Source organism: Capsicum annuum, chromosome 3 (assembly GCF_002878395.1).
Source record: "Capsicum annuum cultivar UCD-10X-F1 chromosome 3, UCD10Xv1.1, whole genome shotgun sequence".
Lineage (NCBI taxonomy): Eukaryota > Viridiplantae > Streptophyta > Magnoliopsida > Solanales > Solanaceae > Capsicum > Capsicum annuum.
Window position 1 is genome coordinate 265,739,367 of NC_061113.1, and position 72,089 is coordinate 265,811,455.

General features: G+C 35.6%; 2 protein-coding genes across 4 annotated transcripts; one reads left to right on the plus strand and one right to left on the minus strand.

The window, feature by feature from the left end:
- Positions 1–10,926: 10,926 nt before the first annotated feature.
- LOC107862159 (transcription initiation factor TFIID subunit 2) lies at positions 10,927–26,112 on the minus strand. Of its 3 annotated transcripts, XM_016707635.2 has the most exons (25): positions 25,867–26,112; positions 25,245–25,575; positions 23,725–23,870; positions 23,578–23,644; positions 22,351–22,550; positions 22,069–22,222; positions 21,692–21,776; positions 21,477–21,568; positions 20,630–20,755; positions 20,489–20,542; positions 18,633–18,701; positions 18,215–18,312; positions 17,776–18,120; positions 17,576–17,663; positions 17,338–17,463; positions 17,148–17,204; positions 15,980–16,059; positions 15,852–15,894; positions 14,450–14,536; positions 14,278–14,367; positions 13,931–13,989; positions 13,730–13,820; positions 13,486–13,651; positions 13,155–13,338; positions 10,927–12,667 (listed from the first exon to the last, which is right to left on the minus strand). In XM_016707635.2, the coding sequence occupies exons 1-25, from the start codon at positions 25,980–25,982 to the stop codon at positions 11,074–11,076; spliced, it is 4,548 nt and encodes a 1,515-aa protein (XP_016563121.2). In that variant the 5' UTR covers positions 25,983–26,112; the 3' UTR covers positions 10,927–11,073. The 3 variants fall into 3 exon arrangements, with proteins under 3 accessions (XP_016563121.2, XP_016563122.2, XP_047266049.1); XM_016707636.2 differs by lacking the exon at positions 25,867–26,112 and having other exon boundaries at positions 23,725–23,886; positions 25,245–25,432; XM_047410093.1 differs by lacking the exons at positions 22,069–22,222; positions 22,351–22,550 and having other exon boundaries at positions 25,867–26,111.
- Positions 26,113–30,647: 4,535 nt separating this feature from the next.
- On the plus strand, positions 30,648–40,655 carry LOC107862158 (general transcription factor IIE subunit 1). The gene is made up of 10 exons (XM_016707634.2): positions 30,648–30,955; positions 31,058–31,180; positions 31,462–31,582; positions 31,953–32,081; positions 32,365–32,474; positions 32,564–32,747; positions 34,907–35,104; positions 35,675–35,902; positions 36,009–36,213; positions 40,242–40,655. The coding sequence occupies exons 1-10, from the start codon at positions 30,933–30,935 to the stop codon at positions 40,343–40,345; spliced, it is 1,425 nt and encodes a 474-aa protein (XP_016563120.1). The 5' UTR covers positions 30,648–30,932; the 3' UTR covers positions 40,346–40,655.
- The last annotated feature ends 31,434 nt before the right edge of the window (positions 40,656–72,089 follow it).

The following is a 72,089-nucleotide window of genomic DNA, read 5'->3' on the forward strand; positions in this document are numbered from 1 at the left end:
TTAAAACACATTTTGATTTTGCCCAAATATTAGGCCAAAAAAGACTATTCATCCTAGAAGTCAAAATAATTATAAAGAATAAAATGTGTGAGAAATAAGTAGGGAATTAAATGAAAATTGCCGTACTGATTTTAGTGATGGGCTTTAGGGATCACTGTGGGCTGGATAGTACTCAACTGCTCTATGGTCATTTCACTTGGGCCTACAACTTGCAAAACCTAGTATTTCAACTTCAACTTGATTGTTTGCAAATTAATATTCATTATCCATTCTTTCAAGTTGCAAGTTAAAAAAAAAGGGAAAGGACAAAAATGTCCACTCGCTAAAACTAATTCCAACTAAATAGCCATTACAATTTAATTCGCTCTAATCAACTACTAAACTAATTTTATTTTATAGCCATTGATTATTTTGCATGCCAGTCACTTCACGTTTTTTCCCATTTTTTTAAAATAAAAACGCTAGTTCATTTTATTTTTTTAATCTTGATATTTTTTTATATGTTCCATTTTTTTTAATTTGATGTTTCATTCTATTATAAAAAAATCGCTGCTCTTTTGTGTTTTTTCACTGTTTTTATACTTTTTTTTTGTAACTTTTTAAATTTTTCTTAAAAATCTATTCTTTTTTTTAAATTAACATAACTACAATTGTTGTACGTTGGAACATGCATTATGTCTATTTATGAAAGTGTAACAATAGAGTATAGAGACAGCATGTGCCCAATTGGACCAAATGACTAAAAAAAGAAATTAAATTTAGCCGACAGATTACATTTGTCCACCTTTTCAAATTGTGATCATTTTTAAAAAAAATAGCCACCCCATATCCTTTTTTCTTTAAAAAAATGATATTAATTCAAGTGAAATGATAATATCACTCACAGATTTTTCAATATCTTTTTTCAAGTGAAATTCATAGTCAGACACAAATGCAAGTTCCAAAATCTTTATTTGTTTTTTTTAAAATTGAAAGTGGTCCAAGACAACTGAAATGTCAAAGCAAAACTAAAGAAACAGAGCCAACGCTGGTCAAACCCAATATCTTTTGTTAACTTTACTTCTACTCCTTTTTCTTTTTTCTTTTTTCTTTTTTTTTTTTTGAGGGGAGGAGAGGGAGGTGTAACACTTTTTAAAATAAATAACCCAAGTTTGAGGTTTTGTCAAAAAGTGGTCAGTCAGGTATACTATTTTCTCTTTATAGTCATTTCCTAATTTGGATCATTTTGGCTCATGTAGTTTAGATACAATCCATGTACAACACTAATAAAATTCATATATAATACTGATATAGTTTCCAACTTGGGTCTTTCGGTCCTTTTAAAAATATTTAAGTTTTTTTTTTTGCTATAAATTTTTTAACTGAAAAATATTCTGTTTTTTTATTGTTTAGAAATAATAATTAAATATAATTATATAAAAACGGTATAATTGTTATATAGAATATCTATCTATATAAGATATATGTATAAAATTATATAATTCTATAAAATATATATATATATATATATATATATATATATATATATATATATATATATATATATATTGTATAAAAATTATATAATTGTTGTATAAAATGTTTTAAAAAAAGTACAATTACTGTATAAATTGTGTATCAAAACTGTAATTTTCGTATAGAATATTTATATGTATAAGATATATATAGAGAGAAACTGTAAAGAAGGTGTGTAGAAACGATATAGAACAAGCCAGCAAATTGAAATGGTTAGAAAGTGAAATTTAAGTTCCATGATCATTTTCGTGAAAATAGTTTAATTTGAAGTGTCGTTTCTATATTTTCCTTTTTTTTTTTTTCCAACTTCAACCAAATATTGTCGAAATGTCTAAAAAAAATTTATCCAGCTATAAATATGGTCTATACAAACCCAAAAGAATAAGGATAGAATACTAGGAACATGGAAAAATCCCCGAAAAACTGGAGTGAACAATATAAATGGGCCAGGGGCTCATTGTTGTGTCAGGGGCCTGGGCCCTGATGTTTCTTTACTTCCTTTAGCAAAGTCTTTGAAAGCCCAAATATGGGCCTGATCAATTTTTTTTGAAAGATTGGGCAATCTAGTAAATATAAACCTTACATAAATTATCCCTAATTATTCTCTATCCTTATTCTTTATTAAATTACAAATAATCCATTATATTGCAATCTTCTGATATATAATTAGCATTCGGATACATAATTTTAAACTTTAAGAATGTAAAGTTAATTACTTCATTTTTACTCGGATACATAATTAGCATCCAGATACATAATTTTGATACTGAGATACATCCATTTCTGAAATTATTTGATCGAGATACATAATATATTAACTAGATCAAAAGGACATAAATAATTAAATTTATGTTTTTGAAAATTTATGAGTTTGTAGATGTATTCAACTGCTTTATAAAAAAAAAGGATGTAACTAATTAATAAAAAGGATAGAGATTTTATGCAGTTTAGTAAGAATAAGTCGTGGTGTTATGTAATTTTTTTCAATATGATATGCTTAAGGAAGATGAGTGGTAATTTAGTAGTTGGATTCAAATGTCTACCGAAAACGGTCTCTCCACGATATAGGAGTAAAGTTTACGTACATCATAACCTCCTCATATTCCACTTGTGAAATTACACGGGGTATGTTATTGTTGTTGTTGAAGTGTTTGATTAAAATCACATCTGCAGTCTACTTTATGTATTTTTTTCCTTTCTACTTTAAGCTCTCCATATCATAAGCCTTTTTTCATAGCTAATTCTATTTTAGTGATGGGTTATTATAAAATTGTGTTAGCTACAATCAATTTAGCGATGAAGTTCATAGATATAGTAGATAGTTACAAATATTGTGATTTTAAGGTGTAAATGAGAAACCTCAAACTCGAACTTCTTTAATAAGATTCTATTATTCTAGCATACAATAGAGTTATTCTATCTCTATTCAGTTACTTTTGTTATTTTCACTTCATAATTATCCATCTTTTCAAGCTTAATACAACACCACCCAGGCTCAACTGGGTACGTTTATTTTTCTAAAAAAAAAAAAAAAAAAGAAACACACACACAAAAATAAATGCTAGCTTTACGTAAAGGAAGCTGAAAATTAATAAACAGTTGTAGAAAAAATAATGAGAAGTGATCGATTGAAACTGACCTGAAATTATGTCCAAATAATGTTACTCTTTCCTCCTCCACTTCTTCCATAACGTGTACATTATTTCAAGCTGATGAAAAATATGATAAGTAGCATTTAGCTTCCAAAAATTTTAAGAATATTATATATTGTGCTTTGTGAAGGAAAAATAAAAACATATACTAGCATTAACTTCCAAAATCTTCTCTCAAATTCAAAAACCTCTAGTATTATATTATAAATTATAATAAGCTACCTTATTTTGCTTCACATAAGATTTTCTCTAGAAAAATTGTACTATATAGTATGAGAAAGCCTCTAGCACATCAGGTATCTACCAAGTGGTTAAGGCCATGATGCTCTTCATTAGGGGGACTCAAAAATTTCTATATATACACTAAAATAAAATAGTAAAAAGAGTATATCTTATATGTGGATGTGCGAACAAAAGTCTCACATCGATAACTGAAAGGATTGAAAAACTATATAAAAGGTGCACATCACTTAATAATGTGAGGCTTTTCGAAATAAATTAAAATCGTGAAGACTTGATCCAAAACGGACAATATTATACCACCATGTAAGAGTGTCTTTGAATTGATTGAGCTTAACTGACATTATGCATATATAGCGATTCTCGCCCCCTCGTAGATATGCCCCTGACCATAAATATAATCCGTAGGTGAACAGATGACTCATGCTTCTATGTTGAATAGGTGCACACATGAACTACAACTCTAAACCAGGGCCGGGTTTAATAAATGATAAGAGAACTCAAAGAAGAAGAAAAAAAAAGGTGGTGTAATTAATAGTAATATGAAAGAAGAAGGTGGATAGCGGCACGTAATTTTGATGGGACAATTTTTTCCAACAAATCCCTAAAAGAGAGATTGCATTTGTCAGTCAGTTTATCACCCGGCCTATAGATAGAGTACGTACATACATCATCATTACTATACATATACTACCCCTACTGGAAAATATTGAAAGTTTGATATTCAGCGGTGAATCTCAAAATTCAAAAAGCGACACATAAATAGAGATATGGGGTAAATTAAAATTAACGGTAGAATTTACTTTCACTCGTATCGAACCTCAATGTAAGCGACACGGCTTTTTTCGATTATAATGCTGGTCAGGGGTGAACAAAGCAGAACCACAAATAGTATCAAACTGCAAATGGAGTCAAATAGAACAAGAAAATCAGCTAATGATTTGGTGTTGAAAAAAAAACTCGACTAAAATTGATCTGGTGTTGAAAAATATAAAACTCGACTAGAATTGATTTAGTTTGATTTTAACTAATAAAAGTCGAATCAGACTAGACCAACCCGGTATTACATTTATACAATTTTTTAAAATATTTGATATATAAAAATATTTATTATGGTGTATTCATAAATATTTCTTTATCTTTTTCATTATTTTTATCTTTTGATATATTATTTCAAGATTAAACTTAGAATTTTGAATGATACAATAAATTATATAGGCGATAGATATTAATAACTCTAATAAAACTCAAACAATATTGATGTTAATGAAAATATTCAATTAAAATGCTAGGAATATAATGATATTGAATATCTATTCTTTAGTTTTGCATAAATACATAACCTAAGGTTGTTTTTTTTAGATTTAGCCATGTAATTAATACTAAGTAGACATATTCTAGCATGACTTAATATTTTTAAATTATCATTATTTTTGTTGTGACTTATTAATATGTAATATTTATCTTATAAGATTTTATTATTATTTTTGTTAAATATTTTGTGGTCATCACTCATCTCATATTTGTGTTACTTTTTAAAAAACACCTAAAATAGTTGTATTTTGTTAGGACAAAAGAAATATTTGAAGAACAAGTTAAATATATATTTATATGAAGACTTTAACGAAAAAATTTCAAGAAAATTTGAAGAAATTAAAAAATGGTTTGAAAAATTCGAATTTTATGGGTTTAGTTTGGTTTATTTTAATTTTACTTTATTGTCACGACTCAAATGGTCATGAGTGACACCCCCACTAATCTTTTTGTGGGAGAACCATCTAAACTGAATTATTTCCCAACCACTTAGTCAATGTTAAGATGATATTATCATAAAATCAACATAATAATAATAATTCAAGGCTAATCACTATTAATGCGAAAGTCACACAAACAACTTACTAAAATCCCTAAGACCCGAAGTCATCGTACAAGAACTACTAACAAAGATCATGTCTGAGAGATATCCAGTATAAAGTAAATAAGGAATGTTTCGTTGCCCGAAAGATAGACAATAACAAATAAGATGACCTGTGACAGTCTGGAGACGGAATGCTCACCCTTGGATCAAGATATGCTATCAAACTTTAGAAGTAAGGTCATGTCTGAGCCTTTAGAACACTTTCTACACTCAACAAAAGAATAATACAGGGTAGTATCAGTACAAACCACTATGTACCGGTAGGTATCATAGGCCAACTCAATTTAATAACATGTGCACAACATAAATCAAATAACAAGTAGACAAACATCGTCACATAACACATATTCAATGAATCAATAATACAGCAACAACAGGTCAAACAGTTCTCATAAACAAGATACATAAGCATCAAGAGTATCAACCATACTGTAAACATCCACGGAATTGACACAAAAATGTACGCACGTGCTATGGGACTTATTTTTTCCCAAATAGTCATGACCTGCAGGGAACAATCTATGTTCATGTACCATACCGGTGTGGTACCCGATCCAACATATACATATCCGTACCGGCGTGGTACCCGATCCAACATATACATATCCGTACCGGCGTGATACCCGATCCAACATATACATATCCATACCGGCGTGGTACCCGATCCAACATATACATATCCGATCCATACCGGCGCGGTACCCGATCCAACATAAACATATTTGTACCAGCAGCATGGTACCCGATCCAACATAAACATATCCGTACCGGCATGGTAATATACATATCCGTACCGGCGTGGTACCCAATCCAACATAAACATATCTGTACTGGTACCCGATCCAACATAAACATATCCGCACCGGCGTGTTACCCGATTCAACATATACAAGTATTATCAATATCAATTTACGAAACCTCACAGCATACAACACAATGCATTAAGTTTACAAGTACACTTAAAGTCATAAGACAATTCCATCGAGTAAATTTTCAATAAATATTTATACACGAATCAACAATCCAAACATCTAGAATTTTAAGCATGTCCGAATACCAATCCACAAGTATCCAATTTAGGAGCATACACACAATTAAGTCGAGTCTAAACTCTAAGTAAACCGTAACCTACATCAACCGAAAAATCTAAATGAAAGCTAATTTGCAATAATCTTACCCTTCCGTAAAGTCTTCGAATAATCAATATCTGTTCAATTGTATAAATCCCATAAGAGATGAATCTAGTGACACCCATTTTATAATTTCTTACACACGAATTACCCTGTGCCAAAACTAATTCTATCGTAAACTTTAATTGATGATTTCACATGAGAAACCTCGAATTTGCAGCCAATTAAGAAAAACGGCCACTGTAATACTAATTACCATTTACAAAATTCATTATCTAAGATCAAATTCATCATCATAGTCCAATCATTAATAATAGATTGCCCTATCATTAGCTAATATCCCAAATATAATTTTTAATTGTTATTAATCATTAAAGAAAACCCAAAAATACATTTTAATTCATAAATGCTGTCAAAGCACTGAAACGCTAAAGATGCCAATGTCACTGCATAATTTTTCCATCTCTTCTCTTTTTCTTTTGTCATTATTAAGGAATTATTAATTAATTTTTATAACCTATCTAATATACAATTCACACACAAACCTAACAAAATCCACATTAAGGTAAACTTGTAATGGAGGCGTGCATACACATTATTCATTCTCTATAACTATTAACTTTATTCCACCCTAAAATCATTATAATAGTAATTGTTTTCACCATCAATTCATTAACTTTATTCCACCCCAAAATCATTATAATAGTAATTGTTTTCACCATCAATTCCTCCTAATCTGTTAGTTCACTCGTAGGAAAACCTTGTGAACACCTCACGGTATTATAGATATAGATCAATAGGTATATAGGAGTATGAAATAAATTCGAACTCAATTCTTATCTGAAACCACTGAGATTTTCCTCTTAAGTGAATGAAAACGGTAACTTACGCAGCACTCTCTTTTCCCGAAATATCTGTTGTTATTATTATATATTGTAAACCCTTCACACTTAATTTATTCTTACATTAACCATATAAGTAAGTAAATTATAACTTTGGCCCATTAAATTATTAATTAAATTAATTATCTAAAATACTCAACTAAGGACTTAACTCACCCAGAACACCTCAAGAATCGGTACTATCCATCCCCGTAAGTCATAAATCACGTATACAAATTATGGAGAGCGCTAAAATAGGAAAGATGAGAAAATTCCACAAAAGACCGGGAGGATCGTTACATTTATATACAAGTATCGGATATCTCCCCCGAAATTAAATTTAGACAGATTAGAAAAATCAATCAGTTGGCGCTTTGGTCATAAAATTTGGAGTTTGAATTTGAAATCAATGTTTGTTTATGAAACATAACCAATCTTCATGACATTGAAATTTTAAATTAGGATTTCTTTTTTTTTTTTCCATCCGGTGTTCAATGTCCGCATTGGAGCCCCGACTAATTCGGATCGCGTGTTGCAGGGCCCATTAAGGTGGCAACGTTCCCAACAGAGTTTTCTCCATACCCAGGGTCGAACCCTCGACCTCTGGTTAAGGATGGAGCAGCCCAATCCACTGCACCACAACCCATGTTGGTAAAAAAATCGGATTTCACATCTTAAGTTGTGATTTTAATATTTTTAGAAAAATATTAAATTCAACCTACAAATAAAATTATATTTTACAAGAAAAAATGAAATAATTACACATTAATGTAATCTCACAAGTTAAGTTTGAAGAGGATATTATATACACATCTTTATACTTATCGTGTAAAAATAGAGAAGTTGTTTTTTATAAATCCTTGGCTCAAGTGATGGCTGCAATCAATTTAACGATGCAATTGAAAGTTTAGGCTGATCTTAACGGGGTTATTAAGCAATATATGAGCAAAATTAAGAACTTAGAACTCAGTAAGCTACTATATACTTTTTCATATTTAATATAATAGGCTAATAAACTGTACACCTTAAGCTCGTTTATTTAAAAAAAAAGTCATGAATCAAAGCTCATCTATTGAAAGAAATAACTATGAAATTTATCATATATTTTTTTTGTTCTTATCCACTCCGTTTACTTGGTTAAAGTTTATAAACAATAAGATATTCTCTCTAGAATTTAAAAAATCTATAAATGGCTAATGACGGATTATAAGTTGGAAAATAATGAAAAATCTTTTCTAATTTTGTAGGGTTCGGGGGCAGGGGGTTAAGTTGTCAAACCAATGGTTAAATTATATTTGCTATAATTGGTTTTAATAATTAAAATCGATCAAATATACTTGATTTTGATTTTCTCAGCATGTTTGGCACCAACATCAACAACTCCACCAGCAACACCCCCAAAAGAAGTACCCGGATCTATTGCAGTAGGTTGGTTATGAAGACCTCAACATTAGGCTGACCTTGCCTAACTGCTCTTCTTTTGGTTGTTTCTCCAGCCAATTCCTTCTTTGTTAACTCCACCGTTGGGTCTTCTATTGTATCAACAAGACCTAGAGTAATAAAAGAAGTCATCCCCAACTCATGCTCACTAGGCATAATCCATGGATGCATAACCTATTAAAAAGGACAAATATATTTAAATAACAATTTGCAGTCAGTTGGGTTACATATTAACACCGACAACTTATGCAACAGATGATCACTCTAAGGGGCGTGACGTAAAAAAAACATACTCTAATACAAGCACTAGAGATTGCTTTCATGACTCAAATTGAAACTATTTAATTGGTGCTTCAACACTCTCCTCCCGAATTAACATTATAGATACACATAAATTAAAAACACTATATTATTTTTCATTTGCCCTTAAATTCATTAGACTTTATTACTTTGCAATTTTAGAGGAACAAATTAGAAGACAACTTTTGTTACCATCTATGGTAATCTCGTATTAGATTTAGTACTAAATAAAATGATAATACATGTGACAGTAGATTCAAATATAAAAGTGTTAAATAAATGTGACAGTATACATGTCAAGTAGAAATGAAAGTCTAAATAAAATGATAATACATGTGATAGTAGATTCAAATAAGAAAGTATTAAATAAACGTGACAGTTCACATGTCAAGTAAACTCATAATGTGAAGACAATACATACATAAACACGACAATACACGTGAAATAGATAGACTCATAACAAGAAAACATTAGATAAACGTGACAAGTAGACCCGCGCACTACTATAAATTACACAAATATTCCTGTTAAAGTTGCTTAGGCTAATTCAGCGGAAACATCCTTCCTTTCTTTTTCCAGTTTTGCTTTTGCAATGGAAAACAACACCAATGAGGTTAGGCAGGAAATTGAAATGACATTGATTGATTCTGAACTTAAAATGAAACTAGAAGAGCGTCAACGCAATCAGCATGCTGAGGAAAAATCAAACGTCTTTGGCGCATTTGAAGATCTTCTTAAGGAGTTACAAGAAAAACAACGACGACTTATGTATAAAGTCACTCTGGCTCAGAAGTACCGCTAGATGGATACAGATCTAAGCAGTTGCGGGCTATCAAGTTTGAGGTGGCCAAACTTAAAAAAGAAACAAGTTGTGGAGCTAGGCAATCATTCATTTAGATGAGGTTTTAGACTACAAGAAGGTTATGAAATTCATATTTTATTTAGTTTTTCATTTGTTTCATCATAGTATTTAATGATGCTTTGTATTTTTAGATTGATAAATAGTGGAGATCTTTTATTAAATTAGTGAACAATGTGAAAGTGAAGCATCAAGAAAATTCTTGTGTATTCGTTTGTATTTTTTCATGTTTTCATCTTTCACAAAATTATTCGATTGATTGTTCGAGTCTGTAACTATTTGCCCACCAAAGTGAAGAAAAAACTATTTGAAGCGGCTTCATCAGATGATTATGCAAGGAAAAACTAGATAGTCTAGAGAGAAAAATAAATAAATAAATAAATAAAGGAATTTTGGATTGGTATGGACAAAAAACTTCGAATTGATTGGATAGTTCAAATATAGTTTTAAGAGCATTTTTTTGACGTAAAAGGGATACAAGATTGGAAAATCGGACAAGATGAGAAGCTAAATATCCAGCCAACTAAGCCGATAAAATTTCCTTACTAATTTTTATTTAAATAAGTTTTGGACAAAATTTAAGATTGCGTCCGAATTCAAAGTTTAGAAGTTAGAAATGTACAAACAGTTTTTATTTATTACTATTATTTTCCCTTCCTCCTGTTCTGAATCAGTAATCACCGCATGTCTTTTTACTTTCAGGAAGGGTGGACAATGGACATAAAGAATTTGGCCTCAAAAAGGATCTTTCTGCAAAACTGTCACTCATACGAAAAACCTCCATTTCAAGGAGAATACGATTGAAAGCCACCACACAAACTACCAAAAACTACTTCCAAAATAAGAGAACAATTTCGATAGAAAAAGTGTCAGTGTCAACAGTTCAAAGAAGTCAAGACACTAAAAAGGAATAAAACATGAATTCTTAATAGAATACAAACTAGTGAAAAAACTAGAAAACAAATTTGCAATCAAATGACTATGCACTAGAGACATACGAATGCCCACCTTTTTATTAGTACACGGAAGGACATACAAGTAGATTTCTTACATGAAAGCTCTACCACTAAAAGCTACACCGGAATAGAACCAAAGAGAAAACAAGTTACCTATATCTACTAAGAAAATTTACTACAAATCATGATTTACCAAGCGTTCTGTTTTTAATCCTAATTTTAAACTTATGTGAAGAAGTAGGTGGTGCAGCATTTACACTCGCATTGCCTCTATCTACGTTTAACTCCACCCCACTAGAACCACCAGGTTTCAATTGCACACTTGCTCCTTTAGCCCCACTATCCTCGTTCCTACTATACAAACCTGATGAGGTTGCCTTTGCTTCTGCACCATTCATCGCCTGTCTGGGTTCAGCTTCATCTTTTCTATTTTCTTGCTCCACTAAACTTGCCTTGTGATCATCATTACTGATTGCCTCTGCTTTGGTGCCTCGCTGCTCATTCTTCCTCTGACTCTCCAAGGATGTTGAAGCTTTTGTATCGTCTTGCAAGAGCTTTGCTAACTCCTTCTCCTTCCGTTTCTTCGCCTTCTTTAACCTTTTCCGCTCCAAATACTCTGGGTCATCTTTGCGCCCCTCCAGCTTTCGTTTCTTGCCGCTGTCTTTCTTCTTTTCCTTAACTTTGCCATGAACTGGAAGGTTAGGCATAGTCAGCGAATGTAAACTTGCATATTTATGTGTCTCAACCTCAGGATCATCAACACTCATGATACCAGTTGGTAAGAGATCATCAGGTTGTGGCACCAAAGAAACCTTGCTCGACTCAGCTGTGCATTGCAACTCCTTCGCTAGCTCTTCACCTTCAACTACAACTTTGACACTTCCAATGCTGGCGGTAACATGAGATCCAACGTCATGACAAGAGTTGACATCCTCAGGGAACTGGTTACCACCACTGCTTAATATTTCAATAACATTTCTTTGAGGTGCATCAACGGAAACTGAGCTACTTGCTCCGCGGTCAACATCACGAAAACCATCTTGAGATTTGTCCATCGCTACATTTTCATGATCCTCAGCTAGAGAAGATGTAACAGTTTTTTTCACTTTAATCTTGAAAACAGGCTTCTTCCTTTCATGACTTGCAGAAACAGTATCAGGTTCTCTGGAAGGTTCAGAAATTCCTGGATTATCTCGTTCAAGATTGATTACTGGCTGCCCTTGATCACGACTTCCAAAGTTATCGGTTGCTGGGTGGCCAATGGGCATAACTGCCGTGTCATGTAACAGGCTCACCATTGGCTTTGTTTGCTCATTGTCAGGTAAGACAGATTCCTCTCTAGAAGGAGCAGCGGAACTAGATAGTGGGAGGTCACCCACTGGATGCATTGCTCCATGCCTGAAGTTCAGTGAATCTACGTCATTCCGAACCTCTGTAACAACCAAACTATCAGGTATAGCACCAGTTGCAGTGTTAATAATTTCATTACTCAATAGAGCATCCTTTGCGTCTTTCCGGACCTCTGATACAAGTAAACTATCAGGTACTGAGCTAGTAGCACCTTTTGCGTTTTCATTGCCCGGAAGAGCATCTGCTTCGTGAGGAGCTTCCGCAACGGCTGAACCATCATGTATATCTTCAAGGTTCTCCAAAGGACATTCAGGAGGTTTGGATTGTTTGACAAGATCAGCGAAAATATTCTTAAGATTGCTGCAAAATGCGGCATGCCCCATCCTCAAAGTTTCATCTTTTGGCACTCCATACAGTGTTGGCGCTCTGAAAGAAAAACAAATTTTAACGGTAAATAATAAAAATAAAACCTAACTGCATCCCAGAAAAGTTGGTGGCCTAATAGAACAGACTGATGGAAAAACTTTGAAGTGAAATAGCTCCAACAAAGTAAACATAAAATGCTCTAACAAACAAAACATAAATGTTTACAACGAATTGTACTATCACGGTTTCTAACATGCTTAGAGGTACACAAACTTCATCACATAATCCATGCAGTATTTCGTTTTCATTCACTTTTTTATTATCATGCATAAATACATCGTGACAAAGGAGGACCACCATGTAAATCACGCAGGCTAAATGATTCCAGACAATTGCAAGTTGAGGGAACACAAGACGCATTAAATAGAAATCCACAAAACCCAAGGGAGCAAGAAAACACGTTCCCTTGCTACCTCCAGCAGATAACAGAGCAGATTGAAGTACCAGAATCCATCAAATTATCAGGTAATGATGAAGAAATAAGCACCTTCGAGCGAGGACTTGTAAGATGCAGAACAAGTAATGACGAAGAATAACATTGTTAAACGAGGTTGGGCTCTCAAGCAGACGCAATAAAGCAACGAGAGTTTCACCCTTCACATCACTGTCAGTATCAGATTCATTTCTTATCTGACATAAACGCATGGCATGCACGCCTAACTTCACTTGACCTGTGATTAAAACAGAAACTATTTACTTGCTGCACCTGTATTCAACAAATTAACAGAAATCAACGAGGTAAATCTGAACTATTAAGCTGTTTATCTCATCAACAGGAAAGAATGATCTCGCCAACAAAATTATTAACTATGCAGAACCTCTTAAAGTTGGCTCTTCATCCAAATATCTAATAAACAATGTCAGTGCAGCATCAATGCCGTCGCGCTGGAACTCAAGATCAAGAAGTGATCTGCTTGCTTCAACCCGAACTTTCCAGAGTGTCTTTGAAGTTCGGAATGGGTTAATAAGCTCAATGACACGATCCTGCGACCACCAATAGTGATAATCTACATATGCCAGTTTCTAGAGGGGAGAATACCCAGATGAAAGGGAAATACTTACAAGAGGAACAAACTCTGACAGCTTTAGTGCAATTTGTGTCAAAGATCGGATGCAGCTAATTGTCAAAATCCCATTGTAACTTGGCATCAATCTGCAGCATTCTCAAATCACTGATAAAAGCTAGTTGATTTTTTTTAAAAGTTGGTAATAAAAGTTAGTTGACTTGGCCCACCCAATTCAATAATTCAGAAAATATTGCACCTGTCAAATTGCAAGAGCCGATCAACTCGCTTGAGAAGAGAAGATAAATAGACAATGCTCTGCAACATGCCAACAGGTAAGAATCAAAAAGGAAATCTCTGTTTAAGTAATAAGAAAGCTAACTTGGGAAGAATATGGCCCTGAAACCCCGAGTAACTGGCATTCAGGAAACATCATGGAATGTTGTAGAAGTGAACAGACCATAAGAAGAAAAAAAGTAACGGTCCTACCAAATTTGTGCCTAAAGACTTGAGAGAGAGGATAAGAGAAACGAGATCTCAATAGAAGAGAAAAATGCAGGTAATCCATCAGGCAGATTGACAAGGATTCGTGAAAGTGATGAATACCTGCTGTCCAAATTCAAGCTCACCAACGGACTGGACTAACGCAGCAAGCCAAAAGACATCAGAGAAGGGATTTCCACTGTTGTCGTTGTACTGCATAAGCCAAAACAACGGATACGTAAAATGCATATACATAAGCACTAGCACATGTCGGTAGAATCACTATAATAACCACCTTCAGAAGTTGAAGAACAAATTCAACAGCTTCCCTAGGGCTTTTCTGGTCAGCTGCTCGAACCATAGCTATAGCATGTGGAATAGCCTGAAATAAAAACAAACAGCACAAAGAATGGCTACAAAGTTAAAAGAACATACAAATGCATAAAAAGCCATTTTCGAGAGTTGATTCATCATCAATGTGAGCATCTTCCAGCCCAGTAATGGCATGGACAGTGAAGAATTAAGCAAGCCTATAGATTCAAGAATGGATCGCAAGTCTTCCTAAATTTCATTAAATGGTAGAGACTTCTGTGTTCACCTAAACCAAACCACTCTGAAGAATCAACTCCAAAACACAAGTTGACATCCAGCAGATTGCCAAAAACCTTATCATAGTGAATAAATTGCACTGAAAAGGCTGGGATCTCATGGAGACTTAGTGGAAAGGTAATCACATTGAGATTAAAAATAAAAGATAAATTCACACCCAAACTCTAGCACAGTGAAGTTGGTCAACCTTCCCTGACCAAGCTGGAAAACGAGTAGGCAAAATCCCAGGCCAAGCACATGTGAATTTTTATAAAAACCATTTTCATAATTTAATTAAAATCTCAGGCCAACTACATGTCACCAACTGCAGTCTGACACCTTAGTCTCCCAAAAGTTACTGTTTTGATACTTCTACTTGGCAAAAATGTCTCTTGGACACTGAGGCCCAGCGGGCTACACACATGAAAGGCACTTGATTCAGACATGTCAGATAAACTAACCAAAAAATTACATGTAATTTTTAACAAAGAATTTGACACATGTAATTACAAAAACGATAAAAACATAAATCCGAAAACCAAAGCAAGCGCAACCAATTTTACACATGTACTTCCTACTCAACCATGTCACCTTAAGCCACTATTGCCGAAGCCAATTAGACTTACTGGAAAGGTAACCAAGACGGAATGTTTAGACACAATAGAGTGACTGCACAAATTGTAATTATGCCTATTGCACAAATTGTAATTATGCCTATTGCACTGCACAAAAAGCTTTTTCAAAAATTAGAATATAGATCTGAAGTCCTTTGATTGTGAACATGAAAGACATAAGTTACACGTGATATCTCCAAGGTACAATGAGCATAGCTATATCAGGGGTATAAACACCTTAAGTGCACATTAAGCATGAGAGTATGACACTCACCATGTCTGTGATGTAGTAATAGAAATTAAAGAACAAGAACATGAAGAGAGAAATCTCAAGTATGCAGAGTGAAGGGATGTAGACAAGATAAAACCGTTCCAGACCTCCAGCTTCCAGCTACCAAAAGATGGGTAATCAATTACTAATGTCTAATTTAAGATAACCAGAACACTGACTCACAACTGTGTGCATACAATTCACATCCTACCTCATTGCATTACCTCAAGTACAAAGTACTCCTGGAAATCACGAAAGTCATTTGGCCTAGAAAAAGGAAAGGGAAAACCATGTGAATTCCAAATTGCCGAAAAATGGTGAAGATGCTAGCAACAAGATGTACAGAGCTCACTTGGGGAGTCCAATATTGGCATCAAATCTCCGTGTTTTATAAAATGCAACAAGATGAGTCAATCCAGCCCAATCAGTTTCCTGACCATGAAATAAAAATACTGTTTAATGCAAAGGAGGCACACCAGTATAATCTTGATAAGTTAAGAAAAGAAAACGACAAATCAGGGAAGTAAGAAAATGAACATTGATCCTTAGAAACGTCCGGAGAACGTGAGAATCACAAACACAGTTAAAGAAAAGAGAATCCACGCCTCATGCATTAGGGTGAGCAATTCACTAACCAATCTCTGATGACGACATACTCAAGGGAAATAACATCAACTTACATCTTTATCCAAGAGATTCACAAATAGCTTTCAATATGCCAGTGAGACGTCCAATTCACAAAATGGAAACTAATTGCAAATCATTTGAATGCCCATTTTTGAGCTTCATTTGACATCCTTCTCTATGGTTGATAGACATCTAAATTGAAACAATTGAGCATGAATATAGATGCAAACAATGCCTGAAGATAAGACATACAACCACGAAGACAAAAGTGCTTCGGTTCATAGACGAGTTGCAAGTACCTTAATCAAAATGAAGAGATGAGAAAAAAGGGATAGCCGAGTGGCAGTAACTCCCCGCCTTCAACCAAAAGGTTAAGGGATACACTGAGGCAGCAAAAGTGAGAACGTGCCACTGTCAGAGACAGTGGGTGGGGGGGTGGGGGAGGGGAGTTTTTGAGGGATGGGCTTTAAACCATATGAAGAATTGTCATGAGAAAGGATATAGTGTTTTACTGTTTACTCCCCCGTCTTTATTAAGATATCGATATCAGGACCAATTGATGTACCAGAATTGGAAGTCATATAAATGAAGTCTCACGTCAGTTGGATGGCACTAATATTATGATTCAGAACACATAAATTTCACATTGTAACTCTTAGAACGAGTAGAAATAGAACACTACATTACAATCCTTTTCCAAGTAGGATTTTAATGGAGCAATTGTGGTTTGCAGATAGAGAGAACTGAGAGATCTTAAAATCCAACAGCAATGCAAAATCAGAAGCATCAATGAACACGGTGCTTAGAAGGGTACTAAAAAAATCAGGACAACACGATAGCCGAAAAGAGTGAAACTGCACAAGTTTGAATAAAAAAAGAGAAAAGACCTTTACCTCGGATGTGGTACTGGCCAAAGCAAACGCTGCCTCTATACGAATCCTCCAAAAGGCCTGAGCCATCCCCAAGTGTAAGGCAAAATAGAAGGTAAATAATGATTATACCAGGCTTTAGCTGAAAGCACTGGGAAAGAAGGGAAAGGGGAGAGATGTAGCTTTTCACTAGTAGCTAATGATGAAAGCACACCTTAGAATCATTAAGGAAGTTGTGGAGAGCATTAACAACTGAAAAAGAAAGTTGTGGTAATGCTTCTAATGTTGCTATAGCCTGCGCCTGAGCGACCACGTCTCTGTCCTTCTCCAATTGATTTATCTTTGGAATAACCCAAACGTTGTCATAAGGATTAACTTTTTTTAAAAGTAAATCAAATGAAAATTAAGCTGGGAATATTAAAATATAAAAAACAACACAGGGTAATACTTACCCACATCTGAACTGGTTGATTAAAATGAATTTCAGCAAGATACTCCAATTCAGGATCTGCCCGGAGCCACAACAATGGAGAATCAGAGCTGTAAACCCACAGCAAAAATAAATTTCCAGATACACTAAATGCTGTAGAAACAAAAAAATGATTGAGAATAAAAGAGAAGAGTATGTAAGACACAAATAAATCAAACATACGTTGCACGTGTATCTATATTAATCGCTGTGTCACCATTATCATCTGAACCGTCGGGTTTAGAACTTTTTTTGGGCTTTTGAAACCGTTTTGCTGCAAGTCTAGAATGACACTGAAATTCAAGCAGTTGCCAAGTTTCTCCAGTCATAGGCAGAATTGGATGGTCGTACATGCCATCAAGCTCATGCACTCGTATGCTCATCATGCCAGGCCAGCCATCACCTTCTTGCTTTTCCGTGTCAGGCTTACCATTAGTCATAGCATTACTTGAGTCGAGTCTAGCTGTGCATTCCCTCAATATTGCTAACTCGACCATATTCTTTCTTTTGTTATAGGAGAATCCCATCCTTGTTCAGGCACCAAAGAAAAGGACCAAACAGATATCAGTCAACTAAATCAATGTTTAACTCATAAGCACAAAGTGTGCAGGAGAAATCATACTTAAGCACCGGACAGCCACATGATCCGACCCAACGTGGAAAGAATTCTTTAAGAAACGGCCGCTCAAGATTACCGACCTTGTTGGCAAGGTGCCGGAACTGCAAGTTGTAGCGCAAAATCAGATAAGCAAAAAACCATGCTAACGTCAAAAGGTGATGAAGATGCAAATGTGATCCACTTAATTAGCATTACTAGTGCAAAAGAAGTAGTTAAGATAACATCAGTGATATGGCAAAATTTTCAAAATCATGAAATGCAGAATAGCTGATTGGTCCTGAATGCATTTTGGCAGATAGCTATTTGAAGACGCATGCTTAAGGAGAAATACAGGAATCTGTATATAAAAGGCTAGTTGATTTCTTGATTTGCTAGAGAGACTATTTCAAAATGGTTTCAAGAAATGAATTAGAAAATAAACCTCTTTTGTGCTAAGAGTTCTCAATGACCGATTTACATCTTGAGCCCGGGAAATAATTTGCTGAAGAATCTGCAAAAATTAAGGATAAGAGGTAGGATCGTTAAACACTACTTCCATAAACATACAAAAGACCCTAGTGACACCTTGGATTTTGTTAACTCCTTATCCTTAGCATAGGTTTTTAAGGTATGGAGAGTTACAGAATGTCAGAATCTCTTTTGTATTTGGTATCTTTTTTATTAATCAAGGTATCTTTTGTACTTGGCATGTGCTTTTTTGGGGATAAATAGGAATCTTTTGTAATAGCTGCACTATTTGCATGCCTTTTTTTTTTTTGGATAAATTGGTATCTTTTGTAATAGCTGCACTATTTGCATCTCAATGATGCCTATTAATGATAATATGTAATTCATAGAAGAAAACATACAAAGACCGCCTTCTCTGTAACAAAATCTTCTGCGATTTAAACAGTATAAGAAATCTCCAACAGATCTTGCCTTCCCTACCATGGAGAGCAGATATACTGTGTCAGTAGTATTATCCTATTGTTCAGTTAAGGTTCTCTCTTACCAATAATACATATGGAACAACCCTGAAAAGTATTTCATCCCTAGCATGTCCTTTTCTACCAAACAGGAGCAGTTGTTCCCAGAAAAGACCATAAATACCACTGAACAAAACTTCGAACATCACATTGCCTGATACAGAAAAAACAAAATACTCTCTGGCCCTTAACATGACAGATTCAGGAATTCACTATGCATCAATACAACTGCATCAACGAATCCAGTGCAACAACTCCAATGGAATTGAAGCAGCAACAAGACTGCATAGCAAATGGCAATGGTAGATTCCAAAAGCTATATATTTTCTGACGCACAGAAGACATTCTCATAAGAGAGCAAAGAGTGAAGAGGTAGAGACCGTGGACTAGATATAAGAGAGTGAGAATGCAAGTGGTGTGGTAGCCTACAGTCAATACCTTTTCTTCTATCTATATGCATATTCAGTTCGGTTGAAAGGACTGCTCAAATGAAACGTCGGCTAACTTAGAACCAGCATCTTTTTAGAAAGATGGGAATGCTACAGGCTACCCAATAAGCAATTATACAAAAAGTTGCATCAATGTTCTAGTAATTGAAAACTGCAGAACTACCAAAGTTCATATGTTATCCTTCCTACTTTTACTAGGCACAGACTCTACAAAATTAATTTGACTTGTGTGTTGCAATTCACTTTAGAATATTAGTTCTAAAAAGTTCACATAGCATTTTGTTTCTCATCACAAGCATATGTACTTCATAAAATAATAGCAAGTCCAAACTAATAATTTGATTAATTAAGATCTGTTCTTGCTATTCCAAACATCTCTTTTTCTGGAGATGAAAATAGAATACTTCTTCTAGAAAAGTGGGAATACTTCTTTAAATAAGACACAAGAAAGGTCACAGATGAGCAATGGAAAACCTGGTTGTGACTGATCAACTCAGGGAAAAAATTCTCTCTTTTCTAGCAAATATTATAGAACCCCTAATATTGATGAGCTATAATATTTTTTGATCAGGTTGACGAGTTGATGAGCCACACTATGGTTGGTTTACTTTTCAACCGTGTGTGGAGGGGAAACCTTAGATTTAGGATTATACCAGCCAGAAACAATACAAAGTATATGTGTTTCCTAAAATATCTCTTATATATTAACATAAACTAATTTATCAGAACCAAACTTGAGAAGCCAACAAAATAATTTTTAACAAGATGAATGCACAAGCTGAAAGCCATATATAAGATATCTTTCCTGAGAATAAAGGTGGTACCAGAAAATAAAAGTTGCTATATTGCTATAAGGCCCATACCTTGCGAAATGACTCGGGTCCCATCTGCTTTTCTAACATTTGGAGAATCGCAACCTATTAAGACAGATATAGATTTCCAACATCAGACCTCATTGCTACACTACATTTTGTATCTACAATGAAAAGCAACATATTACTTACAGACTTCCAAGATCTTATTTTTCCAAATAAACCAATACACTGGGTGCCATACAAGTTCTTTGAAGCAGCAACAGCACTTAAAGTAGTTGCACCACTATCGTCTGCTCTGCAAACAGCAATATTAGCCTGCAAACATGGGGGAAGTAAGATCAAGAAAGAAGAACATACTCATACACGCAGATACTTGTATATATACACATGTGAGCGAAAGCTGGACACCACAGTCATTGAATATATATATATATATATATATATATATATCCCGTTATGCACAAGGTCAGGGGAAAGGCCCCACCACAAGGGTGTATTGTACGCAGCCTTACCGTGCATGTAAGCCAGGTGACCTCCTGGCCACATGATAAATATGTATGTGTGTGTGTATGTCAGGATCAAGGTTTTAACGTTAAATTATCAAACTATTTTTTAAATATATAGGCACGGGAAGTACGGTCAATCAACACAAATAACACGTTGACAATCATCACAAATAACACAACTGATGAATCTAAAAGCTTCATTCTTACTTTATCAAGTGCCTATTCTGCATTGTCATATGAATAGGCATAGTGACATTATGAGTTTACAAGAGCTGCAAGCTTCCCCCTCTATAGATGGTTAACGAAACAACAAATAAAATGCAAAAATAGACTTGCTGCTTGCAAATGCAGACAAATAAAACAGAAGAGTGTGGTCTAGTAGTCAATGAAGTGGGAGGATAACCAGGAGATCTCAAATTCAAAGCTCATCTGTGCAGGGTTACACAAGGTGCACAGAGAGATGGCCCGAACACCACCATCACTCAAGAGAAGAAAAGAAAAAAATGTAAGATCATAAAGCAGAAGCAAACCTTGTATCTCCTATAGCGTGCTTCATTATTGCCAAGGAATTTCTTTATGAATATATCAGTCAAGAAACCAGCAAGACCATCCAACAACCAATCTGAGATCATCAATGTTGCACAGTTGAGATACAGAAGTTATATATAGTCAAATGTTAACTTGACCAACATTCAGAGCTGGCTGTCTTTCATGTGGAGCCATTGAAGCAGTGTGTCATGCTTACCATCAGTTGGCGCTTCTGGGGTGATATACACACCAAACCATTGTCTTGCAAGGGCATATGCAAGTTTAATCCTCGTATCTATGGTCTGTTAAATAAATCTGAACCCATCAAAAGAAATAACAAGGAGGAAAAATGACCAAGATATTCTCTTGACAACCAATTGTCAATGCAAGACACTAATCATCTACATTTTTTTGGAGACGAGCAAGTAGAAGGGCGACATAAGAAAAAAGTATTTACAAAATTTGAAACAGAGAAAAGCACAAGCCAATAGTGCATATTTTCCTTTGACTGTTCACTAGCTTTTTCTCCAAATTTGAAGGTCAAAATCCAAAATTTACTATGTATTACTTTCCCAATTCATTATACAAGCATACCTTATTAATGACCTTCCGGTCGAATAGGAATTGAGAGCTGAAGAAGCTCAAGGACGCTCCTATACTCACAGAGGATATTGCTATCTCAGGAGAAACAAAAACTTGTGTGTATGACCCAAATGGAAATGATGCAGAAAGGTAGTCCTCATAGCAGCTGCTCAAAACCAAGAGATTTACATTGAGGACCACTGATTAAATGTGAGTAACAAGAGGGGTTGGGAAGGGATGATAAACAGAAAGAAGCGCCAATCAAAGATGATTCCACAGGGAGTAGTTACATACCTAAAAGCACTGTGAAAAAATCCTACAGTGTGTCGTAACTTTGTTAAGTCAGCAGATAGACAGATATGTGAGAGATGAGTAATGTTGGGGTCAGGTAGAATTGCAAATGGTGCGACTGCCAAGGATATCCATCGAGCACTAACAGGAGAACTTAGTTTGTAGACAAAAGTTTTTCGTGCAGGAACATCCTTGGTCCAGATCTGATGGGGAAAAGAAAGTAAAAGGAAAACTGAGTTAAACTCCCTAAATTTGGTCCTGCATCTCTGGACAACTCATTGGGGGGAAAAGAAAAGCAAACAAAGACAAAACTGAATTCAAAGTTATTCTAGAAGGATGATTTAAGCTGCACAAAGTTTTACAATAATAATAATAATAATGATGTCTCACTCTTTACCACTCTAGCACAAAAACCTAGTTGATTCATAGATTCACAATCCATCCAGCAAACATACCTTCACACAAAAGGAAAGGAGGGGGGGGGGGGGGCCAACATTTGCTTGAATTTCTCATGGACTTCAGGCAAGAAGAAACTCACAGCCAGCACAATTATAAGCATGAAAACCGCATAAGACGGACCAGCTGCAAAGCAACCTTCAAGTATTACAGATATCACATATACTTTTCCCCAAGCTTTTCATGAAGGCATATGCTGTATCATGCCAAGAACTTACTTTGCGGAGAATCTTAACCACAGTTTCTGCCCTGCAGGATGTCCCTTTGATCTAATTGGACAAGCCATTCAGACACCACATTTTATAGTAACTAATCTGTTTTACACAATCTCACACGGTAACAAACTATCGTTTTACTTGATGATAACTAGCAATGAAACAACTACTAAGAGGAGCCGTCTTTTACCTTTTAGTCCAACTCTTGGTTCACACTCCTCACAAAGAAACTGGAAACTAAAGCAACAGTTCTAGGCAGGCGAAAGTTTCCAAAAACAGGTAGAAGATGCAGGAATTATCATTTTACTAAATATTTATCACGATTATATTTATCAACAAGAAAACAGATACTTAAAAATCATCAATATAGCTCTGTCATCAAATAACCAACTGATACTCATTCTTGTCATCACAGAGGGTAAGGAACAAAAGCTCACTGGTCTTAATGTTAGAATACTCTATAATCCATTCAAACCACCACAAGAACCCCTCACTCCCTCGCCATGATTTTCACCTCATTAGACTAGCTCAGAAGAAGAGATGTAGCGTATCCACCCACCTGATAAAGTAAGCTTCCAGTACTAACAGCCACAAGATTACTGGCCACTGTAAATTCCAAATCATAGCTGCAGAAAGAGCAACAAGAATGAATATAGTAAACCTGAATTCAAACAACATTCAAAGTTTAACAAGTCTTGCATCTGACCAGCAACATTGTAAATTGTCATCCATGCAGGGGAACCAACATCGTGCACGCCGAATTTGGTTGTCAGTATGTAAAACATTGCCATCGAAGTGGATTCCAGTTTCAGCTTTCTCTACCCAATAATCAATACGGACCTTCTTCACATTCTGCATGCAACATAACCTACATAAGTCACAGAAGTGTAAACCTCATTACTTAAAAGTCCTAAAGGAAATCTGATCAAAGTTATAAGACAAAATCTCTATAAAGATTGAAGTAGCCCGATAGACAAATTTCTTCAATTATATTGCACTTCTAACCTGACTAAGGCCCTTTAATTGTGAGACAAAAATTCCTTTTAAATATAATATGGTTAAGATGTGCCAAATTTGCAAACTTTGAGCTGATAATGGCCCTTAAATTTTAGAGGAACATAATTTAGAGCAAAGTACGGCAACAAATCAGTTTTTTCTGGAGGAAAGTTAAATTAATGTGTGGAAAAGATTCTAAATTTCAAGCCAACTCACTTGAAAATTATGCGACTAAAGTTTTGATATTATGGATGAACCGAAAGTTCTGGAATAACATCTTATGGTTCATTTTCTCTCATGTAAAATAGGTGCATTCATAGATGCGAAGAGAAGACGTGTACTTCAATCAACATTTACACAGTAACACCAACTTTTAAATTATCACCAAATTACTATCCTTATACATTATACTCGTTCTGGTATTTATCACACTTCACCTAATTTGTATCAGACAAAAGACTAGAATATGATTCAAATAATGAACTCCCAAGGTACAATATTTTCCACGGAAAATATTTTCTTAATACCAGACACACCTATCTAAATGTTTAATGGAGCAAGTGATATATGGTGTAATTGGTATAATGGACAATGTTATGCCCAAGGGCCTGAAAAACGTTTTCCACCAATGTGGTGACATCATTATCCTTAAAAAATATTTCAATTGTTATTTGATCTCAGTTGCACTAGTTAACATTTAACACTTGGTTATTGTTATCAACCTTTAATACCCAATAGCATCAACAAAATATTATCCTCAACCCATCCTATGCCTTGTACAATCACTATGTTACACCCTACCAGACACTGAACAACGAGCAATATCAGTTTCTATACAAAATGATGATACTATATTCTCACCTACTTTTCTATAAAAGTATTTTCCTCCAGACCCAAGAATGCTATGTCAAGATATTTTCAAAGAAAATTGGTCTCCGCCCATAAGTGATGCGAGTCATTTTCAGCGTGTGGTGGAAAAATCTTCCACGGAGGAAAAAAAATTTACAAAAGAAAAAGACTTCCACTCATCAGTGACAAAACTTATTTTCACCTATTAAATATATATACATGTAGAAAATATTTCCCAAATTCCAGGTAACAGAAAACAGGAAAATGTTCTATTCCAATAAGTTATTTTCCATCATGAACATGCAAACGCATGGAATACCAATCACAATAAATATGAATCAAGGATATCGCCAGCAGCACTAAAAGAAATACTCAAAAGACCTGAATGTTTTCAGCTGAAGAGTCCACTCCGTTCTCTAAATTCACTTCCTGTCTTTCAGTATGATGTTTCACGGGTTTTTTGCACATTATCAGCAAATTTGATAGCAATTCTCGATCTAGATGTGACAAGTAAACTGAACCAGCCGCATCAGCAGCTGAAGTAGTTGATGACACAGAGCACCATCTATCCCCATTTTCCAATTCTAAATAGTGCGGGAAGACTTCAAATTCTGTAGGCTCCCCATCAACTGTAACACTGTCTATCACCAAATTATCCGCATGCAAGCCCAAAATTCCGTTTTCTGGTACAACTACATCAAGCTCCGTGTAACTGAACCGCCAAAAAAGTTAACAACCCAAGTTAGTATTCATGTCCACCGTTTACACGACGCAGCTAATAACAATCCTCATACCAAAAATGAAAACCTAAATCCCTAAATCCCTAAAAACAATGTAAATTCTTCTTCAAAATCCTTGATGTTCTCTTGAAATCAGTAGAAATTGAACAGTATGTAACTCAAACACTATAAAACAAATCTTTCACCCATCACATTGCACGACGCAATTCAATCAAAAAAAACATTCGATAGAAAAATTTAAAAACAAAACCTAGAAAACAGACCCGTAAATTCGACGTTTATCCATATCAATTGACAAACATAGTTTCTGATGACGAACAACTGCTTCAGAATTATCCCCTTTTTGTTCTTCGCTCTTCCCTTTACGAGCCTTCGCCATCTTCTTCACTCAACTGTGAGGACAACAGACGAATACTGAAAAGGGAAACAAAAAAATATATATATAATAAAAGAAAAAATATTGAGCGTAAGCTCGTAACTCTCCAGCGAGGGAGGGAAGGAGTCTGGAGGGGTGATTTATAGCTGAAATTGGAGAAGAGAGGTCTCTGTGTGTTTGGTCGGATCCGTGCCCTAGATTCTAATTGACAATCTTGGCCGTCCGTGTGTCGGTGGGTTTATATATTAACCGTTGGATTTGATCTGTATATTGGGAAAGTAAGAAAATCTAAAGGTTGCCGAGAACGCACGATATGTAACCCGAGACCATTGACTCAAAAAGGAGCTTTAATAGTCTAGATAAATTTTATATTTACCACGCTGCACAAAATATTATAGACAAATAATGATCATGATTTGGTTATGTATGATTATTAAAAAATTATATATGATATTTGTAAAATTTCACTGAGTATATAATTATTGTTGTTGATTTGATTATATATGATAAGTATGATTTTACGTGATAAAGTGGATGATTTTGTTTTTCTTGTCAATATGAAGTAGTATTATGTCGTGCTTCTATCATAAAATGTGTATTTATAATCTTTTATCTAAGATTAGATTTTCGATAATATGAGGTTGAAATAAGTATATGTTATCGAATCACCTCAATTTAAAACTTATTTGATTCACCTTTACTTTTTTAGAACCATTCATAGTTACTCTCTCATACCGCCACACTCGATCATATGTGCACATATTCTTCGCATGCCGCACTATCTCATTCTCACTTTTTCGTATTTTGTTCTTCAACAAAGTCACTTCCACACTGACATAGATATATTTATTCTAATTTTCTCTTTTCTATTAAAGTCTACACATCTATTTCAGCATCTTCATTTCCAAACACATGGGAGTTCCTGAATGGTCAACATTATCTCCTCTGCATCAGCATTGGTTTAGCTACTACTCAATGAAACATGACTTTAAAGTTTAGTGACACCTTTTTATCACACAAGATTATAGATATGAGACTCAATTTCATCTACCCTACACCAATGCGATGCATCATTAATTTCCCTATTGTCTTGGATAATAAACCCAATATATTTAAAACTGTCTTTTCTATTGGATAAGTGGGGTATCGAATCTCACTTTCACAACATGTTCACGAGATGCATCATTGATGGCTAAACTTTTCCTATATGAATTTTGTGTTGGTTATACACAACGTAAACTCCTTGAATTTGTACTAGACTTTGACATAACATTATGTTTGTTGCAAATACCGTTAATCAAAATTATATCATTTGAACATCTGCAAATAATATAACCATGACATGACATATCACCTTGAATTTATTGTGTAAGTTTATTCATGACTAACACAAATAAAAATGGACTAAGAATTGATTCTTGGTACAGTCTCATCACAATTGAAAAGTTCTCTAAGGGTGTGTTTGGTACGAAGGAAAACGTTTTCCATGGAAAATAGAAAATATTTTCTTTAGAAAAAAAGTTGATTTCTTACTTATTTTCTTATGTTTGGTTGATGGATGGAAAATATTTTTTAGTGTTTGGATGGTAAATGAAAAAATATTTTCCAGAATATACATTCTAGTGTTTAGATAAATAGTAAAAATACATTTTAGAAAATTATTTTAACCTTGAAAAATACATTTTTTAGTGTGTGTTCGATATGAAGAAGGAAAAATATTTTCTAGGAAAATAAGTCTTTTCTTACGTATGTTCTTGTATTCATTATGCAAATTGGGTAAGTAAATATTTTCTAAAAGTATTTGTATATATTTAACAAAAACAATGAGAACAAATAGGATAAGAAGGGTAGAAAAAGATTTTTCTTTTGAATTTTTCTAAAAACAAATTTTAAAAATTAATATTTTGGGGGATGGGGGCTAGGAGAGTAAGGGTGGGGTAAGAAAAAAACTATTTTTTGTTTGAAAAGAGAGGGGAGGAGGTTGGTAGGGGTGTGGGGGTGGGGTCGAGTAGCGGAGGGAAAGAAAAAAATTTGTTTTTTTTTTTAATATATTTTTTTTAAGGGAGTAGAGGTTTGAGTTTCGGGTTAGGGGATGAGATAAGAAAAAAATTGAAATAGTTTTTTTAAAATGGGGGTAGTAGGGGGTAGGGATCGGGGTAGGCGAGTGAGGGTGGGGTAAGAAAAATTTTTTAATTTTTTTAAAAATAAATTTAATTTTTTTTTTTTTTTTGTGGAAGCGTGGAGGGAGTGGAGGATCAGGTAGGGGGTAAGAAAAGTTTAAATTTTTTTTAAAAAAATTAAATATTTTTTTGAGGGAGGGAGGGGGGGGGGGAGAAGTAGGGATGAGGTAAGAAAAAAATTAATTTTTTTTTTTTGAATTAGAGGGGTAGGGGGTGGGGTGAGGTGGGGGATTGGGGAATCCGGAACCATTCTATGCCACTAAACTAGCAAAAGCACTAAATTATGCCATATATTTTTAAAAGTACCAACCTATACTTAACTCACAAAATTAACGGAAGACAGCTGACGATGTTAAATTTTTTGAAAAGTGCACAACTCACAATTTTTGTGAGTTATTCATTTTTATTTTAACATAACTCACAAAAATTGTGAGCAATTTTTGTGAGTTATGTATTAAAGAATAAAGTCTTTCCCTTTCCAAGCTTCATTTTACCGAGTGAGATTCAAAATTTCAAAAAACCCTACCCAATTTCAATTGGTCCCTCCCCCCCCCCCCCCCCTCGTCCATCGATTGTGTTTCGTATAGTTTTCAAGTATGTGAATTTTATTTTAAAACATATGATAAATCGTAGTGTACCCAAATTCATAGTCAAAATTAAGTGTTTTGACTCCCGTACTTTGAACTATTTTACATAAATTAAGATAAAGAGGGTAGATTTTGAACCCAACAGCAACAATAACATATATATCAAGTGTAGTTACATGAGTGAGCTCGAGGAAGAATAGAATGTATGTAAATTTTATCCTATTCGTAAAGATTGTGAACTCAATAGGGTAAATTAGTTGTGGTAGAACCCTGAACTTGAATCTCTATATAACATCCAAATTTTAAATTTGCCTATGTTTAGATTGATGTGAAGTTATAGTAATTGTTTGGGACATAAATAAATAAATTAATTCATGTCCAAGCTTTCCTAATATAAAATTAGGGCCAAAAAGAAAATAAGGAATTTATCTTTAAATCAGTTGTCTCGAATTTGAATTCTATTGAATATAAGATTGTCTTTGTTAGTGGGCTTTAATCCCCGTTGTAAGACTTTATGAAACAAATTCAAATTTAATCAGGCCAATAACATATTTAGTGTAATCTCATAAAGTTGGGTTTTAACAGAATAGAATGTACTCAGACATTATCTCTATTTCAAATATGAGGTAGATAGGTTGTTTTTGAATTACTTCCGACTCAAGATAAGAACATGCTAGAAAATTTAAACAATGCCTAATACGAATATGGAATATCCAAGTGAAAAACCAAAGAGTACATAAATCTTAACCATACAAAATTAATTCATGTCCAAGCACAATCGATGGACAAAGATGGGGGGGGGGGGGGGGGGAGTTGAAATTGGGTATGGTTCTTTGAAATTTTGATTCTCAATTGCTAAAGCGAGGATTGAGAAAGAGAAAGACTTTTATTCTTTAACACATAACTCACAAAACTTGTGAGTTATATACAAAATTCACAAAATAAAATGCATAACTCACCAAAATTGTGAGTTATGTTAAAATAAGAATGCACAACTCACAATTTTTGTGAGTTATGCTAAAAAATGCATAACTCACAATTTTTGTGAGTTATGTTTAAATAAAATGCATAACTCACTATTTTTGTGAGTTATGTTAAAATAAGAATGAATAACTCACAAAAATTGTGAGTTATGCACTTTTCAAAAGAATTAACGTCGTCAACTGTTTCCGTTAAAATTATTTGTGCATAACTCACAATTTTTGTGAGTTAAGCATAATTTGGTACTTTTTTAAATATATGACATAGTTTGGTGACATAAAATGGTTCCGAATTTGAGATTGAGGGTCGGAGTAGGAATATATGATTTTGAGAGTAGTATGAATATTTTGACTTAAGATTGAGTTTGAAAAAAGTTTTGGAAAATGTTTTCCTAACTTTTCGAAGGAAAGTCATTTTTCTTAAATTTGAGGAAAATAAATTGATTTGAAAAATATTTTTTAAATCCTTTAAGTCAACCAAACATGAGAAAATTGAAAAATATTTTTCAGAAAATGTTTTCCTTCATACCAAACAGTCTCCCTCACTATCCTTAATCGAAATCTTAACTCCATAATACATATCCTTAATCGCCCTAATGTGTTCTATGTATACATCTCTAGCACCTGAATCTCATTAAAGTCTCCTTCAAAACTTTGTGATATGCATTATCTATATACAACTCAATAATGCGAAAAATCTTATCCCAATATATACAATTTAATTTTTTTTTATAAATAAGCAAATTTAAAAATTCTACCAAATAAAATCACCACAAATTAACTTATTCAATATTTATAATATTTGATTTTTAAATAAATCATGTTTTCTTTTATATTTAATTTTTCATTCATTTTTAATTACTATCACGTTTCGCTAAATTAATAAGCACTCTAGTACATATTTAGGAGTACTTTCTTCCTTTATTTTTTTACTCGGTCACATTATCAATTGTACTTGGGAAGTGAAAATTCGGCAACGCGGAGATATACAGGCAAATAATTGGGGCTTCGATTCTTTTAAATACTACACCCAAATCCCCAATAGGGGACTTAGCAGCATTCCCTCCATCCCCTTTCTCTCCTCCGCCGTTCTCCTCCGCACTAATTTTCAAAAACAGTAACAGGAAATCTCGACGACAATCTAGGGTTTTCAGGATCAATTTTTCACTCCTCACTGTATGAACTTTCCGATTTTGATTCACCCAGATGAGTATTGAGCCATTCAATAGGTAAAATTTCTCATTATAAATCAGTTGTTGATCCTCGTTTTAAACTTTAGTTACGCAGGTTAATTGTGACTTGATGTTTTCGACTTCATGTTATTTGGATAGGTTGGTGAAACTTGCGGCAAGAGCTTTCTATGATGACATTACGACTAAAGGCGATAATCAGCCTAAGTCTGGTAGAAGTGACAATCGAGGAATTGCAGTTGTGATTCTAGATGCACTCACAAGGTTTTCATCTTACTGTTTTGATTGAAATTTCGGTGTGATTTGGCCTATCATAGGAAGATTATCATTTTTGTTTAAGCGGAAATACCATGACTTTTTAATATGATGATCGTTATGTCTGGGCTAGCAAGAAGTGGTACAGGCAACTCTGTTCACTAATGGCAGGCTAGATAGGAAGAAATTGCCTTGTGTTTTTTTTTTTCCTCTGTTTGAATTTGAATCTCATACCTCATGGCTTTCAACCTAGAAAATTTAATGCGTGTAGTAAAAATCATCAATTTCAGGCGGCAATGGGTGAGGGAAGAAGATTTGGCGAAGGACTTGAAGTTGCACACGAAGCAACTACGCCGTACCTTGCGGTTCTTTGAAGAAGAAAAACTCATCACACGGGACCATAGGAAAGAGGTTGGTGTTTAATGCTCTATTACCATAAAGATGATTTGTATTTTACTCCCCTAGACACAAACTCCCACTGCCATTTTCCCTTTACCTATGATTTAATTGTTGGAAGATTTAGCCCTTCTGCTAACTTTAAGTTTTCTTCATGGCTTAGTTTCAACAGTGATATGTCTGAAGCAACACTGTTTGTTTCCTTAACTTAGCAATTGGATCCCTTTTACATACCCTCCTCCTCTGCCAAAGGTTGATTGGTGAGAAGTGGGTGATTCTATTGCATATTCGGCTGTTATTATTACGGACTACTAGCATCAGATTTATCCTGCAATTTCTGTGCAAAATAATCTTTCATTCGTTCTTTAACAATCTTCTATTACAGGGAGCAAAGGGTGCAAAAGTGTACAATGCTGCAGTTGCTGCTACTGTTGATGGAATGCAGAATGGGAAAGAAGGAGATGACAAAATAAAGATGCATACTCATTCTTATTGCTGCCTGGACTATGCACAGGTTCCCATTCCAAATCTCTGATTTACCTACTTCGTGTAGAATTAATGAAGTATTCTGATACTTCTAGTCATAGTATTTCCAGTCTTGACTGATAGACAAACGACCAAGAGACACGAGAGACTAAGTAATCTATAGTAACTACACTTTTGCTTATTATGGTACTAGTACAAGCATGATTGTTGAATAGGAATAACTTCTGATGCATCTTGGATGTCATTGATATTTAACTATATTGGTACTTCCATGAAAGTTAAAGATTCGAGGGGCATTTCAAATTCTGCAGATATATGATGTCGTGAGGTACAGATTGCACCGAATGAAGAAAAAGTTAAGAGATGAGCTGGATAACAAAAACACAGTGCAGGAATATATATGTCCCAACTGTGGGAAAAGGTTCTATCTTCAATCTGCTGAGTTGTGGCTTTTTGATAGGTATGCGTCGCATGACAAACTCAGGATTTCCCTTAAATATGCGAATTCAGATATACTGCATTGGATGCATTGCGGCTGATCTCTCCGGAGGATGAGTACTTCCATTGCGAAAGTTGCAATGGGGAACTAGTGGCAGAGAGCGACAAGCTAGCTTCTCAAGGCAATGCAGACGGGGATGACAATGATAGGAGACGGCGTCGTGAAAAGTTGGAAGACATGCTTCATAGGGTGGAGGTTTGTCTTTTTTCTGTGTTATGTTTTAGGGTGTTCTATTTTTGTTATTTCTTGTTGGAGGTTGATATATAAGGTGCTTTGCACAATATATTGTGTTTTCAATTACATTCACTCATTTGGTCATGTAATACTGGTGGCTATTGGGTGGGGTGGGGTGTGTGTGCGGGGGGGGGGGGGGTTGTTTTTGTGTTCAACAACAACAACAACAAACCCAGTGTATTCCCACACAGTGGGGTCTGGGGAGGGTAAAATGTACGCAGTTTATATCACTACCTCCGGAGAGGTAGCAAGGCTGTTTCCGATATGGTAAATAAAGCAAGAGCGGGCCCGCAGCTACGATGAAATCTATAATGCAGTGGTTTTTAAAGCGTTTTATTGCTTCAAGTCCTTGGGTAACTACACACACAAAAAAAGAAGAAGAAGTCAGTGAACTGTTTTAGCATAATCCATATAGCGAAAATGGCTAAAATGACACCTATACTATGGCTAGATTTGCAGTAACATACTCATACTTCTTGGGGGTCCTGTGACCCCCTGGATTTTAAAGCATTTCTTTGACATTTATCAGGTGAGCTGAATAACAAACCCAAACTCTGTTATTTCGTCTGTACACACACGCTGATCAAAGCATTGTTATCTGGTATTTGTTTTATTTTTAGTTTGTTAATAACATGGCAGTTTTCCATATTTGGAAACTCTTTAACTTAAAACTTCCAATTCTACTGCATGTCAGTTCTTTTATAGTTTGTTAATAACATGCCTAGTGTCATGGCATGTTTGAAATGTACTTTTGCTTTACCAAAACATTTTTAGTGTACGGTTGGCATCTGTCAAACGTTTTTCTTTCTTAAAGCCGTGGTGCTCCTATGAGATACCTATTTGTGCAGAAAACTGAGTCAACTTGTAAAGCACCATATTGTTGTGTAGGCTTGATGAAAGATTTGTGGAACCAGAAAGATAGTAAGAGAATAAAAAGATTCCAGCTATGTTTAATTTACTTAATACACTCCCAAATGTCAGCACAGCTGCTGTAGTTTCGCTTGGATAACTACGTGGTGTATTCACGGGAGGGAAGCGTGCTTTGCCATCTAGCCCGCAATAATGAAGAGAACTAGAGAGCCAATGAAACTTAATTTGCCGTTTTTCTTTAATGAATTAGTGGAGTGCTGCATAATCTATCCGTTGGTTGTTTAAGGATGTTCATAGGAGTTTCGTTGAAAGAAGTAATGTTCAACTGAACCGTATGAAGAGAGAGAGATAGGAGAACTTCTGATGAATTAGAGGATGATTTTGTAGAATTGAGGAATAGCTTCTACCCCTTATCTCTTTAGGTGCACCGATGAGATCCCTAGAAGCATAGAAGATTGGGTGTTGTAAGATTGACTTGACCAACACCCGTAGTTGCCTTGGATTTCAGGTAACCTTCATGCCTAAATTTTAATATGATCATACTTCTTAATTCTAAAGGAGAGAAGGGTGTTTTCTGCCCTTTTCTAAGTATATAATCTGATTACTTTACTTGATCAAAAAGTATATAATCTGATTACTTGATAAAAGAGGATGTTGAAGTTCTGTTTTCATTTTGTTTGAAGTGGAGGAGTCTCTCTCTCTGCCAATTTGCAAGCTCCTCTACAATTTTTCTTTTAGCCTGAAGGAATTCGATTGCATCATTCAGTTTCAATAGAACATGATTTTTCTGGTAGCTTTGAAAGAATTTCTACAACTTGTTTTGGCTGAATTTTGTAAGGAGAGACTGGGTTTTTTCGCCCAGTTTGATATTGTTTGGCTTCATTTACATGAGTTTCTTAAGGAGAGATCGGGTCTTGCCATCCTGTTTGGCTTCATTTTCATCATTTATCGCATGAAAAGAGATTTTCTACTATGAATCAATCAACCACTCCTCAATCCGTAAACTATGGGACAATCCTATTCGCCTTCATTTTAGTATTATTACTTTTCTTAGATTAATTATTTTCCTTTTGGATGAACTATAGCCCCTCGTTGTTTTGATCTTTATAACAATTGTTGAATTATTAAGAGCTGCATCCTCCTTTCCTTTTTCTCTAATAGTGGTCCCTGGATCACTGAGCAGTTTGACTTGTTTTTACTATCTCTTTCCTGTACACGTGGTTGGTTACTGATAACTAAAAGATCTGTAGGCACAACTCAAACCATTGATGGATCAACTTGCCAGAGTAAAAGATTTACCTGCTCCCGAGTTTGGAAGCCTTCAAGCATGGGAAGTGCATGCCAACGCTGTTGCCCGAGGTGCACATGGAGATAATGCAAACGACTCAAAGTCAGGACAAGGGCTTGGGTTTGGTGGAACACCTATGCCGTTTGTCGGGGAGACAAAGGTATTGTTTTTAGAGGCTTAACTTTAAAGCTCATCATTATGTGTTGTTTCTAGTTGCTTCTAATGCTTCTTGGAAATGCAGTGCGATGATTTTGGTGTATATTCATGCTCATGCATCATAGTTATGACTTCTGCACGCACGTGAATTTTTCCAAAAACTCCAAATCTGAACTGGATTTTAATGCACTAGCCATACAGTGAGGTCGCCCAGCTAAGCTTTTGCTCCGTATTAGGTAGTCTTCTGATCAAATCTTGAAAATAGCTATTTTAACCCCCTCCTTAGTGTGCCTATGAACATCTTGGTTGTTTGTTTATACTATATATAAACTTCTGTTTCTTTTCTCACAAATAACCTGAGTCTCTGTTTTTGAGTTTATCCTATAGCAACTTTTTTGCCTCAATGATACAGTATGTAGCAATTGCTCTGAATGCTTTCAATAAAATATCAGTATTTCCTTGTGAATTTGATGGAGAAAATACTGTGCAAGTTATGTAGGATGTTGGTTGAGTGAAATACACCCTGAAACTATGGTGTGTATGAATTTAAACCACCTGTTGCTGTTGATTGCAGGTTGAAGTTGCTTTCTCTGGTCTTGAAGAAAAAGGAGATATCAAATCTGAGGTTTCAGCTACACCAATGAAAGTTTTGCCTCCATGGATGATAAAGGAGGGAATGAATCTTACAATGGAGCAGCGTGGAGAGGTCAAGCAAGAGTCAAATATGGAGGGTACTTCTGCTGCAGCAGGATCATCTGACGACAAGAAGTCCATAGAAACTGAGGATGTGAAAAATATACAGGTTAAGCTCATTGCCTTTTGTGTGGTTCATTGCTTCTTCCTGCCCTTCTCTTTTGCATGGTTACTATATATTGATGCTTTAATGTTTTCCTTTTTTTTTTTGGTAGGATGAATATGTTAAGGCATATTACGAGGCTATATTCAAGCGGCAAAGAGAGCAAGAAGAAGCTGCCAAAATGTTACCGGGAACATCAACAACAGATGGAGTTTCTAACACCTCATCTGAGCGCCAAATTGGCATGAAATCCAAACGCGAAGAGGAGGATGAAGGAGAGGATATCGAATGGGAGGAGGCCCCTGCCCCATCTGCAGGTAATTTTTGTATTGTTTATATACTTCAATCTCTTAAGTAGTTGAGGGTAGGAGGACTGTTCAAAGAAGTTGGTAATGGAGGTGCTAATAATTGAATTCATTTGCTTGCTACATTATGAGGTTCAGCTCCTTACCTTATCCATTTATGGGAGTTGCTGGTGTACTGGGCGCTGATTTGCTGTGCGCCATTCATTGTGCTACTGTAAAAAAGACTATATTGTGCAATCCTTTCTTTGAGTCTTCATAAAATGGAGAGAGACCTCAAATGGAACAAATGAATTAAAATGATATACTTTGTGCATCAGAATCCTGTGGGGTTTAGCTTCTTGTAGTGTTGGCCTTTTATTTTTGGTTTCCCATGAATTCCGAAGTTTCCTCCACTAAGTTTACTTTTACATCGAGGACAACACTTCTCCTAATTGTTAAATATTATTCGGAAGAACTATCACTCAAAACATTCAGAAAATAGTCCCCAGGGCTTTGGTTCAATGGTAAGGGTGCAACCAGGATGTTTGGATTGGGGGTACGTCATGAGTTCGAATTCTGCCACTAACACAAAGTGTGATATTTAAGAGAAGCGCAGTATAGGTGTTGGCCTATATTCCCCCCAGTTTTGAATCTATGGGCCCACTGAGGTTGGGTCAGCGAACACAAGAAAATTTTTTGGTTATCAAAGTATCTTTAAAACTAAAAGAACATTAATAAAATTAAAGAAACTGTAACTTATCGAAGTATGCTAACAACTCTTATTGTCTTCCACAAATTAATCTGAAAGGGCTTAGCCACATATGCGCCACGCCTATAGCTCTGAACAATATAGTTATACACTCATTATCATAGAGATGCCAAGAAAGTGATCACATACGTAATTCTCTGTCCTGTTCGAATGAAAACATCTAGTCTATGAAAGCTGAGACTGAAATGCAGGGTCAAAACTTTCAAAGGGTGAATGACATTAGCCATGCGGGAATCTATACAAGAGAGGAGAGATGGATAATTCTGTTTTAGGACGCTCTAGGTTCCAGAGTTACTCAAGCCTCGACTTTCTAGAATATAGTGGTCTTTGGAAGTCTAGTTACTCAATAACAGAAGTCGATTGCAAACGGCATGAAAGTTCTGCGGAGTTTATAGAAATTGGGCCTGTAAACTGATCAACTACTTTTGTTTATCTGTTCCAGTAATTAATGTAAGAAGATATGTTTTAGGTCAAGGGAGATAGGTTTCCTCCTTTACCAACTACAAGCAAACGATAGACATGTGTTCCTTTTTTTTTTTTAAAATGTGAAGTGGTATTAATAAAGGCATCAAGAAGATGCAAAAAATTACAAGATGTGGCATTGGAGCTTACAAAAGATTTCGGCTGACTGTACAAACTATCTAAGCTAGAACAACGACTGAGCTAATAAAGTCCTGAAATTGTTCTGCATCAACAGCACGAACTAAACAAATTTTGACAATAGACCTTACTTTGAAAGTACGTAAACAAGTTGACCCATCAAAACATCTCCTATTCCTTTCTAACCAGAGACACAAAAAATACAAGCAAGAGATCATGATCCAGATCTTCTTGATGGCTTTGTCAACTCTCCTAAGCATCCGTAGCTGAGAGGGGTGTGGTCCATTTAAGATCGAAGAGACAAAAAACATGTTCCATATTTCTGAGTCCACTTCACTTTGTAGGAGATTTCTGGTTCCACCTCTTTTTGCACATATAGCATCTGTTTAGGAATTGGATTTTCCTTTTACTCAGGTTGTCTCGAGTAAGAGACTCCTGTCTCTTATAGAGCTGTCCAAGTAAAGCGTACTACCTTAAGAGGCAGCTTGGTCCTCCAAAGGAGCTTCCATGGCCAGTTATCTTTGAGGTTTCTAGAGCATAGCTGATGGTGCCCTTAACTGTATAGATTCCCTATGTTGGTTGGACTCGTCAAAAATGTCAGCGGGTGCAAGTTGGATTCGCTAGAAGTAGTGTATTTTTGAAGAATCCTACACGGGTGCTGTATCGAAAATGAAGAGTCCGTGCAACTTAGTAGATTCCTTCTTTGTCGTATCCCCGTTTAGGCTTGTCAGCCGCCTGTGGTTTTATGTGACAATGCTGGAGTCTTGCAAGCTCTAGCATATTATTCACACCCTGATCACACATATTTCTTCTGAATGTCAGGTCCCAGTTGGCCCCTTCTCTATTTGCAACAATAACAAAGTTAGTCTATTCTGAACAAATCCTGGAAATCTTCCTGAAGAATGGTATTTTCCAATCCATTTATCTGTCAATGAACCATTACCCACTTCAAAGTGAGCATGCCGATCAAAGGTGTCCCACAACTTCTTAGTACCCTTCCGTAGTCCCACTCCATGAGGGAGAGTGTCTGTCTGGCAAAACTATGTTGCCCGGACTCTTCAAAAATGTCATGGGTGCGTGTCGGATCCTTCAAAAGTAGTCAATTTTGGAGGATTCGTGATACAAAATCAACCAACAGATGGCACAAAACAGCCCACAACACGACACAAAACAGTCCACTCACGAGATGACCAAACAACACTAAAAACGGAAACAAAAAGACAAGCACAAACACACGATTTACAATATATTAAAAGGATAGATAGATAGACAAATGACGGTATAAATCCTAAGAACCCTAAGATATATCAAATCTAAGGGCCCTTAACACCTACACACGACAATCACCTAACTCCTACGTAGACACGAGAGGGATGTTACCTCCTCTAGCACCAACGTTTCAAGCCAAGTTGCAACTCAAGTGATTCCACACTTGAATTAGCCTTCATTTCGGTTTTGTGGCTTTTTCAAGCCCTACTACTAAGGTGTTACACTCTCAAAGAGAGAACTTTCAATGTTTCAAATATTCATCATTCATAAACTAATAATGATAATAAGACTAAAGGAGCCTATTTATAACCTATTTATAACCTATTACAACATTAAGTGTCCAAAATGCCCTTAATGAGGGTGGGGCGGCCATGGAGTGTAATTTTGACATGTGAAATCCCTAAAACACCTTTAATGAAGGTGCTCTTCAATGCTCCAAGGCTGTGGCTCTTCAAGCAGCCCCCAAGCCACTTTCCACACACGGCTTTGCCTTATGGAATGCTCAAAATGGCTCTCCATGCATGCTCTCTTCCCCTCAATGTGACCACCATCGGATTCTTCATGAGTTGGCCTCGCATGATGTCATCGAAGGCTATAATGGCCATTTGACTCGTATCAATCTGACACGGGTGCGGCAACATTTTTGGAGAGTCCGAGCAACTTAGCTGGCTAATGTTGTGTTCGTTTCTTGTTCTAACCATGTTATGTCCTTGTGTGGTTCATCAAATTTGATGATAGAATACCAATCATCAAATTAGAGTAACTAAAAGCAGAAACTTGAAATTCGTTCTCTTTCCATATGAAATTTTAGTGGGGTCATGCGTGAGGGAGTGATAGTGGGTTGTCTGGTGCTTTTCTGGTGTTTTTCAGGTCTATGTTATGACACGTGTAGTGCTATGAGATAACAATCATCAAGTGGAGTAACTAAAAGCAGAAACTTGGAATTCCTTCTCTTTCCATATGAAATTTTCGCTGGGGTCAAGCGTGAGGGAGTGACAATGGGTGGTCTGGTGTTTTTCAAGTGTTCTTTATGTAGCGCTATGAGTGGCACGTGTCATGCACTTCCTAGGAAGTAGTAGTCTGAGACTATTAAGTGTGACAGTAGATACACTTTGGACAAGGATTAGGTGTAATGATTTTCCCACGAAGTGCAGGTGCATAGGTGGAACTTTGCGACCAGTTAGAGATGATTTTCGAACTTCTTTTAGTTATGATGTTATAGTTTTGTTCTGCCTGCTTGTATAGAGTTCTACATGTGATGATTGCTGTCAAATTTTGTGCTCTCCCAATTTCCTTAGTTTCTGATTCTCCTTTCCTTTCTCTCTCGAGTCCTGCCTCTTCATTTTCGCTTTCAATTCATAGGTCGTGTTTATTTGTTTAGTTTCGAAGTTCAACTTTCAGGTTAACATTGGGTATGTTTCAGGTAGTAATACAACTGGAGCTCTCAAGGTAGACTTGAATGTTCAAGCAAATGCTTCAGAAGACGAGAACGACGAAGAAGATGACATAGACTGGGAAGAAGGTTGACGGTCATATTAATTTTTTAGCCGCAAAAAAAAATAAAAAATATGCAGACTCAGGGTAGTTCAATGAAGAGAGGATCATTGTCATCCGGACATGGGGATCGTTTGGTTAAAAGAAACTATGTAGGAATTGTAATACAAGGACTAAAAACACATTATTTTTATCGTGCGTTTTCTTTTTGCACTTGAAATGGGATATGCAGGGTAAAATTTAAAATCTGGGTTTATTTTTTAAACTTAATTGAATTTAAAGTGTGTTGATGATGGATTTGAGGAAAAGATGGAAGGGATGTTTTTGTCTTTCGGTGTTTTAACTTTTGTATTGTTATTCCATATAATATCAGGTATAAGTTAAATTAGATGTTGTATTTGTGGCTGCTATTGCGTACACTTTTAGGCGTTAGCAATGTAATTCTCACTTTGCGTACACTTTTTGGCGTTAGCAATGTAATACTCACTTTGAGGTACATAAAAAATCTCCCATAACTCTGTATCTACCTTGTTTCCCACTTAACCTCGAGCATGACTTGAACTCTCAACCTACTGATTGAAGGTGAAAGTGTGTTCTCTTTCAACAATTTTGCAAATGGGGTCGTTGTTTTGATTGGAGGCTAGAGAAATACAGCAAGAAAGCATTAAACAGACAAGTCTCCCATAGCAGAGTCTGTGCGCCTTTGTTATTAAGTACTTTCATAAGGTAGTGTAATAAAGAGGGTAAACGAGACACTAAAGAACCTTAAAAAAAATAAAGAATTATGGTTAACTCTGATATCTATCAAAGCTTAAATCCTAAACCTCATCACATAACTATGCCTGTGCTTGAAATTATCCCAGCACAGACGATAAAAGGAAAGGATCCCAAGTTGCATTTTCACCAGCACCCCATAGCCCAGTTTCAAACTGCAGCAACTGTTGTTCAATTGGAACTGAAGCTGTTTGTGTTAATCCATTCATATGGGGCATCATCATTGGCCCATTTAAAACATCAGCTTCCCCAAATGTTGACAAATTAACCGTTGGTTCACTAACTGAAACTGGCCATGTACAAGCAGTAGTACTATTACCACCACCAAAAATGTCAGTGTTGGTGTAATTATTTGTAGTACTAAATGAGACCTCATTGTGGCCTCGACTCATCTGTGGTTCTTCCCAAGGCAATCGTCCTTGCTCGTTAACCCACATTATCGCTGAATTTGTCCCTCTGTCCCACTGGTTATTTTGACACTGTGATGATGAGATCACGGGCTGACAATCGTTCCTCATGAGGCTTATGTAATCAAGGTTGTGATTGCCGCTGAACAAGTTTTCAGAATAGTTCTTACCTTGTCCAATACTATTTACATGTGTAGTATGACCGCGTTTACGTAATTTCTCAGCTTGTCCTGTTTGTGAGGCTGTTTTCTTGATTTCAAGTATGGGAACAGATGGTTTAGTTTTGGATACTAATTGGCAATTGGTGTTAGAGGCATAAGCTTGAATGAAAGATCTTGAGTTCTTGCTGTTAAAGAGTTTAGCTTTAAGTGCACCAACAAGTCCATTTTCAGGCTCATCTGTTCTGCAGGCTTCTTCAAAGTTAAAAGGCTCAGAATTTTCAAGAATACTACTACCTTGGTGAGGATCAGACGCGGGTAGTTCAAAATTAGTACGGGCATTAGCCCCTCTAAGCGTGCGAGCAGCTTGATCATAAGCCCTTGCAGCATCCTCAGCAGTGTCAAAAGTCCCAAGCCATAACCTCACCTTTTGTAAAGAATCTTTAATCTCTGCAACCCATCTTCCTGATGGCCTTTGTCGAACGCCAACGAATCTTGGATGCCCTCTTGATGATGGTTTTCTTCTGGCTCTAATGCCATCACTTGGCTGAGGTGCTGGTTGCTTCATTCTTGAATTTTGTTGGTTGAAATTGGAATCAAAAGTTATTAGTAAGGTGGCTGTCTCTAAGCTTGGTGTCTTGAACTGGAGAAGGTATAAAATGGGAAGGAATCTGTGAACTGTCACAAATGGACTAGAGGAAAATTACAAAAAAAAAAAAAAAACTATAAATCCATTGTATATAAATTGCATAATGAAACTTCATTGGTGCAGGCTGTGTTGATTATATCGAATGTTAATCATAAAATATGAACAAATTATGGCGAGACATAGATGATTGTATATAGTTGTACTATGTGTTAATGCAGAAGCTTCCAAATGTAGACGTTGTTTTCAGAATGATGTGATTAATATTAATTTGGATGAATACATTCTGTTTCCCCTTGTATGCATTCAATGCAACAAACAGCAAGTCACTAGGAAACACCAATTTCTTTTAGATTTCTGATGCAATCAAAGACCAAATCAATTCTAACTTAGAAGTTGAGCAATCTGAATAAGTATTTAGGATGTAATGACAAGATAAAATATCAGTAGAGTACGTTAATTTAAGTCAAGGTCCTGTAATAATGTACTGAATTTAATTAATGGAACATTAAGAAACACGACATGTAATGGTTGCGTCAGAATTTTCATTAAGGGAGGCAAGATATAGAGAAGTGAATACGTGAAGAAACTAAAAGGAAGTTATAATAACCTAAAGGAAATTAATAATAACCTATCTACACAGCATAATTGACACCCTTGGACAAGAGAGGCTCCGCGGCTGCTGTCATGAATGAAGTGTTCATAGGTTTGTTTCTTGATTCATCAATATTCAGAAGGTTTTGGGAAGAGAAGGATAAATTTAAGTATCGAGGATTGGACCAGAAAACTCACACAATAGCTTAATATCTTTGTAGTAAGGGTATCATTTGAGACCGCTTTTAATTTAAGTAGATACATATGTTAAGTTTATTGCATAATGCAACTTAAAATTGTGACAATAGACCGAGAATTTTCACTCAATTATCTTGCTTACGCGACTGAGTTTTTACTGAGAAAAAGATCGATAAAAAAAACAGAACTCCGAAATGTCCGAATTTCACCTAGTAGTTTCAAATGACTAGTAGTTGTATAAGTTGCAAGAAATTAAACCACATAAATCCAAGTTTATGGAGAATGTAATCGATGTTTTTTTTGAGAAAAAATTGTAACATGGGTCGATGAAATTAAGGTAAAGCAGACAAGAGTTATTGCATTATTGCAGTATATAAATAAAGCATTCAAAATTCAAAGTTGAATGGCATTTGCCACTTCCGAAAGAAAAGGGGCAACAAAGCTAAGCTCAGCCGCTGAAGTCTCTTGTCTTCACCTGCTCCTAATACTGTTTTTGCAGAAAAATACACACACATATGTATATATATATGTCCCTATGAAGCCTAAGACTAGGACTGTTTTCGAAGCAGAGTTGCAAGAAAAAGAAATATGATAGCAAAATAACAAGCCACAAAACGAAGAATAAGAAATTACACTATGTTGAAATAATTAACATTGGCTTACATAAGCAAAGTAACACCTCATATCAAGTCATATATGGTAATCGAAAAATAAAGTGAGAACTTGTTATAACAAGATAAATTATATTATTAATGTAAAAATTCACCAAGACTATCGATGATCATTATTGATAACATGTAAATACTATGAAGGTGTTCAAAAGCGAATTCCGGTACGTTTCAATAGCTAATACGTAGCTTAAGAAAAGAATTTTTAAAAATATTTATGATCTTAAATATGTCTTAAATTTTTATAATTATAAGAGTTTAAAATTTGAAATCTTTAAGCATATCATTAAGAGTAAGTTGATTATCAATTGGGGACGTGCCATTATGAGGACCTGAAAAAGCGCAAAATCCAATTTTCTATTCTTTCCTATGTTTTATTTTCTCGTCTTATTTCAATAAGATTTAATTATAAAATCCATAAAACATACTAGTATTTAATAAAATGCAAATAAATATAGGTATTTCTGGATCAAAAGTGCTTTTAACATAACTCGACTACAGCACGCCCACCAAAGTCCAAAAATTGAATTTAACTTCCTTTCATTGTACTGCATGAAAGTTGAAATACCTAACCTTTGACTATATAGTAATTTTTGGGGAGATAAATAGGGATCTTGCACTAAGAAATTCCATTTAATAAACTATTTATATTAGTACAAAATAATTTGAAAAGTGCTCAGCTTCCTTTTCTTTTCTTTTAAAAAATAAATAAATAAGACTTGACACTTTACGTAACAATTACTCCATTCATTTACTTTTATTTATTTCCGCTTCTTAATTAAGAAACAATAATAGGAAAAGATTTGCAGAACTAGCAATTAAGTTGAGATAAAAATAAAATTATATTTTTAGTATCACCGATAAATAAAAGTGAGCGGAGTAATTAGTAACATAGATGATAGAAATGTGAGGCTCATTGACCTGGACCTCCCTCTTTAAGAAGTTAGGAGAATCCAATGGACCTCACTTCTAATTGAATTTTTTTTATCAGAGAATGTCCTCTCTTTAATGGTAACTGATAAGGTTGATATTGTTAATTTTTTTGCATATCTTTGACCAAAATATTTTCCTTTCTGTAATGATTTTTGTTGACTCTGTAAAAAGAAATTTCACATGAATATTTAAAATAAATGAATTCCACTAAATTAACATTAAAAATAAATGAACCAATCTCGAATTTCACAAGTAAATCAATTTGTCTTTTCTTCTTCTTGTTAATGACCATGAACAAAAGAAAATTAGATGATATCAATTTGGACGGTAGAAAAATGACTAAAAATCAGTAGTAGTAGTTTCAACTAGATTTTTCTTTCTTCCAATAAATAAATAAATAAATAAATAAATATCAATTACAATAAAGAGCAAAAATGAAAAGGAAGTCCAATAATATTTCCTTAAATATTAATTCATTTTATGATGAGCTTAAATAAATTCCGTAATAAATTCTCGTGATCCGATCCTCCTCTGAACCTGTACATATTAGAAACTTTAGTCCATTGATCTGCCATTAAATAAATTGTGAGTTGAATTATATATAACGTTGTGTAAGCTTCAATAAGGAATTATTCAATGGCTCTTTCTTGTATTGTCTGCTACGTATTCATCTTTCACAAGAAAAAAAACCATGCAAATCAAAAATCATGATGTGCAATGGGCTTCTTGATGGCTATTCTTGATATAGTAATTTCGAACCATGCCACTTTAGGTTACGTACACTTTCATTACTTAACATTTGTAGTATCATTTTACTGAAATAACAAAGTCATGATATTCTTCTAACTTCTAAGACTTCATGTTACATTTATTGTTAGTATGAAAAAAGAATTTCCCTACAAGATCATATTTTTTTCAAAAAAACGTAGTTAGATATAGTTGCTGACTTGATTATGAAAAGGAGTTAAAAGTAACTTGAGAATTAGAAATGACGTAACTATTAGCAAGGTTGATATAGCATTAGAGTTATTATACATTTATCGATATGACCTGATCCAGTATTAAATTTAGCTCAAGCTTTATATATGTATTGATAAATTATCGAAATATATAAGTATAAATGAATGATTTTTTAACACAATAAGTCGAATAGGTTGTAAAATTTCAAGCTCAAATTAATTACATGGTTCGGTTCTTGAATCTATCTATAATATAAGCTAAATCCTTTTTTAATTTTGTCTTTCCCATGGAAAAAATTATTGGAGTTTCGCATTGGTGGGTTAAAGGGTCATTGATCTCTTTATATAGTTTTGGGCAATCTGCCCTTCAAGAGTTAACTTTTGAGTTGGGTTAGGTCCAATTTTTTTTTTTTTTTTTTTTTTAATCATGGCATCAGAGTCACTCACTCAATTCATCATCTCCGATGTTGGAGCCCCGATCTTATATTGTCCACGTTCCACATATCTACTATTGATGTGAGGGATGGAGTCCCACGTTGGTGGGTTAAAGAATCTTTGATCTCCTTGTTTCAAAGTCTAATGTGTGGGGAGGGGCATATGCATTTTCAATTAAAATGTAAGTACTCCATATAATAGAAGGTTTGACTAAGGGAACTTTAATGGCCACGTACGTACTCTAACGTGAACGCAAAGCAAGTTTTTATTGGAGAAAAAATAATAAGGAAATAAAATGTCGACAAACTTTGCTTCCCCCTCCGCATTATTTGGACCTTCATTTCTCCCTCTGTATCCTTAAATAAAAGTGTAGTTATTATAAGCTAAGAACAAAATTAGCTAGAGATGTTGGCTTTTGATGAAGCCTATTAGTATTAGTTATTATAGGTGAGTCTCATGGAAGCAAAAACATTGCTCCCATATCTGTCAATCTTCAATTTCTAAAATTCCCCCATACTAATACTACTACTACTATATACGGCCTTATGCTTTTTTGATCTCCATGCCTGATCACTTTTCTCTTCCTTCTTTTATTAGTTCTAATTCCCTATTATTACTACTACTACTATTATGGCAGCCCTTATAAAGAATGTTACTATCATCAAATCTCCATTCACTATTATTCTTTCTATAGCTCTCATCTTATTATGCTTCTTCCATACATGGTGCAACTTCATCTCCATTAATAATCACAGCAACAACTTCCGCCATCATCGCGCGAATTTGGACAACAGGAGAGAGTTGATTGCTTCCCAATTCGACTTCACGCCATTTATGAAACGCCACCACCACCGGAAACACCTCTCTCCGCCACCTGAGAGTACGGAGATCGACCCGATATACGGTGTTGAGAAACGCCTTGTTCCAACCGGACCAAATCCGCTTCATCATTGAGGTTCTATTGATCATAGTTATTAATTACTTAGCACTATATCATATTATTGTTATTATTATTACATTTTGTAAGCTGTTGATGATATTTTTGTATCATATGAGGAAAGTTCAATATTCACAGAGCCATCTGATCATATATTTCTGTTTAATTTTATCTTAAAATTAATTGATTTATTTCATAGTTTTCTTAAACATTGATATTCACAGAGCCAGACTTTCATGTGGATGCTAGTCTAATCTAAGCTAGCTGTTTTGCATCTTCTATAAGCTCTGAAATCGTTAACACTAATCATTTTATACTAAAATATATAGTAAAAAGTTGGATCATGGAAAAGTGATATAATTATATTATTGTCATGGGGATGATCAGATTCAGCAAAAAGAAAACTAGTCTACTTGTGACGGCACGGCATGTAGGGTGGGGTGGTTTATGGTGGGTGGGGGGTTGGGGTTGGGGGTAGGCATGGGAAGAAGAGATCAGAAATGATGCCACCACAATTGGTATAATCTGTCATTATATTATTATTATTATTATTATTGTTATTGTGTGGGGTATAGTTGGCGAAGTTAATCTGATTTTCTTTCACAAAAAATTATATTATTTGTATAGTTGATGGATTTCACTGATCCTCTTTTATGAAAAATTGTATTGTTTATATACTCTAATTTTTTTTTTTTTTGTCTATATTCGATGATAGACGCTGAACCATCTTTAAGTTATTTATGCATTATTTTAATGCAAAAACTTTTAAACTTCGTATTTTGAATTCAGCTAGTGAAATTCTTGACTCAACTGCTGAGGGATTTGATGGGAACCTTGAAATTAATAAATACAGATATATATAACCAAAGACATGCTTAGAAAATGTGGTTGACTTTGTGACACTTCTAACTCCATTTGTTACTTTTTAAATTTGATTTTGTAAATTAATAATCTTAGAGTACTCCTCCTTTTCGCTTTCATTTATTTTTAAAAATGTTTTTTTCCCCTTTAATTCATCTACTCTTTTGATTAGTTTATGATGAGATCATGCATAGTATTTGATTGCAAATATACACCAAATGATCCATGAAACATGCAACTGGTCTCAAGGTCACACGGTCTCATTTGATTTATTGGTTTGGTTTGTATGTACGTAAAGTTACATACTTTGTCTTTTAGTCATGGTTCAAACACCATTTATCAATATATTTAATTTTACCCTTTTAGATATTTAAAGATTGAGGTGTGTTTGGTATGACTGAAAAAAATGTATTTTCAATCTATATTACTCAATATTTTATCGAAACACCACCAGGTTTACTTAGTACTTTTTTTGTTTTATAGGCAGGGTCTGTGCAACGAGTTCGATGGGATTTGATTCCTTGTCTTGCTTATGAGATACTTCTGCTACACCAACTCAACCATTCTTGCGGGTTGACTTGCTCAGAAATTTCTTTTTTCACCCCAACTGAACACCCAAAAATATTTTTCAAATATAGGTCGTTTTTCCAACCAAAAAGAAATTTCCAAAATTACTTGTATCATATCAAAGACACCATATTCTAATGTAGTGGTTGACTGGTTGTATGAAGATGAATAATGTATGTGGGATGTGTAAGAGTAAAGTGGTTAATGGGTAAGTGGGCTAAAATTGTGACCTTGTCTAACTTTAAAAAATAAATTGTGGGCTATGGTACATGTTTTCAACATTCAACATGGTGGTTGTGAAAAATGTCTCATTGACTTGGAAATATGGAAATGACATTTTACACTTTTGGTAGCACTAGAGCCTCTTGGTAATGATATATACTCCATTGACTTGTTTGTAAACCATTAAATTAAAATTGTACCTCCATTGTTCAATGTTTATGGAGGACCACTCAGGTGTGTTAAATTGAAAAAAAATAAATTATTATTATTATTTTTAAAGAAAAGTTTGTCATTAGAGAAGATCCTATTTTGAGAGGATCTTATCCAAGAATAGTATATAGTATGTTATAATTTGCGTGGGTCCATAATGTATTGATTTTCAACTATAATACAATTATAATTGGACAGGCAATTATACTCTTTTGGTGTTGATGATTACATAAAAGAACAAGAAAATTATAAGGTTAATATTATATACACTAGCCCGTATGAAGCAATTAGCTACTAACTTTCTACGCTAATTCATGTTCTTCATAATCTCCTATTTAAGGTCATATCTTTATAAATTTGAGTTGCATTATATTCTGTCTAATTAATCGCCTCCTTCTAATACTATTTTGGACTACTGCTATCTCTTCTGAGTTCTGAAGCATCTATAGTCAACTATTTAGATCTCCACAACGAAATATTTCAATTTCCTCTTCAGATGCTCGAAACATTCAAATTAATGTCCATTCCTTTTATATTAGGAGAGTACACATTTTGTTAGTTTTTTTGTCTTGATTTTCTTATCAAAATTCTGTTTTACTTTTTCTTGTAAGGAAAATAAAAGTAACCATAAATACTTTTACTTTCTCGAGAGGAAAAAAATATAAAACTTTTTCATATTTGTCAAACCTCTTTCTTGGAGGAAAGGTTTTGGAATTTTATAAATAGAATATCCCCTTCTTATACCATAACATAATAGCATCCATAATGTAGTCTTTAAAGAATTTTATTTAGGGAGAGATTATGTTTTTTATTTAGTTTTTAATATGTAGGCCAATTGGCCAAATGATATTAATAATATGTTTTTAGTATTATGTTTTTCTTTGTCATCTAATTTATCGTCTCTATGGTTTGCAAATTTCTGCATGACCCCCTCTAGCATAAAAAGGAAAGGATATAGAAAACAAAAAGTAACTTAATGAAGGTAGTTAAAATAGAGGATGAGGAGAGATCAATTAATAACGAGACAATCAAATGAGTAAGAGGTCATAATTAAAGTTGAAGTGATTATCATTGAAGTGAAGAATGGGTAGTACTGTTGTGACTTGTGACTGGCATTTGTTGGAGTGGATGCCACCATGATCTAAATGAGCAACCATTTCTAATTTCTTTGCCAAGTGCACTTCCGAAGGGGTGATTTAATCGGTATTAAAAGTTCAAGACTGTTAATTTTTAAAATACGAGGTGTAATTTCCTATATTTAGGTCATCACGCTCTCTTACATGCGAGCATGATTCTTTTTTTATGAGCCAAATACGTTAAAATTCTTTTTGATAATGGGTGACAGTGAGATTTGATCTTAGGATCTATGCTTGCGTCGATAGCATGTTGAAGTTAATGATCATCCCATCTAAAAGTTTAAGTTATTAAAAGAGTACACTTTTATTACTTAATCATATTCTCGACAGACTAACATTTGAGACAACAAATAAAAAATTTTATACCGTAGTTTAACGATTTCTCATAATATTTTCATAACATTTCGTATGGAATGGGCAGCCTAAACGTATAAAGTTGTAACAAAGTACATATATTAAGAAAAAGAAAAGTTAATTAATATTTGGTGTTTGCTATAGTTTATATCAGATTAACAGTATAATTTGACCATTCATTATATTATTGATTAAAATTATAAATCTTATTGAAGTAACAGTTGGCTATAAGCACTAATAAATTATTGTAAAATCGTGAAGAACTGATTTAAAGTTTAAACCGATCATATTATACTAATAAAATTTGGTTCGTTTATGCAAGAAGTATGCACTTCAACTATTTTTTTATGACTATATTAAAGTTAATTATGAAGTAACAACAAAAACTTAAATACACATAGATAATTAAGTTATGGAATGATAAATATAATATTATAAACGTGAATATTCAAAATAAAGTAAAATCATAAGTACAAAATTTCAATTGATGGAAAGTAAAATTTGTCTAAATCTAATGAAGTTTCAAGTTTCTATAATAATAAAAAATAAAAAGCAGCCCTATTTAATAAAAAATATAAAAATATATTTTTTGTAAATAAAAAGAAGGTATTTTAGAATACCTTAATTCTTCTCTCACCTTCTTCTCTCCTTTACCAGCCTTTGAACCCACCCTAGACCTAGCAGTCAGGAGAGGACTCCCTAACCACTATGAACAAGGAGGCTGATGCTATTCGGCCAACATGCAAGTTATTTAACTGCTATTAATCACATAAAATGGGCCAGCCCAACAACAGCAAGTCCAAGATTAATGGGCTAATATCCATGTTCAATAGGTATAGCTTAATGGCCCAACCCAATTTCGACAGGCCTACACAAGCATTTGGTCTTCATTTTTCAACAGAATTTCCAAAAAGAATAGTTATAAGTATAAATAACATAAATACCAACGCTTTTGGAAGTAATTACACTCTCTCCCACTTTTTTAGTTACTTTACTCTCTCTCCCTATTAATATAAATAACATAGCCAACATATACATAGCATTCTGTGTATATGTTGGGATTTTTGTAATATGTTTAGGGAGTTGGAATTTTTTGTAATATTGGAAACATAAGTTGTATACTTGTGTAATTTTTAGTTATAATTAAGTAATAGGCATTCGGACCTAGTGTTTTTTTATAGATATTATACAAGGAGATTCTAGGTTTAATTTTTATGATGATAGAACACTAAGTTTGGTTGAGGTATTGATGATACCTATTTTTGAATTCTTGCTTTTGGTATTGTTATTCTCTTTTGATTATTATATTTTGATTATAAACACTATTTGATTATTGTTACTGTTCTGTTTTTGAATGCTCTATACTGTTTTCCTAATTAGTTATCATGTTTTCTTTACTGTTGTTTTTCCTTTCATTACTGCTTTGATTTGTTGTACTTGAGTCGCTCGCACAAAGGTTCTTTGAAAACAACCTTTCTATTTTGTGGATGTAAGAGTAAAATATGCGTACACTCTACTTGACAGCGTAACAAGGGAAAGGGAGAGTGACAAAAATGGGAGGGAGAAAATTATTAAGGAAAAATATGTCTCTATGTGTCTTGAACATGTGTCGTGCATGAAACTTTATAAAAAAAGGAAAAAGACATCATTTCCACCCTATACTATACAAGAAAAGTCTAAGCCACACCTAAATTATATAGGTGACCTATTACACACCTTAACTATATAAAAGTGATATTATTACCTCCCCGCGACTCCCATTCTAATGCGCGTGTGTTACACTTATTTTAGGCGCATCCAGCCTATTAAATAACAAAAGTGAACGGCTAAACACATTAAGGGAAAAACATCGTTTCCACCCCAAACTATAGTCGAAAAGTCGAATCCACACCTAAACTATATAAGTGACCTATTACACACCTTAACTATACAAAAATGATACTTTTTACTGATGTGGTGCTGACGTGGTAGCGCGTGTAAAACACTACACCACATGCAAGTGGTGGTAGCCTGACAGGGTGTAAATAGTTTCACTTTTTTATAGTTTAGGTGTGTAATAGGTCACTACTATAGTTTAGGTGTGACTTTGACTTTTCAGGTATAGTTTAGGGTGGAAACGATGCCTTTTCCCTAAAAAAAATAGTTGCAATATGTTATAAAACAAGAAAGAATAAAGAAGCAGAGTAGAGAGAATAGAGAGAGTGATTCTTATTTCTTCTCTTGAGGGATGAGAGATCATAAGATTGTGAATACAATGAACAAAACCCCTCTATTTATAGGGAAAATTTACTCCTAGTCTGAGTAAAAGACAGATGCTTTAAATCCTAATAGATATCATAGTAGATCTTGATAGACATTCACTATAATGTAAATACATTTATAACACTCCCCTTTGAATGTCGAGATAAATAATGTGCCTCGTTAAAACCTTACTAGAAAAAATCCAGTAGGAAAAAAATCTAGTGAAGGAAAAAGAGTACACATTTCTAACAATACAAATATCGGCTGCCTCATTAAAAACCTTACTAGGAAAACCCAGTGGGACAAAATCTTGTAATGGAAAAAGAGTACAGCGCGTATTAACTCTCCCTAATGAGAATATCCTTGAACCTTTGCATCTTGATCTTGTGCAGCATCTTCTTGAAAGTTGCAATTGGAGAAGATTTGGTGAATAAATCAGTCACATTGTCAGTTGAACGAATCCATTGCATGTTAATATCATTATTCTTTTGTAGTTCATGTATGTATAAAAGCTTTGGCAAAATGTGCTTCGTTCTATCTCCATTTATGAATCCTCCCTTAAGATGTGCTATGTATGCTGAATTATCTCTATATAAAATTGTGGGTAAATTTTCATATTTCACACCACATTTTCTCGAATGAGATGTATCATGGACCTCAACCATACACATTCTCGGCTTGCTTCATGAATAGCTATTATCTCAGCATAATTCAATGAAGTCGCTACGATAGATTGCTTTGTATATCTCCAAGATATGACAGTACCACCACATATGAAAACATAGCCTATTTGAGACCGAGCTTTATGCGGTGTATCATGGACCTCAACCACACACATTGTCGGTTTGCTTCATAAATAGCTATAATCTCGCCTGGTTCGATGAGATGGCTATGATAGACTGCTTTGTATATCTCCAAGATATGATAGTATCCCCATATGTGAACACATTGCATGTTTGAGACCGAGATTTATGCAGGTTAGATGAGTACCCAACATCAGCATGACCAGTAAGATCGGGACTGCAATCTTTAGAATAAAACAAGCTCATGTATTTTATCCCATTCTGATGTCTCCTAGTAAGAGCAAAAATATACCTTGCTAACCAATTGACTGAAAAGGCTATATCGGGCCTTGTAGTATTTGCAAGATACATGAGTGCACCACTTGCACTAAGATATGATACTTCATAACCAATCTAATTCGGTATATTTCTCATTTCAGCAAATAATCTATTACTTTGAAAACTCTCCAAGAGTTCCAATGATTTTCAAGCTATAAGCTTATACAATATAAAGATTATAAATAAGTTTCCCAGAAACTTTTATATGCTTCAAGCATTTTGAATCCTTAAATGTTTTCATATAAATTTTGTCAAGTGACAATATTCAATATTTCATGAGTGACATCTTCAAGTGTCTGGACTGCAAATCAAATAAGTTTTATACTTACCAAGATGCATCCTTTCATGTCACTTGATAAATGTTTCTACGTCAGCATGCTTAAATTAACGTAGAATTAAGATCCTCATAATCTTTCATAATATTGCGCCAATATTGTGTCAAAGATATTGATGATATATCATTTAGTATCGGTTCACAATGCAACATAACATTTTGAGATCTCATTACTTCATTATTTTCAGGTACTTGAACCTATCATAAGGTTTCATGAAGTGTTATGTCGTAGGCTCTTCTAGAGCACATTGCCTTCTTATTATAATTATTTGCTCCTTGTTTCATTTGGAATCGATTAGTCTACCATGTTGCATGCATGCCTAGACTTTGTCCTTCAAGGACACAAAATAGGAGCACTTGCAGCTTAAATATGAGATGCTTTCGGCATATGACTTGAATTATCTTATGAATGAAAATCTGATGATAATTCCTAACATATTTCATAGATGCTTATTGTTTTGCGGAGAAATTTTGACTTTTGGTAAGAGAGTCGCAACTTAATTTTGAAAAGGAATTAAGAAAACCTTTAGAGAGTTACTTCAAAACGATTCAAAACAGAAAAATCGTTTTAAGTTAGAGATTCCGAGTAAGTGGTTCTTATTAACGTTTTAAGAAGGTGTTAGGCACCTAAAACGTCCACTAACTTGCGGTTATCCGGGCTGTTTGAAAATATTCTTTTGACTAACTTTTGAAAAATTGATTTGTTGGAAAAGTGATTGATTAATGGGAAGTTTTTTGCGAAATCAGTTTTTTAGCGACTTAGTTAGGGATTTAGCTAGATTCGCAAAGAATCACGTAAAACAAGTATAAAGAAAAGAGAGGGAGAAATAAAGGGACTTGGGCCATTGGACCCAAATCGATAAACCCTGTCCTAGTCTAGTTGGGTTTTCGACCTGTCTTCACCTGTCCTAATTCTACGTTTCGAGCCTTTAGCTCGAGTCTCGCTTCACCTATATTAAGTACAACTTTGGCTTCATGGCCCAAATGAATGAATAACTTAAACAAATGAATAAATAATTAGACAACTAAACAAATACAATAAAAGAGGAGCTAATGGAGGAATGAGACTTTTAAGTCTCCTTGTTGCTTCATCGATGGGACTTTAACCCATTTTCCATCTTCTGATTTCCTTATCCATGCAAAACGTAATCTCAAACTCTCTTTCAGGCTTGACTTAATGGGCAGGCCTTATTGGCCCATCAGAAAATGCAAAGAGTCCGTTTGGACATGCAAAAGAAGAAGAAAAAAACAAAATCAATACACCTAAAATACGAAAGGCTACAGGGAAAAGCAATATGATAATTTGATAAACAAACAATCAACTACAATAATTCAGATAAACTTCAAGATGGTGATTTAAGTATGTCATAGTCATGTAATGTAATAACACACACTATACTCTAAAAAACTGAAACTAGCAGTATCGTGATATCACAATTTTCCCAAGAATGAACCACTATTTTGCAAAGAAAATCTGAACTTAAACTAACAGGTTACACAACTATGACATTTATCAATAAACTGCATTTCAATTATATTGACGTTCATACCAATACTTCGAGAAAGGTCGATATTAATGGCACATAGAACTTTAAGCAGATTGGGAGGGAAAAATAATAAAACACTCGAGAATTATTCGATAGTTGGAAGGAGACTTACAAAACTCCAGAAGTTCTAGGAAAATGAGCTATAATTAAGTCAACAAGTAAAGAATAGGAAAGGAAGAGCAATTTGGATGAACAACCGACTAGCCGAGGAAACACAAAACGAACCAAAGATTTGATTCTGAGGAGAGATATGGTGAAGATCTACCCTGCATTTAATCATCAAAATGAATGGAGCAAATAATGTAGGGAGAAAAGCTAGACATTCTTCGAAGTAGGGGTAATTAGGCCGGTTATAACATCTAGGCAAATTTGTTTACAATGAATGAAGAGGACGCTGTCTGCACTTCTTTAGAAATGCATCTGCGAGGCCTTCCTTACCCTCTTGTTAGCCTCACCTAGAAAGGGATTTTTGAAAGCCCAAGATAGGATTATCGAGAGCTTCTGGGACTATCGCCTTACCACAGATGTACATCCACCAACTCTATCAGTCTCAAAGGTCAAGGACTACGAGGTAGTCTAAAGCCCGCTGATTCAATAAGTTAAACTACTTTCAGTGATCTTATATTAATGAAAAGACCTAAGAAACTAGGGCGAATCAGAGTAGGGTATACTAATGAAGACATAACTAGATTAAAATAGGCACGTTCAGACATAGATCCAGCAAATCAAACCATTAGCAGCATACGGGAACGAGTACCTAGGTTAAATAAATAATTAACTAATGCCATTAAGGTTTGAACAATAATTTTCAGAACTAAGAGGAGTAACACGAAACTGAAGTCACTGAATGAACGATTATACTAACTTTTAGCCTAGTATGGTAGGAGATGATGTATCAAAAGGGAGATTAGAAATGAAAGGCTCAATCTTGATGACATAAATGCTTATTCATGCTATAACTTCAGATGACCAACGATACCGATTAAAGGATAGTGCATTCGACATAATTGCATTGAGAATTACCACATGAGAACTACTTTCACCAAATGGCATAACAATAATCACACAAAGATAAACCCCTAAAGACATTATGGCCCACTTCTATAGGGCAACAAACGGAACGACGAGCTATCAGCAAACTTATCGCTATCGGAATTTCGCGACGTCGACCACCAACAGAGCGTCCCTTTGCTTTTTCCTCTTAGAGATTTTGAAACCCCCCTGATTTTCAAACTAAATATTTTCAACCCTCAGCTTTTCTGAAAATATTTCGAACCCACCTTTGCCTCTAAAACTTGCAACTCAAAAGGGAAAGAAGAGGAGAAAAGAGATGAAAGAAATCCTCATTTTTCCGCTCAACCCTTTTGTAGAAAGACTTCTAGGGTTTCTTTTGGGGCTCTCCCCAATCGAAAAAAAATCCCCCCCTATTTCCTATCCCAGAATTTTCAACCCCAATTTCCCCCACCTAAAACAAAGAACGAAGGTTCCCTTATATAGGAGATGAATAGGGTATTTTGGAGATTTTCAAACTGGTGGGATTTGAAATTCAAATCTTTTTACATCTTAGATCTCATCTGCCATGTACCCATTTTGGATTTTCCCCCGAAGTTGAAAAAGAAGGTGGAGCAATTATATTAGGGCAAAATGAATTTTTCCTCAAAGCCAATGGAAACCAGTCGAGTATGTACGAAATCGTACCAATAATCTCGAAATTCGCAGAGTTGGATGTTAGAGGAGGACACCTAGCTCGTTTCTAGAAGGTTCGAGGGTCTTCTCAAGTAGGATCGCGTCAAGAAGACTACAAAGGGTTGGTTACGGGTTGTTGGTTGATGTTGCTGTTTGTTGATGTTAAATATCGGGTCTTTGTGAAGAAGAAGAGATAAGGAGGATTATTGATGTGGGCCAAATCGGGTTGGGTTGTGAGAAAATGGGCTGCTGGGTGTAGTTGAATGGGGTGGGCTGCTGTTTAATGTGGCCCGATTTAAAAATAAATAGGGGTAGAAATTGGTAATTTTAAAAAAAAATGGCCGAATTAAATTAATCTATATCCAATTTTACTTAAATATTAACCAAATTGGATATCAATTTGATCAATTGCATTGCCATTGTGATCAACTCGATTTCAATTATGGTCAAATTTAATAAATTAACTAAAATTAATTGAGATTTGATACGAATTAATACCTTGTTTAATCTTGAGTTTCTTGATTCGGTAAAATTAAACAAACATTTATCCAAAGAAATTATTTTTGAGAGCAAATTTTATTTGAATCAAGATTTTGATCATTTAAATTTATTTTTAAGATTATCCTTAATTAAAATTTGATATTGATGAGAATGTTCATTTAAATGACATCATTTATACAATCTCGTATATGTAAATACGAAAATATATAATTATCACTTAAATAACAAATTTAGCCCAAATACATATTTTAAAATGCATTTATTTGAAAAAATTAATTGTTGTGATTTTATTTGAAAATAGAAGAAACTCAATATTTAACGTAGTTGTGGAGGGCAAAAATTAGGTGTCAACAATTGCCCCCTCCCTTTGAGTAGGGTGGATGCAAGTAACCTTGGGCAAAGGGAGGTTGACGCTCCTAATTTTTGTCCGACCATAAATTTGAATTTGAAAGAAGTTGTTTTTTCTCACGAGTTTCATGGAGTTATGGCCGAGCCTCTGTATTAGGTTTCCTACATCTCAGGTTACATGAGAATTCACGCCACTTGTAGTTCATAAAGCTTGATTTTAAGCACATTTTTCAAGAAAATTCACCAACTATCACGATTTTAGAGTTTTTGGTTAAAACGAGAAGCTGGGGAATAAAGGAATTTGGGGGAAGTTGGAATGCAGTCGAGTTTTTTACACAGAGCCCATCCTACATATCCTCAAGATTTCAGGGAATAGACTGCTTGTAGTTTGACTTAATCGGTACAAATGATAGTCTTTTATTTCAGACCAACTTTGGCTCGGAATGAGTAACAAGTTGATCGAGTTGCGGAAAATAGGATTGTAACCTCTTAACCATTAATGTGGGATCTTTTACATCCATAGGCAAGAACTTACTTGGATATAATTTCCAAATCTCTATGTGTGTTGCCACCCGAATTTGAGAAAGTTCCCCTCGGTATGAGTTAAGAAAATATCCCAGAGGTAAATCTGAGACCAGAACATCCAAAAATATCCACATGCCTTCTAATAGAGGTGTGGTTAGATGGTGGTGGTGATCATCATTTAGCTCGCGTCTAGAGAGTTTGACATCCCTCTCCAGACTATGTCCCATTTTGCTGCTGAGAAAGAGTTCCACATTGTGCTGCGTCCTATTTGAAGTTGTCCGCACCTGTGGTTTTGATTTGATATTTTCATCCTCTCGGATGCTCTCGACAATGCTTCAAACAAAAAGTGTTAGTGCTAAACATAATTCATAAAAGAGGTATGTAGTCTTTTACCATATCTTCACGTGAGTTGTGGCCTGAAAAGCGGAGTCATCTCTTCATGTACCTATTTGGAATGAAATAACTTGCAATAACAAACACAACAACCCTCTTGGTTGTTTTATAATCATGACATTTATCGGTTGAATATGTCTTCAAAGTGGGGTGGCCCTTTTGGACACTGGCGATACTTTATGCAGAACGGCCCAACAACCGTGTAATCTTGTGCTGGAGTGGCAAGTGTTGTATGTGGAATGATAACCTTTCCAGTTATAGTCGATGATTGGTTTATAAATTTCCCTTTAAATTGTCAATCTTTGGATAATCTTGCACATTATTTGATGTTGGATACGAGGCGACTTACAGATATTCTTTGAATTTCTAGCTGTTAGGTAATCCTTCACATTATCCAACTTTGGATAAGAGATGGCTTACAGATATCCCTCCAATCGCTAGCTTTCAGGTGTTCCTGCACATCATCCGACCTTGGATACAATATGACTTATAGATAATTCCTCAAATTGTTTGTCTTTGGGTAATCCTGCACATAATAGGTCTTGGATATGACGTGGCTTATAAAGAATCCTTGGATGTATCAATTTGATAATCTTGCATATTCTCTGATAAGGAATTAGTTGCGACTTATGGATAACCTTTGAACTATCAATTTTTGGGCGATATTGCACACTATCCGGTTAGGATGTTGTTGTGGCTTGTGGATGACCTACAGGCTATCAACTCATAGGTGATCTTGCACACTATCCTACTTCAAATAATATGACTTATAGATAACCCTCAAATTGTCAATTTCCAGGAAACCTTATATATCATTCATTCTTAGATAGCAACTTAAAGACGTCCCTTCAAATCGTGTACTCCCAATGCATTCAGATGCTGATTCATGAAAAGATAATGATATCCTCGACGCCAGCGTTGTGTCTAGCGCGTCAATAGATATATTGAATGCTGATGATATCCTCAATGCTAGCATTGTGTCTAGCGCGTCAATAGGTATTGAATGATGATGATATCCTCAACGCCAACGTTGTTTCTAGCGCATCAACAAATATATTAAATGTTGATGATATCCTCGATGCCAGCGTTGTGTCTAGCGCATCAACAGATATATGAATAGCCTTCTTGGGAGATGGTATGAGATGACCCTCTCAGCACTGATATGCAATGACCCTTGCGGGAATGATATGCAATGGCCCCTGCGGTAATGATATGCAATGACCCTCTTGGAAAATTTTAAAATAATTTTAATTGACTTTATTTGTCAGCGTCTTGCTTTCTACACGTACCTGTACTCAAGGTACACGATTAGTAGACACAAAGTCGCTTTTGCTAGTGACTATTTTTAAGAAACTTCTAAATACAATATTTGTAAAGAACATAAGATGCCTTTGTTTGTGTTCCATGATCTCAAGAAATGAGGTGGACAAATCAAATGATCCTCAATAAATGGGTATTAAACCCATTTTTAGGGTTACCCTAAAATACCGTTCTTGAGCATTGCTACTCTGGTGTGGCTCCCAATTTGCTGGGGATTTTTTGAAAGAGACTCTCATTTTTGTGTATTGATCCCTGCATCCATAGAAAAATGATTAGTTTAAATGAAATTACTATGTATTGACCTCCTTCGATCTTTGATTTGCTCCTCGTCATCTTTCAGGTGCTTCATCATGCTGGGACCTCCGCCCCTGACTCTTCATCCCAATTGATGTCTGGCAAATACTAATTAAAATATTTATGAAGATTTTTGAAAGTAGTCTTAAATTTTAGAAAATAGTTTCGAAAGCTTCTATAAAACTTTAGAAAATCTCTGCCAGTCATGTCATGTGCTAGTCCAACGACCATCTTTCTGTTGATTCTGACAATGTCTGACATTTGACGGAGGATTGCTAGGGATTCAGCATTGTCGAGGCTCTCTACCAGAAGTTTTATCAAAGATGGAGATTCAATCTTCCTAGACTTTATCACAGGTGGTGATTCTCCAATCTCTACTTCGACCTCTAGTGCTGGGGAATTTGAAATATATTTCAATGTATTAGTGGAAATTTTGAGGACCTCCTCAAAATTTCTGCCCTAGTTTAAAGTAGTCTGAGATGATATCATCTCAAGTGGATCTGAAGTCTTTGTTGGTCTTCATTCTCTTCGTTCATCTTCTCTTGTGAATTTTCAAGATTCCTTCTCGAAAATTCTTCCCCAGTTTCCATTTCCTGGGGTTATATGACTGAGCCGTTGGGGTGCCTACGTATCTCGTTGAAGCAGGAATCAGGTCAAACATAGTTCAGGACTACGCTAGGGGTATATATAGAAAAATCTCGTGGGTTGACCGAAGCCGACATAGGCCGCCTACGTATCTCTTTTGTTGGGAATTCAGGTCATCACGTAGTTCATACATAAAGAGAAAAGATAAATTATCCTATGGGGTTGACCGAAGCCAACATAGGCCGCCTACGTATCCCTTTCTTGGGAATTCAAGTCAAACGTAGTTTGTACATAGAGGGAAAGGATTCTAGGAAGTTACATACTAGAAAACAACATTACTACGAACGCGATTACAAGTAAATTAACTAAAGAAACATGAAAACTAGCACGTCCTTCAAACATAATATCTCTTTACCATATCAGAATTGATTGGTTTGGTCCACTCTGTGCCATCCATCTCAGACAAAATCAGAGCTCCTCCAATAGTACCTTGCAAACTATGTATGGCCCTTTTCAGTTTGGAGCGAACTTGCCCTTGTACTCCTCTTGGTAAGGGAATATTCATTTGAGAACTAGTTGCACCACTTCGAATGTTTGAACTCTCACCTTCTTGTTAAGGCACGAATCATCCTGTGTTGATACAACTGACCATGGTATACAATGACCATTCTCTTTTCATCAATCAACATGAGTTGTTCATAGAGAGCATGAACCCATTCTTCGTTACTTAGTCCGGCTTCTTGGATAATCCTTAAGGAAGGTATTTCAACTTCAGTAGGTGTCACTACTTCATTTCCATAAACCAATAGATATGGGGTTACCCCGGTGGAGGTTCAAACCGTTGTGTGATACCCTAGAAAGGCGTAAGGTAACATCTTATGACATGATCTATCATTTTCCACCATCTTTCTCAGGATCTTCTTAATATTCTAGTTGGCAGCTTCCACGGCTCCATTTATTTGAGGACGGTATGCAGTCTAGTTGTGATGCACAATTTTGAACTGATCACAAATTTCATTCATCAAGTGACTGTTCAAGTTGGCCCCATTATCCTTAATGATTGATTGTGGCACTCTGAATTAGCAAATCAGGTTATTCTTGATGAAATCTTCAACTACTTTCTTAGTGACGGCTCTGTATTAAGCAGCTTCAACCCATTTAGTAAAGTAATCGATGGCATCCAAAATAAACCTATGCCCATTCGATGCTGATGGTTCTATCGGTCCGATAACATCCATACCCCAAGCTACGAAAGGCCAAGGGGAACTTATCGAATAAAGCTCATGTGGAGGCATGCGAATCAGATCTCCGTGTATCTGACATTTTGGACATTTCTGTACATATCTGACATTTTGGACATTTCTGTACATACTTACTACAATAGTTTTCCATAGTCATCCAGAAGTAACCGGTTCTCAGGATCTTTCTAGTAAGGGCAAACCAATTCATATGGGGCCCACAAACTCCAGCGTGTACCTTTTTTATCAATTTATTGGGTTCCACAACATCGACACATCTTAGGAATCCCAAATCAGGAGTCCTCCTAACAAGAAATTCCCCACTTGGAAAGTAGTTCTTTGTCAAACGTCGGATTGTCTTCTTTTGGTTGTTACTGGCCTCTTCAGGATATACTCCAGATTCCAAATATCTCTTAATATCATAGTACCAAGTCTTTCCATCAGGCTCCTCTTCTAAGTGCACAAAATGCACGGGTTGCTCCTTCAAGCTTATTTCCAAAGGATCAATATAACTCTGATCTGGGTGCTGAATCATGGAAGATATGGTGGCCAAAGCGTTAGCAAACTCATTTTGTATCCGTGGGATATGTCTGAAATCAACTTCTTTGAATCTTTCGCATAATTCTTGCTCTAGCTCCTCATAAGGAGTAATCTTGGGATTTTTTACCGCCCATTCTCTCCGTACATGGTGAATCAGCAAATCTGAATCTCCGATGACTAACAATTCATGAACATCCATATCAAGTGCCAATTTGAGACCCAGGATGCAAGCCTCATATTCAGCCATATTATTGGTGCATGGGAAACGCAACTTAGCAGTTACCAGATAATGTTGGCCGGTCTTTGACACCAAAACTGCTCCAATTCCTGAACCTTTAAAGTTGACCGCCCCATCAAAGAATAGCCTCCATTCGGGGTAAATATCTGTGATATCTTCCCCTACGAATAAAATTTCCTCATCTAGGAAGTAAGTTTGAAGTGGCTCGTATTCCTTATCATTCGGATTTTCTACCAAATGATTCGCTAAGGCTTGCCCCTTGATTGCCTTTTGGGTTATGTACACAATGTCAAACTCACTCAGCAATATTTGCCACTTGGCTAGCTTTCCTGTAGGCATGACCTTCTAAAATATATACTTCTATGGATCCATTCTCGATATGAGTTATGTTGTCTAGGACGACAGATAATGCCTCAACTTTTGTGCTGCCCAAGTCAAAGCACAACATGTCTTTTCTACAAGAGTGTAACGGGCTTCATATGGTGTGAATTTTTTACTCAAGTAGTAAATGGATTTTTCTTTTCCACTGGTCTCATCATGTTGCCCGAGGACACATCCGAAAGTATTTTCTGAGACTGACAGATGAAGCAACAATGGTATTCCTTCTCTTGGATGCACTAAAATCGGCGGTGCAGACAAGTATTCCTTGATGCAGTCAAAAGCTCTCTGACATTCTTCTGTCCAGTTATTCAATGCATTTTTCTTCAACATCTTAAGAATTGGCTTGCATATGACTGTCGATTAAGCGATGAATCTGCTAATGTAATTCAAACGACCCATGAAACTCATGACTTCCTTCTTGGTCCTCGGCGGTGGCAAGTCCTGAATAGTTTTGATTTTAGATAGGTCTAGCTCGATGCCTCTTCTGATGATTATAAACCCCAGCAACTTCCCTGATGGCACACCAAAAACACATTTAGCAGGATTTAACTTCAAACTGTACTTTCTTAATTGTTGAAGAATTTCTCCGGATGAGTCAGATGATCCGAACTCTCCCAGGATTTGATAATTACATCATCCACGTACACCTCAATCTCTTTATGAATTATATCATGGAAAATCATCGTCATAGCCCTCATATATATTGCACCCGCGTTTTTGAGGCAAAACGGCATTACCCTATAATGATAAACACCCAGAGCGTAATAAAAGCTATTTTTTCTGCATCTTCCTCATCCATCAATATCTGATGATACCCGGTGAAACAATCAATGAATGATTGCATTTCATGCTTTGCACAGTTATCGATGAGGATGTGGATATTGGGAAACAAAAAATTATCTTTAGGACTGGCTTTATTCAAGTCTCTATAGTCAAACACAAATTCAAATCTTGCCGTCCTTCTTCGGTACAGGGATGATGTTGGCCAACCACGTCGAATATTTTGTGACCTCCACAAACTTAGACTGGATTTGTTTTATCACTTTTTCCTTGATATTTAGACTTAAATCTGGCTTGAATTTCTATATTTTTTGCTTGATTGGATCCAACTCTGGATTTATCGGCAATTTATACGACACAATATTGGTGCTCAATCCCGGCATGTCATCATAGGACTAAGCAAACACGTCAATATATTCACGCAACAGGTGAATGAGCTCTTTCTTTTGTGCTTCCGCTAGGTGGAAACTGACGCTTGTTTCTTTGATTTCATCATGATCTCCGAGGTTGACTATTTTAGTTTCCTCCAGGTTGGGTTTTTCCCGATTCTCAAACTTCTCCATATCTTCAACTAATTGTTCCTCAGCACCGTCCTTCCAATCATATTCGTTCCCTTCATTTTGTTTGTTTAAACTTTGACATGATATGACATTTGGCAGATTTTAAGTTGCTATTACTGTAAGGGACAAACAAACCAAGTTAGATGATAACAATATAATAACAATATGACTAGGAGTGTTTTAGAAATAATAGAATTTTATAAATAAATGAAGGCCTTTTCATTGAAATTTGAGATATAATTACAAAACCATGGCTCATGACTTGCGCAAATACAAGTCCATACCTTTTTGAAAGCAGTAAAATACAAAAATAAAGTTTTGAGATATAAAAGATGGATCGCGGGGCCTCCTCCAGATCATCACCGATTTTAAAAATAATTAGTAATTGCCCTTTCATCTACCACGACGGGCGACGAGTTATGAGTGGAGTGGAGGTCCAGTTTTGCAAGGCCTCCCCTAGTGCAATCTGCTTTACCCCACTGGACTTTGGGAGATCTTTTGGTACAACATTGCATCCCTCGAACAAATCTTCTATCCCATCCCTAAGACCATCATTATCTGACACGTCTCGTATAGGAAATAACTAGAATAGGTGTGGTAAGGGCCTAAACAGACTTTTTTCTGACTCATCCTCAACCCTATCCTTCTTGGCAGCCTGATATCCTAACCCATACTTAGAGCCATTCTCTCGGATCAAAATAGGATCGATAATTCCTTTTAGATCCTTACCCAAACCTCGACCAGGTTCGAACCCATTTCTTAACATCACCGTCGCAATCATTTTGTAGAAAGAAGGCATTGACACTTTGGATGTTGAATCCCTGTCCACAGCATTTACAATTTCCACTGTATAGAAACTGCTACCTTTTGGAACATCTTCAATCACTGGCACATAACCATTGGGACGATCCGCTCGACTTTCTTCTCCTTGGATGACTACTTCATGATCCTCTCAAATAAACTTTAATAATTGATGAAGGGGTGACGAAACTGCCTTTGCATTATATATCCATGGTCTTCCCAAGAGCAAGTTGTAGCTAGGATGGATATCCATAACATGAAACTTAGTTTTGAACTCAGCAGGTCCCATTTGGATGTACAAATCAATTTCTTCTATAGTATCTCTCTGCCCTCCATCGAATGCTCTCACATTTACGTGGCTTTGATGAATTTTCCTCAGATCATAGCCCATTTGAACCAATGTAGAGAGGGTGTAAATTTTCACACCAGATCCATTGTCTATTAATACCTAATTAATATCATAATCTCGGCAAATGACAGTGACATGCAGGGCTTTGGTGTTCATCGTTCCTTCAAATGACAACTCTTTATCACTGAATGATATGCGATGATTCCCTACAATGTTTCCTATCATTGCAGCCAGGTTCTCAACACTCATTCCTGCGGGAACATATGCTTCACCCAAAACCTTCGATAAATCTTGTCGGTGGTATTGCGAACTCATTAATAGTACCAAAACAGAGATTTAGGCTGGTGTCTTCTCTAAATATTTCACAATTGAGTAATCTTTTGGTTGCATATGCCTCCAAAATTCCTCATCCTCTCCTTCAGTGATTGGCCTTTTCTGTGAATCCTTTTTGTTCGTTAATTCCTCAGGGATATAGCATCGTTCCGACCGCGTCATCCCTTAGGCAGCAGCGGTCTGTACAATGAATTCCTTCCTTGATGGGGGAGGGTGCACCTGGCTTGGAGCTGTCATCACTATAAACGGAGCTTTCTCATTGACACTTGAGGTAGCCACAACCCTCTCTATCTTTCCTACCTCTTCTGCCCTTTTGGGTTTTTCAAAGTTCACCTTAGTAATGATCTTGCCAGACACCCATTCACCCTCAATTTCAATCATAGTAACTGTAGGTACCCCATGATTGGGAAATTAATTACTGTTAACATTTGATATAGGTGCCTGGAGCGTGATGACCTTGTGATCGATTAAATCCTGGATCCTATGTTTCAGGTAGATACAATCTTCAGTATTGTGACCCACTACTCCTAAATGATAGGCACAATGTTGACTTGCATTAAAAAATCGAGAGTTGGGATTGACAGGCCTTGGATGTATTGGTTGCAAATGACCAGCATTCTTCAATCTTTCAAACAATTGGGTGCGACTTTCAGCTAATGGTGTGAAGTTTTAGGGAGGTTTCTTTTCGTGGTTTGGAAGTGGGGGGTTATAATGGATTTGATTTGTAGGAGGAGGTACTTAGTGGTAATTTTGAGGTGCTTGGGAATTTATTCGGTTATTTAGAGGAGTGGATTAGAAATGAGACTGATACTTTTGATGTGGAACTGGGTGTTGGGGAAATATATTTAGTTGTGGAGCTTGGTATTGGGGGTGGGCATAGAATATATGTTGAAGGCTTGATGATGGCGGAGAAGAGAAAACATTCCTAAAATTGAACCTCTTTTTTGTTTTCGCAACAGAATCAACAGAAATTGCACTTACATCTTCCTTTTTCTTCATTGAGAACATGACAGTCCCAGACGACGTTGGGGTTTTGGCAATTTTCCCTATTCGATTGCCTTCTTCCAATGATTCTCCTATTTTTACCAAGTCCACGAAAGTTTCCCTGAAAGCGGACACCATCCTGGTATAATATTCTCCTTCTTGAGCACAAGAGAATATGGATACCATTTCTTCTTCAGACATGGGGGGTTGCACTTTGGCATCTTCTTTCCTCCAACAAAAAGCATAGTCTCAAAAACTCTCATCATACCGTTGTTTGATCTGATCTAGTTAATATCGATCAGAGACTATTTCAATGTTGAATGCGAACCTGTCAAGGAAACCCTTGGCCAATGCTTTCCAACCAGTCCATCTTTTCAGCTCCTGAGACATGAACCATTCTAAGGCTTCGCCGCTTAAACTTTGACTGAATAGGCGCATCAACAATGCCTTATTTTTCCCTATCCCTACCAGTTGCTCACAGTACCTTTTCAGATGGGCCATTGGGTTTCCAGTACCGTCAAACATTTCAAACTTTGGAACTTTGTACCAATCTGGTAGGTCTACTCCCGGGTGAACACATAAGTCATATACCCTAAACCGTCGTGGTCCCTGGCTCCATAAGACTCTTTGATCCTCCTGATCTCTTCCTTCATAGCTAACAAATTTCTTTCATGCTCGATCCTCCACTCTCTCTCCTTCTCCTCATAATGGTTTATCTCGAGATTAGGAAGGGATTCATAGATATTAGGGGATATGATGGCTTGAGGGGGATTTGGAAGGGGGGCTTGATTTTGTGTATGAAAATTATTTGGTTGGTAAGTGGGGAGGACGTTTTGGAAATGGGAAAGATTCTGTGGACTTTGTGAGTAGTTTGGCGGAATCTGAGAGGGGTTTTGCGAATTTGGAAATAATTTTGGGGGATTCGAATGTAGGTTTGACATATTTTGTGGGTTTGAGAGTGAATCTTGCAAATTTAGGAATGCATTTTGTTGATTTGAAAATGTGTTTTGAGGATTTGGGAATGGATTCGGAGACGGGTTCTGTGGGGTTAGAGATGGATTTTGCGGATAGTAGGCATCTGGGTTATTTTCACGATTGGTATTTTGGACAAATGGGGGAGTGGAGACGGATGATACGCTATTTGGCTGATCTCCAAGAGTAGGGGTGCTGAGGGGAGGAATTTGGAGTGGAGTCCCGTGTTCTCCTGGAGCGGGGGCATTGACGGTGATGGCCAAGTTAGCCAAATCTCGAGTGCAATTTATTTCTTCCTGACGTATTTCTAACTTTCTCGCAAGTTCTGCCATCATCTCATTCTGTTCCACTATCACATTTTCTAGGATAGTCAGTGCGCTTTCCTCGTAATTTTCTATCATTTTTGAATGATGGTCAGAGGATGGGATTTTGTGCACTTTCGATTGGGTGAAGTAGGGATGTTCTGCCAGCTTATATCAACATGGAGTAATTTCTATTATCTATAAAGTAAAACAACTTAAAGGCAGATGTGTTAGTTTCCGTATGTGATAAGTAATGCAAAATATTTGACAGGAAATAACCACATAGAGTTATTTGAGTCATAGCCAAATTCATCTATAGGATATAGTGGATAAACTTGCCTTTGATCCAAACAAACGCACATAAGCACATAAAATAGTTATATCACACAAAAATATTATAATAACGCGTATCCTAGTTGGGGTGACCCTTTTTGAGCCAAGGGTTTAGGCCTAACGATTTTTGAAGAAAATATATGCTTCCTCGAAGTCAATCCATTAACCCCCAACTTATATAAACACTAAAAAGGGCATAAATGCCTATAAAAGATAATGAAAAAGGGATACAATATTTAGGGAAATAGGGAAATAACATGAAAGAAGATAAGTTCCCGCGCAGGGGAAATAGAAAAACTAGCTACTGGAGGCTCCTTCGTCTGCCTTTGCTTTCTTTGCCTTGTTTACCTCATGTGCTATTTGATACCTATTGATGATAAGATGACTCCTGCATAATTGTGCCTTGCTGTCGTAAGTCATTTTCCCTATATTATCGAGTTGAGTGGCCATGCTATCATCCAAATTGATTAAACACTGCCTAGCATCATCAGCCTCTTGTCTAGCTCTTTTCAGCTCTTCCCTCAACATACGTATTGTTAAAGCATCCTCCATGTGTACCTGTCGGTGCGCGATTTCACTTTTCTGGAACTCATCTTGTAGCCTGTGGAGCCAAACTTGATTCTCAGATTCTACATCCACAACCCAAGTGGGCACATTTGGTCCTGGAATCAATGCTCCGGCGAGGCTCTTTTTCAACCACTCCTTGTAAGTGTCGCTGACTTAGGGTCATGCTCTATACAAAAAGTCACTTCTATCCACCTTCTTCTTCTCTATCCATTTATCATGCCGTCTTTGAGCGGAGACTCACTTTCGTCGTATTCGGTGAAAAACCTAAGCATGGAATCTATTTGTGGTGCCTCCTGCTTGATCTCAAATTGCCTAAGAACTCTGCCAGGATTGTAGGGACGGGTCCCTCTGAGACTGAAAAGCACTAGGAAAGGCCACTTGCCCCTTCAATGGTGTATTTCCCTGAACGAAGAGAGTTAATGGACCATTGCACATTGCCATCTCTTAATTCCCCGAAAGTCTTAAACCAAAATTCGTGAGATGCTTCCCTTTTGAACTTGTGTAGAAACAACCACATGTCGTGCGAAGCCAACATATCCACCTTTGTTTTATGATCAGGTTGTATCATTCTCGAATTCTTTACCAAATGCTTCATCATCCACCATTGTAATATGAGGTTGTAACCTTGAAAGAAACGATTTTCGACTTGACACCTTCCCAAGGCTCAATATATGTCGGCGACAATCATGGGAGCTAAATTGTGGAATACCTTGTTAGAATCGTAATCTACTCCAAAGAAAAGTGCATAAGCCACCGTAACAACCCTTGGGTGAATTGTGCCATTTTCCCCCTGTGGGAACACCATGGTTCCGAGTAGACCTACCGCAAATGCAAAGGCTCTCATCTTCTTCCATTTTGCTTCGGACTCAAATTTATGTCCAAATTTTTGGAAGGCATTGAATCTTTCAAACCGACGATACAACTCTCGAAAAGTGATATTTACTCCATCACGTTCCCCTAGCCATGTGTCGTCGTCAGTTAAAAAAAGCCTCTTTGATTGTTTGACGATCCCACACGGTAGGAACTAAAATGTTCTTATCAGGTTTTTCCTTTCTCTTGAAACACATTTCAATACTCTCATAGAAAATTAACACTTCTTCAATGGTAGAAGTCAATTCCACATCCCCAAAGTGAAACACCATATTCTGATCATCCCAAAAAGTGGTAAGCACGTGGATTATTTTGGGCCAAGCATCTATTTCGATCAATAAAGGCAGGTATTCGGTGTGTGTTCTAATAATTTTTCTCTCTTCTGCGCTCATATAGTCCCACCATAGTTTCAGGTAATCGTCGGGTTTAGTAACCATCTTGAACTTCTCATGGGAATGCAATTGAGCCATACCTACATGAAAGCAAACAAAGATAAACCTACCCCCGTCCCCCAAAGGATAATGGATTGAATTAGATAAGCATATATTTCTTCAACACATAAATATGATTCGTCTATAATTGAATCGGGGTCAATAGACGCAGGGCAGGTTTTCTAATGGGCCCAATACCCTGCTCGGGTATTGGGTCGTCCTAGGCTCATGCCTGAAACAGGGTTTTGATTTCTCTCTATCCTAGGTATCTAGAGTGGGTTTGAACACTGGTTCTCAAGTGGACAACTTGAGTTTGAAAATACAAACAACCATCACACGACTCACGTGCTAATAAACTATTTGTATTTCCAACACATTTTTGGAATTGATCAATAGGGGCCGGGATACCCACGAAACCCCAAAACAATTTAAATAATGTATGAATATGCCATAAGATGCTATAATTAAACTCTATAGAATCGAAACACATAAATAGTTAATCAAAATACGAAATCAAACATTTGGTTAGAACCTAGTTACTGAATCCCCAGCAGAGTTGCCATTTCTATTTTGTGGAGAATTTTTGATTTTTGAGAAGAGAGTCGCCACTTAATTTTGAAAAGGAATTAAGAAAACCTTTAGAGAGTTACTTTAAAACTATTCAAAACAGGAAAATTGTTTTAAGTTAGAGATTCCGAGTAAGTGGTTCCTATTAACGTTTTAAGAAGGTGTTAGGCACCTAAAACGTTCGCTAACTTGCGGTTATTCGGGCTATTTGAAAACATTCTTTTGCTTAACCTTTGGAAAATCGATTTGTTGGAAAAGTAATTGATTAAAGAAAAGTTTTTCATGAAATCAGTTTTTTAGCGACTTAGTTAGGGATTTAGCTAGATTCGCAAAGAAACACGTAAAACAAGTACAAAGAAAAGAGAGGGAGAAATAAAGGGACTTGGGCCATTGGACCCAAATCGATAAATCCTGTCCTAGTCTAGTTGGGTTTTTGACCCGTCTTCACCTGTCCTAATTCTACATTTCGAACCTTTAGCTCGAGTCTCACTTCACCTGTATTAAGTACAACTTTGGATTCGTGGCCCAAAAGAATGAATAACTTAAACAAATGAATAAATAAATAGACAACTAAATA

What these genes read in the sequence shown, in the direction of transcription:
- LOC107862158 (XM_016707634.2), top strand. Translation starts at nt 30,933, where the DNA reads ATGAGTATTGAGCCATTCAATAG. An exon ending in CACGGGACCATAGGAAAGAG is followed by an intron (nt 31,583 to 31,952) that starts GTTGGTGTTTAA and finishes CTTCTATTACAG; the next exon opens with GGAGCAAAGGGTGCAAAAGT. An exon ending in CGTTTGTCGGGGAGACAAAG is followed by an intron (nt 35,105 to 35,674) that starts GTATTGTTTTTA and finishes TGTTGATTGCAG; the next exon opens with GTTGAAGTTGCTTTCTCTGG.
- LOC107862159 (XM_016707635.2), bottom strand. Translation starts at nt 25,982, where the DNA reads ATGGCGAAGGCTCGTAAAGGGAAGAGCGAAGAACAAAAAGGGGATAAT. An exon ending in ACTTCCTTAATGATTCTAAG is followed by an intron (nt 17,205 to 17,337) that starts GTGTGCTTTCAT and finishes GGGATGGCTCAG; the next exon opens with GCCTTTTGGAGGATTCGTAT. An exon ending in TTGTTCTTCAACTTCTGAAG is followed by an intron (nt 14,368 to 14,449) that starts GTGGTTATTATA and finishes TGGCTTATGCAG; the next exon opens with TACAACGACAACAGTGGAAA.